The sequence below is a fragment of the Ovis aries genome, chromosome 8 (assembly GCF_016772045.2).
Source record: "Ovis aries strain OAR_USU_Benz2616 breed Rambouillet chromosome 8, ARS-UI_Ramb_v3.0, whole genome shotgun sequence".
NCBI lineage: Eukaryota > Metazoa > Chordata > Mammalia > Artiodactyla > Bovidae > Ovis > Ovis aries.
Genome location: NC_056061.1, coordinates 29,178,560 through 29,229,084, shown reverse-complemented (window position 1 = coordinate 29,229,084; position 50,525 = coordinate 29,178,560). Strand labels below are relative to the sequence as shown.

Genomic DNA, 50,525 nt, shown 5'->3' with positions numbered 1-50,525 from the left:
AAACGTTAGCACTGTTGACATTTTTCTGTTGTGGGAAGCAGTCCTGTGTACATTGTACGGAGTTTAGTAGCATCTTTAAGCTTCTGCCTGCTAGATTCCAGTAGCATTTCCCAGTTGTGAAAGCCAAAAATGTCTTGCTATATTGCCAAATGTTCCCCAGGAGGCAAAATCACCCATACTTTGGAGGAATTACTGAGTTTAGCAAAGCTACTGTTAACTCTGTTCTGCATGCCAAAACACTTTCAATTTTACGGCATACCGAAAACTTTTGATGTTACTGACCACCTTTTACTGCTCTCAGTGAAACACAATTCACATGCTGTTTATTCTGTACCTTAATTTACAGTAACTGAAATGTCCAGTATTATGCAACTGTGACATATATAAGCAGTAGGACATACTACGACAGCTCTGACTTCTTCCTATGACATCCATCTGCTTGGGGGGACATCCTGGGTATTAGGCCAAGGCCTAAGCTGGTTTTCTCTCAAATGGACTGATCTGTCTCTACAGGAGACACATCTGGAGTGCGAGGGAACACCTTCCCTACCTTGGACTTTAACTCTAGGTCACAATGGGTCTCCAAACCAGATGTAGTACAGATTCAAATTAGAGACCACATTCTGGCTGCAACACAAGTTAGGCAGCAAGGAGTCCTTCCTGCATTTTCTGGTTATACAAGCCAGGCTAGAACACTGTGCGAGGCCCTTTCCCTTGGTGAGAGGAGAAGAGGAGAAAACGTGCCACTGCCTAAACCAAGTCAGAAAGCATGAATCTGCTAAGAAAAGGTTACTACATTCGTGCTAAGTTTCTTTAAACAAGTCACTCAGATGAGCTAGGAAGAAAATTCTTCTGAAAAACAGGAGGCATGCTATTGACTTATCTTAAAAGGATTTTTGAATAGAATGACTTCAGATTATAGAGCATTTTCCAAATACACAAAGTGCTTCATAATGACTCAATAAGCTTTAAGGAATGCTTTTTCTAGTACATCGCATTTTTGTTGTTGTTGTGTAAAAGAAAATACCTCCATTGAAAGGGTAGTAGAATATTTGATATCACCACTGTTTAAAGAGGAATGGAGTTACAGGAATGAGAAGTATATAATTAGTAAATAATCCCGCTCAGCAAGTGAGTTAAGTAGGAAAGCCTTCTGAAGAGAGAAAAGAAAACCCAGAGGCAACACAATCAGTGCATATCAGAAATGCATTTTTATTTGAAAACAACTTAAATTTTTAGACAAATGATTTTAGTATATAAATTTGATTTTGTTTTTATACAGAATATAAAGATTTCCCTCATTGATCTTCCATGTGAAGGGTATTACAAGCCTGAAGGGAGATACTTTCTGCATACAAGCGTGTATCTTACGTGTAGGGTATTGGAAACCAATGTGTAGTGCTTCCACACATAAATTAGGTCAAATGACACCACATATTAAAAAGGGGTAAGAGAAATATTCTATTAATTGGATTCAAGAAGCAAACATGACACAAAAAACTGCAGGTAAGACCAAGTGAGTAAGTTTAGTTAGGACACTGCAGGTTATACTCGAGCAACAGGTTTGTGAAGCTAGAGTGTATACCACATTAAAACAGCAAGAAAGAGCTATTTATATAGAAAGGTTGGAATGAGGGATTTTTCACTAAAGCAAATTAACTTCTTGTCAACTGCCAAAACAAAACAAAACAAAATTGAGCATATGAGTGTTAGTATACTGAAGGCATATTATACCAGTTTTTTGTGCAGCATGCTAAAGTTAGTTAGAACTTCTTCACTGGTGCATATGAATCATTAAGTCATGGAAAGTTTTTTTTTTTTTTTCCGCCCCTTCTTGTGAAATTTCAGGCATGTCTTATTTTAGATGGAGTATAGCTTTTATCTATAATTTCATCCTGTAAAAACATGTGAAGACAACGTTCATTCTGTGCCAGAGGGTGACCAGCAACCCTAGAAATAAAAAATACAAGTTCAGTCGAATTTTTATAAAAGCAGGGGAGGGGGACCAAACATACACATTTTAAGATTAGGAAACATGAACAATTTAGTAACAGTGTTACTCTGGACAGCCCATAGAGCTATGGTCTATCTAGTGACTACCTGTATATTTGCTTTCCTTCTGTCTGTAAGGGTAATTTAGAAAACATTTAATCACTAGCTTTACACCGTCTCTGGCAATATGTACCCAGATGGCTTCTTTACATAGTAGTTGGTGAATTCATAAGAAACCTAAATGAATTTTAATGTTAAAAGTGAAACAATGTCATTGATTCAAAGAATACATTTTAAAGAAGAAAAAGATATAGGATCACAAGTTCAATAAAATCCCCAAATACTAAGAAACAGCACAAATGTGCAAGGTTTTGGGGTTCTTTTTTTTTTGCGTGCTTTTCAAGGTTTCTATCAGAACAAATATAAGATCAGACTGGCAACCAGACTTTATTTCAGAATTTAAAAACATCCAAGCTAGCACTGCCTTTTCCAAAAAGAAAGTAGACAATGAAGGTTGTGTGCTATATCAGATAACTAAAAGTTACGGGCTTTGTGTAACTTTCCCTGTTTACCACTCACAGATCTTCAAATTACTAGATAAAAAAGTACTGCTAATAAATAAGCGCACACAACAGTATTGTCTAGGATTTGACTTTATGTGGCCAAACTTAAGGCCAAATGCACAATTACAGTGAGCCCTTTGCAGGCATAACTCTTCCTATAATTTGGGCTTTTAAAGAATGGCTATATTTAGAGAACTCGCTGGTGGTCCAGTGGTTAGGACTCTGTGATTTCACTGCTGAGGACCCAGGTTCAATCCCTCGCTGGGGAACTAACATTGAGCAAGTTGAGAAGTGCAGTCAAAACAAAACAAATACTGGATCTTAAATAGGAATAAAATTAACAGCTAGAGGTTGATTTTATTAAAAGTTTCTAAAGTAAAAGATAAATGATACAATCTTTTACATTTTCAAAAGTATATATTTTGCCACAAAAATGTACAATGTGCCGCTTTTACACAAGACATGCTGATAATACCTTCCATCTGCAATAGAACAAAATGATTGCAAGTGTATTGTTCATGGAAGAACATATCTTAAATCAAAAAGAATCATAAGTAAAACTTTTTTAAATGCTGTAATTTTAAATGTAATTGGCATAAATTAACCATGAAAAACATACGAAACTCAGGTCAACAAAGAGATACTCATATCACTCTTAAGTTTATTAATATTTAGTACATGATATTCAATTTGTTATATATTTTCATTTTGTTTAAATGGTACAAAAAAGTTAGAAAATGACCAAAAGGAAGAAGTAGTATTAGTTTGATATCTAAATTACTAGTGGTCACCTAAAGAATCTCAGAACACTATTCACTCTTAGACTTTGAGGAACAGAAAGCACTTACTTGTTTATAAACTGCTCCAACCCTTGCTTCCTTTCTTCAATGAAATTGTCATCAAATATGCCATCATCTCCTCTAAAAGGAAGTTGACGCAAAAATGCCTTCCCAGGGAGTGGGGGGACTACAACCTAAAACATGGTAAGAAAGTTCTTGAACAACATGCTGGCTGAAATGGGAAAATTGATAGAGCACAACATGAACACAAAGTATATCTTCACTATGAGAGCCATCCCACTGTCAAACTAGTTTAAATATACAGTAAAAGGGACTCAATAAAAATACACTGAAAAATGACTTAGTGTTTTGGAGGCAAGATAAACAAAATGCCAGAATAGTCCATCAGACCAAAGCTCCTCAATGGCTTAATTTTCATTTTTCCTGGACTTACCAAAGCACAAGTATACAAAGGGAATAAGCAACACTGAAATAAAGGCTACCATACCCCTCAGACAGTTTTGATGTCACTTGGCGAGAACACTACTTTATTACAGTGATAATTGTAGAGATCAATCTGAACTCCCAATTAAATGAGGAAGTAAAATATTAACAATGTTCTTTCTGGCATGGGCAGATAAGAATTCTGTGGTCAATTTCTTCCACTTCACACTATCTGCATATAATCTTTCCTGCTTGTGTTTGAGGTGATGACAAAATAACCAATAATTACTACTTGTTGCCACTCTTCTATGGAGAAGGGAATGGCACCCCACTCCAGTACTCTTGCCTGGAAAATCCCAGGGACCGGGGAGCCTGGTAGGCTGCCATCTCGGGGGTCGCACAGAGTCGGACACGACTGAAGCGACTTAGCAGCAGCAGCAGCAGCATTACTAGGCTAAGAAACACATCGACTTTCTCCCAAACCCACTATCCTACCTTTCTCCAAAGACCTGTCATTTCTTCCTTCTACAATGAAGGAACATCCCAAATTTTCCCTGTCAAAGTCTAGCTTTCCTTTAGGGACAACTTATGACTGATCTCCCTCTTTTAGGAATTATCTGGAGCTCAAATATTTGTTTAAATGCTGCTGCTGCTGCTTTAGTCACTAAGTTGTGTCTGACACTTTGCAACTCCATGGATGGTAACCCGCCAGCCTCCTCTGTCTGTGGGATTTCCCAGGTAAGAATACTGGAGTGGGTTGCCATTTCCTTCTCTGGGGGATCTTCCCAACCCAAGGATTGAACCTGTGTGTCCTGCTTGGCAGGCAGATTCTTTATCACTGAGTAACCTGGGATGCCCCTGAATTAAACAGTACCTAGCTACTTATTTCACAGGTTCGTCAGGTTCTCTATCCCAGAATTTCTCAACCATGGCACTATTAACATGTTGAACTAGATAATGCACTGGGGGGAAGGGTTTCTTATACACTGTAGAATACCTATTCAACAGCATCCTGGACCTCTACCCACTAGACTGTCACCAATAGGCACTCCACACAGACAGGTGTGAGTGCCTATCACACCTGTGATCACAATGGCCTCCAGACACTGTCAAATGTCTTCCTGGGGGACAAAACTACCCCTCCTGGAGAGCCACCAATCTATCCTATTAATGCCTTCAAATCACAGACCCTTGTCTCAGGCTTCTTATGGTTATTTTAAGGAAAGCTGGGCATACAAGAGAAGTTCAAATATCTGTTAAATGACTAGCCACTTAGGTGAATCCTTATCTTACATTAAAACAGAGAAAAGGTGTAGGCAAACAATTCACACAAGAAAAAATATAAACAGCAAACACCAGTAATAAAAGTATACATATTCTAAGAGGTAAAATCTAGAACCCTTGATGAAGAGTTCCTATCCTAAAACAATAATTCAACAAGGTAAAAAAGGAAAAGAGTACACAACTTCTTACAGATGCACAAAAAACAAAGAGTAAAAAAGAAACACAAAACCAATGCCCTACATAAACTTTTTAATTCCTTCCTAGATCTACTCTTCCCAGATGCCGGTGATTAAGACATCTAAAGATCTGTCATCATAAGTTTGCTTTAGCAATCTTAAGTCTCTCCCTTATATTATAAAAGCATTTGTCAAGTTGAAAATTTGAAACCTGCAGGTAACTACAACTGGAAAACAGGATTATGACCACTAGCTGTGTTCCAACAGAATAGCTATATGATGGGCAGGGAAAAACATCTGTATCTATAAAGCTATTATTTAAAAAAGGAATCTAGAACTAGTGCATTAAAGAAATGACCACCGTTAATTCAGGGAAGAATTTAGCATGGAATTTAAAGATTACTGTGTATTATCATCAACAGAGATATACTTTTACCAATACTCAAAATACGCATTGAACTGGATGGTGACATTGTAGGCAACAGGATTAATCACCTACAAAAATCATGAGTGGTTTTTTAACAAAGATCTTCAACATCAAACTACTTTTGCTTAAGCAGTCTGAAAAGATCTACTTAGAATTCTCACACCAATTTAAAAAGTCATGAGTCTGATGATGTGTGTATATGTGGGCAAGATGAGGACAGGAGGATATCTGGCCAGCATAATATAGTGAAAGCATATTGAAATAAAAGCTAAAAAATTAAACCATAATGACTAATAAACACAATAAATGTTACCAACTTTCTCATCTAGTATAACAGATCTTAAGAAGAAGTAGTAATATATAAATAAAACAATTTGATTAACTGTTCTTAGCAATTTTGTTGTTCAATTGCTCAGTCGTGTCCAACTCTTTGCGGCACCATGGACTGCAGCACTGTCCTTCACTATCTCCTGGAGCTTGCTCAAACCCATTGAGTCAGTGATGCTATTCAACCATCTCATTCTCTGTCATCCCCTTTTCCTCCTGCCTTCAATCTTTCCCAGCACCAGGGTCTTTTGTAATGAGTCAGCTCTTTGCATCAGGTGGCCAAAGTATTGGAGCTTCAGCTTCAGCATCAGTCCTAACGAATATTCAGGGTTAATTTCCCTAAGGATTGACTGGATTGATCTCCTTGCAGTCCAAGGGACTTTCAAGAATACGCTAATGTAAATACAACTTTCACACAGGTTAAATGCCCAAAATAATAAACTGATCTAATGTTAAAAGTGAAGTACTATGCTTCAAAGGACATCATCAAGTGAAAACAATCCACAGGATGGGATAAGATTCTTGCAAATTGTAAATCTGATAAGAGACTTCTAAGAGTTTCTTTTTAATATATTCTATATACAACTCAATAATAAAAGAAACTTAATTAAATGGGCAAAGGATCTGAAAAAAAAAATTTCTCCACCGAAATAATGGCTGATACATAAGTACTTGAAAAGATGATCATCATTAGCCATAAGGAAAATGAAAACCACAAGGAGACAGCATTTGATACATGCTAAGAAAGCTATAATAAAGAAATTAATAATACTAAGTGTTGGTGAAGTTGTGGAGCAAAGTGGAACCTTAATACACTGTTGGGGGAAATGTAGCTGCTTTGGAAAACAGTCTGGGAATGCCTCAAAAAGTTAAACAGTTATCATATGGCCATAAATCCACTCTTAGGTTTATCAGTTCAGTCACTCAGGCGTGTCCGAGTCTTTGTGACCCCATGGACTGCAGCACACCAGGTCTCCCTGTCTATCACCAACTCCCGGAGCTCACTCAAACTCATGTCCATTGAGTCGGTGATGCCATCCAACCATCTCATCCTCTGTCGACCCCTTCTTCTCCACCTTCAATCTTTCCCAGCATCAGGATCTTTTCAAATGAGTCAGTTCTTGGCATCAGGTGGCCAAAGTATTGGAGTTTCAGCTTCAGCATCAGTCCTTCCAATGAATATTCAGGACTGATTTCTTTTAGGATTGACTGGCTGGATCTCCTTGCCAGTCCAAGAGACTCTTAAGAGTCTTCTCAAACACCACAGTTCAAAAGCATCAATTTTTCAGTGCTCAGCTTTCTTTATAATCCAAGTCTCACATCCATACATGGCTACTGGAGAAACCATAGCTTTGACTAGACCTTTGTTGGCAAAGTGATGTCTCTGCTTTTTAATATGCTAGCTAGGTTGGTCATAGCTTTTCTTCCAAGGAGCAACCATCTTTTAATTTTATGGCTGCAGTCACCATCTGCAGTGATTTTGGAGCCCAAGAAAATAAAGTCTCTCACTGTTTCCATTGTTTCCCTATTTATTTGCCATGAAGTGATGGGACCAGATGCCATGATCTTTGTTTTATGAATGTTGTGTTTTAAGCCAGCTTTTTCACTCTCCTCTTTCACCTTCATCAAGAGGCTCTTTAGTTCCTCTTTGTTTTCTGCCATAAGGGTGGTGTCATCTGCATATCTGAGGTTATTGATATTTCTCCCAGCAATCTTGATTCCAGCTTGTGCTTCATCCAGCCCAGCGTTTCTCATGATGTACTCTGCATAGAAGTTAAGTAAGTAGGGTGACAATATACAGTCTTGACGTACTCCTTTCCCGATTTGGAACCACTCTGTTGTTTCATGTCCAGTTCTAACTGTTGCTTCTTGACCTGTCTAAATATTTCTCAAGAGGCAGGTCAGGTGGTCTGGTATTCCCATCTCTTGAAGAATTTTCCACAGTTTATTGTGATCCATACAGTCAAAGGCTTTGGCATGGTCAATAGAGCAGAAGCCGATGTTTTTCTGGAATTCTTTTGCTTTTTCAATGATCCAACGCATGTTGGCAATTTGATCTCTGGTTCCTCTGCCTTTTCTAAATCTAGCTTGAACATCTGGAAGTTCATGGTTCACATACTGCTGAAGCCTGGCTTGGAGAATTTTGAGCATACCCAAGAGATACAAGAGTTAAATACCCAAGATATACAAACACATGTCCATGCAAAAACCTGTACGTGAATGTTCACAACAGCACTATTCACAATAGTCAGAAAGCAGGAAAAACTCAAATGTCTGCCAATGATAAATGTGTAAATAAAAAATGATATATCAATACAAAAGAATAAAGAAATGAAGTAGTGATTAACAATACAACAGGATGAACCCTGAAAACACACTTAGTGAAAAAAGCCAGACAGAAAAGACTACATATTCTATACTTCTATTTATACACAATGCCCAGAACAGGAAAATCCATAAGAAAGAAAATTAGTGGTTGTGAAGGGCTGGGTGAGGAGAAATCAGTAATGATTACTACTGGGTATGGTGTTTCTCTTAGAGAGAGATTACAATGTCCTAAAACTGACTGTAGTAATGATTGCACAACTCTGAATATACTAAGAACCATTACACTTAATGGTAAGAATTAAGAATTAATACACTTTAAATTGGTGAGTTGTGGACTTCCTTTGTGGCACAATGGACAGGAATCTGTCTACCAGTGTTGGGGACATGGATTCGATCCCTGGTCTGGGGGAGATTTCACGAGCTGCAGAGCAACTAAGGCTGTGTACCTCAACGACTAAGGCCACCCTCTATAGCCTGAGAGCCGCAATACTGAAGCCCGTGTGCCTAAAGCCTGTGCTCCACAACAAGAGAAGCCACCTCAATGAGAAGCCCACACCTGGCAACAAAGAGCGGCCCCCGCCCACTGCAATTAGAGAAAGCCCATGCGCTGCAATGAAGACCCAGGGCCAAAAATAAATGAATGTAAAAACTGGTGAATTGGCAGTCCATTCTGAAGGAGATCAGCCCTGGGATTTCTTTGGAAGGAATGATGCTCAAGCTGAAACTCCAGTACTTTGGCCACCTCATGTGAAGAGCTGACTCATTGGAAAAGACTCTGATGCTGGGAGGGATTGGGGGCAGGAGGAGAAGGGGACGACAGAGGATGAGATGGCTGGATGGCATCACTGACTCGATGGACGTGAGTCTGTGTGAACTCTGGGAGTTGGTGATGGACAGGGAGGCCTGGCATGCTGTGACTCATGGGGTCGCACAGTCGGACACGACTGAGTGACTGAACTGAACTGAACTAATGGCATGTGAGTTATGTCAATAAAGCTGTCATGAAATAAAGTGATGTATACATTTATGAAATGCTTATTAAACACTCCAGTAAGCCAGGTACTAATGTTAAGCAAAGTCAAAAGCCTATCAAGACACTTCTTATCATAAATCAGACAGAAAAAGACAAATACCATATGATCCCACTTTTGTGTGGAATCTGCAAGAGTTGAACTCATAGAAACAGAGAGTAGTATTAATAGATTAGTGGTTTTCAGGGGTTGGGGGGATGGGGAAATAGGGAGATTTTGGTTGAATGGTACAAACTTTCAGTTAAAGAATGACTGAGTTCTGGAGATCTGTGTGCTGTGCTGTCTGAAGTCGTTTCAGTCACGTCCAACTCTGTGTCCCCATGGACTGTAGTCCAGGCTCCTCTCTGCATGGGATTCTCCAGGCAAGAATACTGGAGTGGGCTGCCATGCCCTTCTCCAGAGGGGTCTTCTGGAGATCTAATGTATAGCATTGTAACTACAGTTAACAAGATTGTATTACAGTCTTAAAAGTTGCTAACAGAAACAAGAGTTTGAATGTTACCACCACTACCACCAAAACAAAGCCTTCTATGTGACATGACAGATGTATTAACTAACCTTATTATAATACATCTATGTGACATGATAGATGTATTAACTAACCTTATTATTGGACTTCCCTGGTGGCTCAGACGGTTAAGCGTCTGTCTACAATGTGGCAGACCTGGGTTCGATCCCTGGGTTGGGAAGATCCGCTGGAGAAGGAAATGGCAATCCACTCCAGTACTACTGCTTGGAAAATCCCATGGACAGAGGAGCCTGGTAGGCCCCAGTCCATGGGGTCACAAAGATTCGGACACGACTGAGCGACTTCACTTTCAACCTTATTATGGTAATCATTTTATAAAATATACATATATCAAATCATTGTTATACAACTTAAACTTATGCAATGTTATCTGTCAATTATATCTCAAATAAAGGTGAGGGGGAAAAAGACACGTCTCATTATGGTCATAAAAAATTTCTTCTTTGTAACTTAAAATTTTCTTAACTTGTTTTGTACATTTAGATCTTCAAACCATCTGTAATTTATATACAGCAAATTATACAGCTTTATTCCCAAATAGCCACATGTTTCAACCCCATTTGCTGAATATAAACTCCTTTCTATACTAATTGACAAAGTTATTTTTGTTATGAACTAAGTTTCCAATAAACACATGGTCAGCTTCTCAATTCTCTGACATTCTGCTAATCTATTTGCTCATCCCTAAAGCAATACTTTGCCAACAAAGGTCCGTATAGTCAAAACTGTAGTTTTTCCAGTAGTCATGTATGGATGTGAGAGTTGGACCATAAAGAAGGCTGAATGCTGAGGAATTGCTTTCAAATTGTAATGCTGGAAGAAGACTCTTGAGAGTCCACTGGACAACAAGGAGATCCAACCAGTCAATTATAAAGGAAATCAACCCTGAATATTCACTGGAAGGACTGATACCAAAGCTTAAGCTCCAATACTTTGGCTACCTAATGTGAAGAGCCAACTCACTGGAGAAGAGCCAACTCATTGGAAAAGACCCTGATGCTGGGAAAGACAGGGCAGGAGAAGAAGGCGGCAACAGAGGATGAGATGGTTGGATGTCATCACTGACTCAATGGACATGAGTTTCAGCAAACTTAGGCAGATAGTGAAGGACAGGGAAGCCTGGCGTGCTGCAGTTCGTAGGGTTGCAGAGAGTTGGACAACAACAACAAAGCAATACTATCCTGTTTTAATTACTATAGCCTTAACATATGCTGATGTCTGCAGGTGCTAAATCACTGGTAAAAATAATTTTTGGCTATTCTTGCACTTTCTCTGATTCTTAAAGTCTTATCTGCAGGCTTATAAAGAACTCCATTAAGATTCCTGTTAAAATTTCACAAGTTTATAAATAAGTTAGGAGATACTGCCTTATTTCTGTTGGGTCTACTGCTAAAATGCCAGCTCTAAGTGAGGCCTTCCCTTGACCATCCTATATGAGACTAGCACTCTCTATTTTCCTTAAATATTTTTTAGAGCATATTACCATCTGACATATTATATAATCATACTATTTTTTCCTGGTTTCCTTTTCACTACCACCCTGACTTACCCAATAAAGTGCCAGAAAAGTGGGGACCTTCATTTGTTCACAGCTCTATCTGCAACTCACGTAACATATAGAATGAACTCACAAATACTTATACAGTAAATGAATCTTCAGAAGTGAATATTCCAAACCAGGAATGTAGTATTTCTGTTTATAAGGTCTTCTTTTTGCCTTTCAATGAAGTTTTAAGGTTTTCTTTGCATGGGCCTTATACTTTCAGTTTTACTTGGAAATATTTTATACTTGGATATTCTTTAGAGTAAAACTATTTTTCCATTTTTGATGGAGTGGTATGACTTGTATATGTTGCTCTTGTATCCAGCCACACTTATCTGGTTAAGAAAGATTTCCTTCTTTTTCTATCTTAGTATGCTTCAGAAGGAAGCACAAGCTAATCTTTTGAGTGTACTTTTCATCATTCTGAGAGTACTTTGCAAGACTCCATGCTATGTATGTCATTCTGACGTAGGGCTGAAGTAAGAGACATTAGAATGAGACTTTGTTTTCTCTATTTTGCAGCCAAAGCCACCAAATTTTCTTCTAAGAGAAGACAGTTCTTACCAGGATATGTAACAGCGTTCTAAAACTGCAGGTAGCAAACTAAAGGCAGATCATGGCCGTCATTTAAAAAGTGAATCTGAGGATTATTAGCACCTATCATATAGATTAAGGTAAGTACTGGTTTATGATATTTCTGTTATATATAATGTATGATGATAAAAAAAAATGTAGAGTCAGTTAAAAAAAAACAAAGCTACAAATACAATGCAATAGGAGATGTACTGAGAAGAGAAACTTAGCAAGGGTGGGAGGAGAAAGTGAATAGGAAGACAAGAAAAAGGAAGGAAGCAATAGCAAGAAAGTTCTAAGAAGTGTCATGTAAGTGTGAGTCAGCAAAGGCCTCTGTGGGCCACTGAAGTAGACATGAGAAGGTAGAGTTCTAAGGAAAAACTACACACTTCCCCATCTCCTAGGAAATAAAATGAAATTGAACTATTTGGGGGGAAAAAATTGCTTTTACTCATTTTATTCAAGATTATTTTCCTGAGAGGTCTTAAACATTAAAATTTGGAATGTTTTGCTTTAAAGTAACATTACAAATAATTCCTACCTTGCTCTCTCTTTCTAGTTCACTTCGCAGCCATTCAAAGTCACTGTATCTTCTTCTAACGGTAGATTCCTTTAGCTTGAAAATAGGCAGATTTGTCTGAAACAAAGAAAAAAAAAATCACTCCTAAACTGAAGCATGTTACAAGGATTTCAAACAAGCTGGGGTTAGGGGGGAATCTGTTGTCAAATTGATAAAATGACAAACCCAGTTACCTTAAGATAAGAAAATCATAAAAGTTATCAAGATGATATTTTACCTTTAATAAAGCTTAGCTGTTAAAAAGTATGTAACATATACCAGAATACAAATTTTTAAATGCACATTTGCACATATACTTTTGGATGTCATTCTTCCTGAGGTCAGTTACATAAATACAAGTCATTTTTTCTATTTTCAGTAAGTGGTAAAAATATCAGAGGAGTGAGATGAAGCCAGCCCTGATTGCTATACAGTTTAGTATACAATGCTTACAAGGGAAACAGAGCTTTACTAGTTTGAAATGAAATACAAAATATTTTGTTATTATGACTAGATTAGAAGTCATAATGAAGAAAAGAATAAAGGATGATTATTCTTAATGGTCTTCTTAAAAAAGCCAAAAAACAGCAGGGAAAGAGCGCAGTGTGCTCTTACTGTCAACAGAAAATCAGGAGTCATACACATAAGGTCCAGAGCTTTCAGACTGCAGGCAACTTTAGGAACTGAAAACATACTGCCCAGTACTTTAAGGTTACATCGGGATGGAAGACTTTCTTTACAAGAAAGACCACTTCTGTCAAATTCTAAACTTAAAGAATCAAGAACAGATTTTAATTGCACACAAAGTTGGTGCAAATAACCTAATTAATGCCATAATATACTGAAAATGCTATTTAATACTATATACTCTCAGATTATATTTTGTTCTTTATCTGGTCTTTGCACTTGTAGAACTGCAAACTGTATTAAAGCTGAAAGGAAAAAGTGCCACCGGAAGGAAAGGCTGACACAGAGACATCATCATCATGTAAAATTCCCCTTAAGAAAATTCCAATCACTTGTTAAACTTAATGCCCCAGTAAGTGTCATTCAGTAAAAAAAAAGCTTTTTATTCAGGACCTTAAACCCGTTTTGTAGTGGTTTCAATTTTTTCCAACGTGTATTAACTGCTCTATGTTGTACACCTTATAGCTTGGAATCTTCTACACATGCTATTGGGCATAACACTGTATAGATTTCAAGCATGAAACCAAATCTCACAAGAGGTTTAAAAGCACTTGAATTTTCTTTCCCAGGTAACCACAACATTTGTTCATTGTATTAATGACTAAGAGCAAAATTGCACCTAACAAGACTCTTATTATACTAAAAGTCAAGCTTATATTTAGAGATGCTGGCTTGCTGTACAAGAGGGGTATTCTCATTACCCACAGGGAATAAAATTAGGTCCCCTGGAGAGCAAGATGGTAATTCCCAGAAAGAAAGCACTGGATTATTTCTCTCTAATTTCACCCATTGGCTTTTTAACCAAGTTCACCCTTCCACACTAAAATATTAAGTCTTTGTAAGTGTCTAAAGATAGAAAGGCCTTTACAGAATAGAGTGTTTTCTGCAGGTGAGATTTTACATTTTGAATTCCCTCCTCTCAAATTACCTTACAAAAGGGATTAACTGCTCTCTTTATTCAGTATGTTAAGATCAAGCTTGTGAAAAGAGTTCCCTAAGAATTTTCATACTTCTGGGTACGGAAGTCTATAAAGTTAATCTCTGAAACAACATATCAAGCTTACAGGTACAATGTTGAGGGAAGAATGCCAATTCAGCTCATTTTACCTCCACTTTCCCTTTTGAACTTTTGACACAATCATGATTATATCTGATTCACTTTAATAGATGGGTAGTGGGAGGGAGAAAGAGCCCACTCCTTTCTATGACTAGGTAATAGATTGAAGATTATATATTAAATAAAGGATCATGGTTATTTTAAGAAAATTTTATAGTTTTCTCAACTGGCTATTTCTCTTTATATGAAGACTGCTTTAGAGTTTTTATAAAGTCATATCAAGTAATTTTATTATTTGCCCATTACATTTAGAGTGGTGAGTGTACCTGTTAACTTCTCCTTGATCATCACAAGGACTTTCAATTCAAATTGATCAGCATACAAATAAAAGATGCTGAGGTTTTTTTGTTTATGCCACTGAACTATCACTTTAAATTACAAATGCTCATGATTGGTAACTTTCAACTTATTTAACTCTTATAAAATACTGTATTTTGGTTTTCTCAAGAGAAAAGAGTAAGAGTTATGCTTTTCTCCTGCAGTTTTGGAAGGATTCAACTATTATTACAATTTAAGAACATCCACAAAAGGACATAGTGCTAGATAAGATGGGAAATATAATGATGAGTAAGATGCGGTCTTGGCCCTTATGAAGCTTATATTTGGTTATAAGCAAATAGTATAAAAATACTATACACCATAAACAAAAACAAAGTTGAAAGACCATAAAGTGTAGATAAATATCTGCAATATAAAACAAAGAGATAATCATTAAAATGTAAAGAACTTAAGAACTAGTGAAAGATAAAGACGAATAAACTGACAGACTTTAGAAAAACTATGTCAATAACGTTCAACTTCACTCACACAAGAAATGACAGTCAAAACAGTAAGATCCCATTTTCATTTATCAGACAGGCAGGTATTCAATTTTAATACCCAATGATGGTGAAGATAGACAGGCATCCAAAAAACTTACTGCTATTAGTAAAAACAACCTTAAAGAAGGGCGTTTTGGTGACATCTATCACTCTAATTGATTTGGTCGGTATTCTTTTAACATATGGAGTCAGGCACACTACAGGAAGAAGGTTGAGAACGATGAAAATACCATGAACTACATGCAGAGAAGAAAACAGTATATTCAGGAAGCAACTCTTGTACATTCTAAACCACAGGAGATGGTGGGAAATGAGACTGAAAGCCTGAATATCTGGCCAAGGTATCTCCCTGTGAGCACCAGGAGTTAATAGTCATCTCTGAACAGGAATATATCTTTGAAAAAAAATAACAGAGAAGTTACTACAAATTAAACAGGTTAGCTACATATACACTAAAGGGCAGCATGAAAAGTTGGCTCATTCTTATTACACACAAAAACATTATTTATCTTTTAAGTAACTATGTATAATGCTAGATATTAATGACTTATTTTTACAATGTATACAAATATAAAATCATTATGGTATACACCTGAAACTAATATGTCAGTTATGTCTTAGAAAGAAAAAGGGCTGGTTCTAGCTAGTTTTATCTGCTTGAAGAGTATGGGAAAGAGACAGACTGAGGCAAATTATAGCAAAAATTCTTTAAAGTTTTTCTTTTGGATATCATTTAAAATGCTTCTGATTTATCCAGAGAGAAATAAGTGCTGAATTCTGAAATTAAATGTAAATCAGACTTAATGATGTTAAGATGACTAAAACTTTTGAACCTTAAAAGGCAAGATTTAGTATTTTGTCATCCTTACATTCGAATTTTATTTTAAGAAAAGTTGCTCTAGTTTCTCAAGCTGAGCATCAACTAGAAACTACTATTTTCCTCCATCTATAGGTCATTTTACCTAACAAGTAAAAGTGTCAAACTCAGTCATTTGTATGAAATAACAGCATTTGAGGAACAGTAACCTAAGACAGGCAAAACTAAAGCCAATCATTAGGCAAAAACCATAAACTAAGCCACACCTGGCAGCTATTTGTGTAGGTATGTGATATTAGTGAATGCTCAAAGTGAGTTTGAGTAACCCTGGTCTATTTTAGACTTTTCAATTCCATTCATGGAGTTATGAATGTCTGGCAAAGCAAAGACAGAGGTACCTATAAATATTTACATTAACCATTGTCATATATATAAGAAACTGCAAATTAACAATAATTTAAAGCTATGTCAGGGCTGTGGCCCAAACTAACATTTAAAAAGCAGAGAATTATAATCATTTGCCCCCCAAAAAGTTAAATTGGCTGCTTGGAATCCATGAAGTCTATAAAAACTATTTTATTTTACATTAAAAATATGCTTCTGTTAATCATTATAAGCCAAATCCTAGTTAAATGTCAGCACTATTTAATAACATTTTTGGGAAAACTGTAACAGTCTTAACTATGTTTTAACTCTAACTTTGTGTGTGTGCTCAATCACTAAGTTGTGTCCAACTCATTCACGACCCCAGGAAATACAGCCCACCAGTCTGCTCTGTCCATGGGATTCCCCAGGCAAGAATACTAAACAGGGGTCCCATTTCCTTCTCCAGGGATCTTCCCAACCCAGGATCGAACCTACATCTCCTATGTCTCCTGCACTGCAGGTGGATTCTTACCACTAAGCCACCTGGAAAGCCCTAACTGTAACACAGTTTTAACATAACTTAGTACAACATAGTGGTTCAAGATTTTTTAGATATTATACCCCATTTAAAGTCACTATAAAATACTGGCTATTTTCCTTGTGCTATACAATATATCCCTGTAGCTTATTTATATTATATATGCCTTGTTATCTAAGTCTTCTTCAATCTAGAGCAATCCTCCTGCCCTTTCGCCATTTAAGACAGTGACAGTTTTAAAGAGTGCAGGCCAGATATTTGAGAGATATTATACCCCTGAGTTTGTCCTTTTCCTCATGACGAGTTCCATGTCGTTCATCTTTGTCAGGAATGTTCCTATTGGCAGGAATTTGAAGCCTTCTCAGTACCCCACATCAGAAAGAACACGATGTCAGCTTGTCCTGCTGTTCAATCACTTGGTAAAGGTGAGGTCAGTTAGATCTCTCCCATGTAAAGTTATTTTTTCCCTCTTATATTGAGTTTTTTTTTCCCCTTGTACTTACCTTTCATAATAAAATTTAGTGCCATTTGAAATTTACCCAGCTAAATTTAAAACCTATGGAATGGGCAAAGCACAGAATGAATTCTTAGAGAATTCACTTTTAGGGGAAGTTATCTGCCTGACTTTAACCACCAGGACAGAGACTGGCTTACTGCAGGAAAACCCCATTCTGCCACATACAGTGTGAACACACAGATGTGTAAGTACATTATGTTTGCAATTTGTTGATTCAGAAAAATTAAGACTTATAGTCTACTTGGCTAAAATGAAGCCATAGATATTTGTTACTTATCCTACGTAAAATTCAGGGCAATTCTCAAGCTTCTATGTAGCTTATGAAAAGGTGATGGACTAATCATTATATAAGAAACCTGGGACATTCAGAAAACTAGAAAAGAACAAGAGTAACCCTATTCAGGGCTTCCCTGGTGGCTCAGAAGGTAAAGAATCCACCTGCAGTGCAGGAGACCTGCGTTCGATCCCTCAGTCAGGAAGATCCCCTGGAGAAGGGAATGACTACCCACTCCAGTATTCTTGTCTGGACAGTTCCACAGACAGAGGAGCCTGGTGGGCTACAGTCCATGGAGTCACAAACAGTCAGACACGACTCAGTGACTAACACATACTAACACACATAACCCTGTTCAAAATTATTCGTTGCTCTTTACTTTTCCTAATAACATACCAAAAACAAAACTCCACAGGGATAAAATGTTATGAGCGATGCCTATATGCCTGATACTCTTAAACTGCTATTTATATAAAAGAGAAACTACTAGTTATTTCCCACAAGGTATTACTAACCACATAGGGTAAAACCATCAGGAATTCAAATGGACATTATACACTACAGAAGAGATTTTGAAATCATGGTACAGAGCTCTAAAACAAGTGCTCCCTTCACGTTCCGAGGAAATGGCCATATTACAGGTCTCCAAAAAGCTAGGTCTTACACACTTAGAGAGGCTGACCTATCAAAGTCAGCAGCTCACAGATACCCAATATGTAACCTGATTATCACTGATAGCCAAGCAGAAAACCAAGCCTCAAAATGTGGTCACCTGAATATAGCTTAACAATAGATATTCGAAAAATGTTTACTAGGTGTTTCTAGCATTTCTTCAGATAGTGTCATGTGTGCATTTGAAAAAAGAGACTGGCAACGACATCAAAAGTATACTCAATAGGCCATACTCTATTCAACCAGTCCTAAGAGATGTAAATGGATGCCTCACTTCAGTTCTCATTAAAAGGCTGTATTTCTTCAAATATCTACAGCTAGAGATAAAGGATAAGCTGAGAAGTGCTTAAGCTATTACCTCGCCCTTCAGTACTTTTGATACTTGTTTTACCCAATCTGGAACAGCATGAATAACTGGAGATATGGTTTATAACCTAGATGAACTCTAAATATGGCTTGGGAGAAGTCATTTAAGCAAAGAATAAGCTTTTAGTCTGGAGAACCTTTGAAATGTAGATTGTCATTAAGCCAAGGTATTGTGTTTAGTTTCTTTTTTTTAAATAAGGACGTGGCCTTCCAGTGATACAATTTCCTGTTATTTTAAAAGAAGTATACTTTATGGTATAATTTCTGAAACAGTAGAGAAGACATTGAGACTAGTTTAATGTATAAACCAAGTAATTTCATATATATCTTCTACTTTGTCCATATTCTTCATTTGTGAATGACAAGATTTATTTGTGAGCTCAAGCAAGATCTTCAATGGGCAACCTTTAATGAAACTGTGCAGTAATAATTCTACTGTAAAGGAAAATTTGTTCTTAATAGTTCTTGAACACTTACATAATCCTACAAGCTTCTGCTGAAAGAAAACTGCCTATTAATAGCATAAGACCTATTTTGAACAATTTTTAAAGTGCAAAACTATTTTCAATCTCTTTCCAACTTGCCTAGTTCTAAGAATCACTTCAAGAGGTTTTAAACACACTCCCATCCCCACATTCTTAGGTGCCCTCATCTAGAGAATCTCATTCAAATTAGTATAGGTTGGACTCCAAACATCAGTATTTTTAGGTGATTCTAAGATACAACCATGGTCAAGAACCACTGCCCTAGACTTATTAAAGGTGAAACAGAATACTGGGTGCTTAGGAATCTGTATGATTCCCAGTGATTCCAGTTTAGCCAGGGCAGATACGGGCAATATTTTACATCCTCAAGGATTTGGAACTGACACTATGAGAACAATGGAAATGGGGTGCAAAGTCACCAAAAATAAAACTATAATGTAGAAATCAGTGAAAGAATACTAGTTAAGAAGCTCTGGACTTCCCTGGTAGTCTGGTGGTTGAGAATCCACCTGGCAATGCAAGGGACAAGGGTTTGATTCAGGAAGATTCCACATGCCACAAGGCAAGTAAGCCCTTGCACCACAACTACTGAAGCCTGGGCACCCTGGAGCCCATGCTCCACAGTAAGAGAAGCCACAGCAATGAGGAGCCCACACACCAAAACGAAGCCCCTGCTCACCGCAACTACAGAAAGCCTGCACAACTATGAAGACCTAGCTCAGCCAAAAGTAAATATACTAAAGAAAAACAAAAGCAGCTCTTTTCAGTAAGTGTATTCTAAACTTCTATGTATGCATTACCAGGCACATATGGATTACAGAGATTAAAAAAAAAAAATCCTCCTTAAGAGACATTTACAGCATAAAACTGGGGGGTTGGATAGAGGAGAGCAAAGTCATCTTCCAAGACTTAAAACCTTTATCAGTTATAATTCATTGTAGACTTACTACTGTTTAGATGAAAGGGTGGAAACCCACACTAAAGTAATCAGGGTAGAAATGAAACAGACATAAAACATATACAGATGAATGTATTAGGTTAAGTTTGCATGGCAGGCTCATAGGAAGTATCCATACCAAAAAAAGAAAAAGAACAGTGGTACATGCTCATTTGCAGATATGTCATTCTAATACATGACTGACCCTTGACCAATGCTGGAGGTTAGGGACACTGACCCTCCTGAGTTGAAAATCCAAGTATAATTTATAGCTGGTCCTCTGTATACATGGTTCCTCCGTATTTGCAGTTCTGCATCCACAGATTCAACTGACCATGGATTGTGTAGTCTGTAGTATTTACTATTGAAAAAAATCCATAAATAGGAGGACCCATGCAGTTCAGACCCTTGCAGTTCAAACCCATGTTGTTTAAGGGCCAACTGTATATCCTTTCAGATTTTATTCTTATTAAAAATACTAGCTTCTCATTTGATATTATTCACATGATTGTATACAGATATCATCTACCTGAGAGAGATAGGACATGGTTAAAGCACACAGCTCTGGAACCAGACAACCTGGTTTTAAATCCCAACTCTGGCATCAACCAGTTACCTGACCCTGGATAAAATGTACTGGGTGAAAGCTAGATGAAGCTTTAGCACAGATCTAGAGAACTGACACTTTCCTTAGAACAAACCCCTAAGGGTAAAATTACTGGGTCAAAAGCTATGAATGTTAAGGTTTCCAAACGTCCTTCAGAGAGGCTACTTTGCTATAGAGAGAGAAGGTATACAACTGGAGTAGGCTATTACTTTGGTGGCTTACAAAAAACAATGCCTCTCAGTATCTTTCTTTCTGTATCCTCCATATCTTCCTGTGGTGGTGGTGAAGTAGCTAAGTCATATCTGACTCTTGCGACCCCATGGACGGTAGTCTGCCAGGCTCCTCCATCCATGGGGTTTTCTAGGCAAGAATACTGGAGTGAATTGCCATTTCCTTCCCATATCACCTTGGCCATGTGACTGCCTCTGGTCAATGGCACATTAGCAAATATTTATTAATTACAGTAAGACTCATCCTCTTGGAATATTTCTTCATAAAGACACTGTCTCTTGGAACCCAGCCATCATTTTTCTATTAGAAATCTAACTATCCACATGGAAGAAAACTCAGGACTTGATCAATAGCCTCAGCTTATCTCCCAGATGGTAGCCAGCAACAACGTGCCAGCTAGCCAAATGACTTGAGTCATCTTAGAAATAAATCCTCCAGCCCCAATCAAGCTGCTCCAGTGGATATCAAGAACAGAGATAAGCTATTCCTCCTATGATCTGACAAAACTGTAGAACTGTGATAAAATGAATGTTGTTTTAAGACATCAACTTTTCAGTTTTTATTACAAAGCAACAGATAACTGATTCAGTAACCTGACTTTGGTAGAATCACGCTAAACATGAAGAGATTAAGAGCATAGTATTTCACATACAAAAACGTGATACCTAAAAAAGTGAATAGACTTTAATTTTTAAAAAACTCTTTGCTGTTTATACTTTTTTGCTTCCTTATCAGTACTTGACTATTTTCTGAGTAGCTAAAGTTCCCAGAAAATCCACCGATTGTGGATTATTCAACAAAGGAAGTGTTCCTCCATAACTTAAGCTGATCCAATGAGCTGAACCTAAAGACTTCTCAAGGCAACATTCTAAAATAACCGTTGTAATTTAAGATTGAGTTGCTTTCTCTACAGTAATTTGATAAACTTCTAGGAATAGATAGTATAAAAGAGTCTGCCACTTATAAAAGAATGAAGCTGAGGTGTTTCTTCGAAAAATTACCTGGAAAACTATTTTTAAAAATGTAAAAGGGTATTTAATGAGTCCTAATTCTCTATGATATGAATGATCCCCATAGTAATAGACTCCTTTCTCCTCTATTCAGAGGAGAGTAATTAGTTGTAATAAGAGCAACTAGACAATGATACTAAACACTATACGCATGTGTGTTTTACAAGTTGACAGCAGTGCTGTTACAATATTTTATTCCTTTCATAAGGCCGCATAGAATGATTATTGTTCTAATAACCTGAAAGTACTCAAATCACCAATGCAAGATCTTTTTATTAGAAACAGGAAGTAACTAAGAATAATCACTGCAGATGGTAACTGCAGCCATGAATTTGAAAGACACTCCTTGGAAGGAAAGTTACGACCAACCTAGATAGCATATTAAAAAGCAGAGATATTACTTTGCCAACAAAGGTCCGTCTAGTCAAGGCTATGGTTTTCCCAGTGATCATGTATGGATGTGAGAGTTGGATGGTGAACAAAGCTGAGCGCCGAAGAATTGATGCTTTTGAACTGTGGTGTTGGAGAAGACTCTTGAGAGTCCCTTGGACTGCAAGGAGGTCCAACCAGTCCATCCTAAAGGAGATCAGTCCTGGGTGTTCATTGGAAGGACTGATGCTAAAGCTGAAACTCCAATACTTTGGCTACCTCATGCGAAGAGTTGACTCATTGGAAAAGACTCTGATGCTGGGAGGGATTGGGGGCAGGAGGAGAAGGGGACGACAGAGGATGAGATGGCTGGATGGTATCACCGAATCTATGGACATGAGTTTGAGTGAACTCCGGGAGTTGGTGATGGACAGGGAGGCCTGGCGTGCTGCAATTCATGAGGTCGCAAAGAGTCGGACACAACTGAGCGCCTGAACTGAACTGAAGAATCCTCATAATAAACCACAGCTAAGAGCACCATCACAAAAGAATTTGTAACTTGTCATCGAAAGTTTCAATACATTAATAATTACGTTGATTTAATTAAAAAAAATTTTTGGCCAACAGATCCTCATTAACTGTTAGGTGTAATCAGTGTTTCTCGGGTAGCACTGGAGAGCAGGGCATTCTGGTTCTTTTCCTTATAATTTAGGTTCATTTCAGAGTACCCTTTTTTTTCACATAGTTTCCATTCCTTGACCTCTCCTCCAAGCTGTGTTGTGAAGTTTCCAAGAAAAGGAAATCATTCTAGATCTTTCACCTTTAACCCCCAAACCCTACTTGAAAGTATGGCAAATATATTTTAAATCATGACATTTATAAATATTAATTATGACTATGAAGTCTCATAAATCATCAAACCGATGCTACCTTGAATGTGCTAATGAGTACAAAGAATACAAAGCATTTACTGAAAATTATGAATGTTGACTAAATATATGGACATGGTCCCTGACTTAGCAGATTTTATACAGAGAAAGATAAGTCAGGGTTAAGAGATAGACATTAAGAAGAGTAGATACCATGGGGGAGTTTCTATAAGACAGTATTCAATCTGGGGAGTACACTATTATGCTAAAGACATGTATGTACACCCTGTTAGGCTAAAAGGCCTTAAAGCTAATAGAAACTTTTTCTATGTATACTTTCATGACTGCTTATATTATTACGTATGAGAAGTTTTCAAGTTTAGATGTGGATGAAAAGAGTAAAGTCCCTGGTTTTCCCCATTCACTTAAGGTATTTAAGGTTAGAGTCATTAAGGTTTTATCACACTTAAGGTTTAAATAACTGCTGTAATCCTTTTTGTTGTGGAAGTTCCTGACATGATACATGCTGGGGGAACCAAATGGAAGCACATATATATGAGCACACATACAATTGTTATTTCCTTTGTATGACTGTAGACTTAACATAATAGAAGCTAATTACAAATTTGTAATACAATTTCTGATTCTTGGAAGCAGCCAACAAAACAAAACAAAACAAACACACCCAAAACCAGATAAATTAATCAAGCAGGTCAGGGCTCAAGCCTGCCTCTGAAACTCAACAGTATGACCATGTGACCACGGTAAGTTACTTTCCTCCTATAAATCTGAGGTGCAGCATCTTTTGGAGAAGGGAATGGCAATCCACTCCAGTACTCTTGCCTGGAAAATCCCATGGACAGAGGAGCCTGGGAGGCTGCAGTCCATGGGGTCGCATAGAGTCAGACACGACTGAAGTGACTTAGCAGCAGCAGCAGCAGCAGCATCTTTAAAAAGATACTGCCACTTAGCTCAATTAAACAGGAACTATTATTACTTTACACATATCATCACTGGCTACTTAGTGTAGTGCAAATACTATGTCATATGTCACATTTAATCCTTTGGGGTTTCACTTCATGGCTGAATAAAACTTAAAAAGAGGAGTTATGAAACTTGTTCAGGGTCACATGTCTATTAGTAGGCCAAGAGATAAATATTTCAACAAGTACTGTGCAAGGAGCTAAGTAATACCTGGTTAAGAGGCTTTTTTAAAAATATTTAAGCATTGCATAAAAAGTGCTTCATTTCACATGGTAGTGAAGTCATGCTCAAAATTCTCCAAGTTAGGTTTCAACAGTATGTGAACTGAGAACTTCCAGATGTTCAAGCTGGATTTAGAAAAGGCAAAGGAACCAGAGATCAAATTGCCAACATCTGCTGGATCACAGAAAAAGCAAGAGAATTCCAGAAAAACATCTACTTCTGCTTCATTGACTATGCTAAAGCCTATGATTGTGCGGATCACAACAAACTGTGGAAAGTTCTTCAAGAGATGGGAATGCCAGACCACCTTACCTGCCTCCTGTGAAACCTGTATGCAGGTCAAGAAGCAACAGTTAGAACTGGACACGGAACAACAGACTGCTATATTGTCACCCTGCTTATTTAACTTCTATGCAGAGTACATCATGTGAAATGCTGGGCTGGAAGAAGCACAAGCTGGAATCAAGATTGCTGGGAGAAATATCAATAACCTCAGATATGCAGATAATGATCCTTATGCCAGAAAGCAAAGAGGAACTAGAAAGCCTCTTGATGAAGGTGAAAGAGAAGAGTGAAAAGCTGGCTTAAAATTCAACATTCAAAAAACAAAGATCACAGCATCCGAACCCATCACTTCATGGAAAATAGATGGGAAAACAATGCAAACAGTGACAGACTTTATTTCCTTGGGCTCCAAAATCACTGCAGATGGTAACTGCAGCCATGAAAAGATGCTTGCTTCTTGGAAGAAAAGCTATGACCAACCTAGACAGCACATTAGAAAGCAGAAACATTGCTTTGCCAACAAAGGTCTGTCCAGTCAAAGCTATGATGTTTTGCAATCATGTATGGATGGGAGAACTGGACCATAAAGGCGGCTGAGCACTGAAGAATTGATGCTTTCAAACTGTGGTGTTAGCGAAGTCTCTTGAGAGTGCCTTGGACTATAACGGGATCAAACCAGTCAACCCAAAAGTAAATCAATCCTGAATATTCACTAGAAGCACTGATACTGAGGCTGAAGCTCCAATACTTTGGCTACCTGATGCGAAGAACTGACTCATTAGAAAAGACCCTGATGCTGAACTATTTACAATAGTTCATAGTTCAACAGATGAAAGGATAAAGAAACTGTGGTACATATACACAATGGACTATTATGCAGCCATAAAAAGGAACACGAGTCAGTTCTAATGAGGTGGATGAACCTAGAGCCTATTATACAGACTGAAGTTAGTCAGAAAGAGAAAGATAAATATCGTATACTAACGCATACATACGGCACCTAGAAAGATGGTACCAAAGAATTTATTTGCAGGGCAGCAGTGGACAAACAGACATAGAGAACAGACTTATGGACATGGGAAGAGGGGAGGAGAGGGTGAGATGTATGGAGCGAGTAACATGGAAACTTACATTACTGTATGTAAAACAGATAGACAATGGGAATTTGCTGTATGTCTCAGGAAACTCAAACAGGGGCTCTGTATCAACCTAGAGGAGTGGGATAGGGAGGGAGATGGGAGGGAGGTTCAAGAGGGAGGGGATATACGTATACCTATGGCTGATTTATGCTGAGGTTTGACAAAAAACAACAAAATTCTGTAAAATAATTATCCTTCAATTAACAAATAAATTAAAAAAAGAAAAGACAAGACCCTGATACTGGAAAGATTGACAGCAGGAGGATAAGGGGACAACAGAGGATGAGGATGGTTGGATGGCATCACCAACTCACTGGACATGAGTTGGGCAAGCTCCAGGAGATGCTGAAGGACAAGGAAGCCTGTCGTCCTGCAGTCCATGGGGTTGCAAAGAGGTGGACATGACTGAGCAACTGAAGAAGAAGTGGTGCTTCTGAGCACCCATAAATTAAAACATAATATGAACTAACACAACATTGTAAATCAATTATATTACAATATAAAATAAAAATTAAAATGCCAAACTAAGGGGAAAAAACCTGTAATAATGAGTGGAGACTATAAATGTCTCCTGCCACATCAGAAACAAAGGACACTGAGTCCATCAAGCCACTGGTCACTGAAGCTGCCCCCTCCCCACTGTGCACCCTGAGGGTATTCAGGACAGAACAGCAGGATACTGAGCCTAGATAGTTAAGGTACATATCAAAGATATGATTTCATTGAGCCCACACTCTTGCAACTTCCCATCATAGAAAGCACTAAATTCATTAATTTGATGTCTGTTTTTCTTTAATTAACAGTAATCTTTTGATGTTCCAAGCACCTGGAATTTGTTGCAGAAACTCCTATGTATTTCCCTTGCCTCTTTAGAACAGTCCCTCAGAGCTATCCGAGAGTATGCCTCCCAGGCTTATGTCTTCAGCAGGTCTGCTGAAAGAAACACGATTCTCAACTTTCAGGTTGTGCTTTTTATTTTTCAGTCAAAAAATGTAAAAAGATAAGGGTGGAATTGCTAAAATGCTAGAGCGATGAGCTTGGTAAACCCTTTACCCCCAAAATCAAATATAAAACTAGACAAACATGTCAAAATAACCCTCTCAGGAAAACAAACAAACATGCCTATCAGAACTCTGGAAACTGGCTGAAGACATGTAACAAATCAAAAAGCATTTACTGAAGAAAAACAACTGAATGTCAAGTAAGAACAGTGGAAATCTGTGGTGTTTTAGGCCACCAGCTCCATAATGGTGGTTCTACCGGTGTGAGGCAAGCTGTGCAAACCAGCACCACTGCTGCTAAAGGAAGACCACTGACTAAAAGTAGAATGTAGAAAGCAGAAAAGTTCCACATACAGGAGTGATGTTGTGAGCAACAGTGATTCTGGTGAAGAACAATACCGCAGTAGCCCAAGGCTGCAATACTGACTGGGGCAAGAAACAAACCAGCAGACTTGCCAGAAAGTTAGGAGGGACATCCTGAGAATGGCACAGTAACGACAGGCCTTGATAGTTCTCTTATCCCTGGAGGTCTGAAAGGCTGTGTGCTTGCACAAAGCTGTATGCAGGCTCAGAAAAAACTGGTGAGGATCCACAGTTATCTATGTATCTGTGACCCAGTATGAGATCTTTCAGAGATATCAGGAGCGATATGGACATGAGAAGACTTGGCACAAAGTAAAAGCTGAAAGAAACCTATTACTTGCCTAAACATTCAAGTCATTCCCCAACCTACATACAAATCCACTATCAAAGGGCAGAAGCCTTACTAGCTCTCTAAGTGTTTATGCAGAACCTCTGACCAGTCACTGCCTGCCCACTAAAGCTGTCCTGATCCAAGGGTGACCCCCTAGGAAGCCAGGCTTAAAAAAAAAATGCACACACAAGAAAAATATCAGCGACAGCAAAGACTACAGACTTAGTGCAAGCAAGTCCTTAAAAACAAAAAAAGACACTGCAACAAAGCTCCCCTGGGAAGAAAGACAAGAGGTGATCTAACTCAATAGTCTTGAAAATACATTATCTAAAATGCTTGGTTTAACAAAAAATGATAAAACATGCAGAGAAATAAGAAAGTATAACTCACATGGGGTTAAAAACAGTCAATAGAAACTGTCTCTGAGGGAATTCAGTTTTTGGACTAGGCTGACAAGGATTTCAAACCAGCTATCACAAACATGTTTAAAGAAACAAAGGAAATCATACTTACAGAATTCGAAGTATGATGACAATGACTCAATGAAATAGAGAATCTCAACAAAAAGAAATCTCTTTTGAGATTTTAAGAAGAATTAAATTGGAATTCTGGAACTGAAAAGTACAGTAACAAAATGAAAATTTCACTGAAGGGGCTCAACAGCAGATCTGAGCTGGCAGACAAAAGAGTAACAAATTTGAAGACAGATCAACCAGATTTTCTATTGTGAGACTCCATCAAGCATACCAACACAGGTAAAATAGGAATCTCACAAAAAAAACAAAGAAAGAATAAATAATGGCTGCTGCTGTTAAGTCGCTTCAGTCATGTCCGACTCTGTGCGACCCCATAGACGGCAGCCCACCAGGCTCCCCCATCCCTGGGATTCTCCAGGCAAGAACACTGGAGTGGGTTGCCATTCCCTTCTCCAATGCAGGAAAGTGAAAAGGGAAAGTGAAGTCGCTCAGTTGTGCCCAACTCTTAGCGACCCATGGACTGCAGCCTACCAGGCTCCTCCATCCATGGGATTTTCCAGGCAAGAGTACTGGAGTGGGGTGCCACTGCCTTCTGACGACTCCCCAGATTGGACTAAAATCTTTAATCTGACATTCAAGAAGCTCAATGAATTTCAAGTAGCAGAAACATAAAGAGACCTTACAGACATACTGGCCAAAATGCTGAAAGACAAGACTGCCTAGTGGTCTAGTGGTTAAGAATCCGCCTGCCAATGCAGGGGCCATGGGTTCGAACCCTCTTTCAGGAAGATCCCACAAGCCTCGGAGGAGCAACCAAACCTTTGTGCCACAACTACTGAGCCCATGAGCAACAATTACTGAAGCCCACAAGGCTAGAGCCCATGTGCTACAACACGAAAAGCCACTGCAATGAGAAGCCTGAGAACCACAACCAGAGAGGAGCCCCCACTCTCTGCAACTAGAAAAAGCCCAAGCGCAGCAATGAAGACCCAGCACAGTCCTAAATAAAGATTAACAGCTGACCTTCCCCTGAAACAATGAGGACCAGGAAGCAGTGGAATATTCAGAATGCTGAAAGCAAACACAAGAACAAATAATTCTGTACTTAGTGTGGTGGAAAGAATTCTAACATGGCCCCCCAGTTTCCACTCCATGGTTTATACACCTCCTCTTAAGTGTGAGTGAGTGCTATGGCTGTCAGTCCGATGATTAAATTACATTTTATGACAAAGGAAGAAAGAATTGTGTGGATGGAATTAAAGTCCCTAATCATTGTGACTTTAAGTTCATCAAAAGGGAGTTTTTTGGGGGTGGGTTTGACTGAAATCAGGTGAATCTCTTAAAAGAGGGCTTTAGTCCCTCTTAGATCAAAGAGACAGTCTGATAGGCTTAAAGAGGAAGGCTACTGTAAATTTTATAACCTACAAGAAAATGAATTCTGTCAACAACTGTGAGCCTGGAAAGAATCCCAAGCCTCAGATGAGACCAAAACCTTGGCCAACCCCTGACTGTAGGCCTTCTGAAACCCGAACAAAGGGCCTAGCTAAGCCATGCCCAGACCTCTAATTTACAGAAACTAGTAAGGTAGTATTTTAAGGTAATAAATTCATGATAATTTTTAATGCAGGAATGGAAAGCTAATACATCCAGCAAAACTATCCTTCAAATATAAAAATTAAATAAGACATTCCCAAATGAACAAAGACTAAGAATTCATAGTAAGCATATCTACCTTACGAGAAATACTAAAGAAAGTCTTTCAGGCTAAAAAGAAATGATACCAGATGGTAACTAGGATCCACATGAAGAAGTAAAGAGCAGCAGTAAAGGCACTTGGGCTTCCCTGGTGGCTCAGACAGTAAAGAATCTGCCTGCAACGCAGGAAACCCAGGTTCAATCCCTGGGAAGAATACACAAAAGACTATACAAAAAAGGTCTCAAAGACTCAGACAACTAAGATGATGTGGTCACTCAAGTAGAGCCAGACATTCCTGGAGTGTGAAGTCAAGTGGGCCTTAGGATGCATTATTACAAACAAAGCTAGTGGAGGTGATGGAATTCTAGCTGAGCTAGTTAAAATTCCAAAACATGATGCTGTTAAAGCACTGTACTCAATACGTCAGCCAATTTAGAAAATTTAGCAGTGGCCACAGGACTGGAAAAGATCAGTTTTCATTTCAATACCAAAGAAGGGCAATGCCAAAGAATGTTCAAACTACAGTATGGTTGTGCTCATTTAGCATGCAAATAAGGTTATGCTCAAAATCTTTAAAGCTAGGCTTCAGCAATACATGAACTGAGAACTTCCAGACGTACAAGATGGATTTAGAAAAGGCAGAGAAGCCAGAGATCAAACCACCAACATTTGTTGGATCATAGAGAAAACAAGGGAATTTCAGAAAAACATTTACTTCACTGACGATGCTAAAGTCATCACATCACGACAAACTGTGGAAAATTCTTAAAGAGATCGGAATAACAGACCACTTGTCTCCTGAGAAATCTGCATGCAGGACAAGAAGCAACAGTTAGAACCTTACATGGAACAATAGGCTGGTTCAAAATTGGGAAAGGAGTACATCAAGGCTGTATATTGTCATGAGTACATCATGCAAAATGCCAGGCTGGATGAATCACAAGTTGGAATCAAGATTGCCAGAAGTACCAATAACCTCATATATGCAGATGACACCACCCTAATGGCAGAAAGGGAAGGGGAACTAAAGATCCTCTTGATGAAGATGAAAGAGGAGAGTAAAAGGCTGGGTTAAAACTCAACATTCAAAAAATGAAGATCACGGCATCTGGTCCTATCACTTAATGACAAACAGAAGAAAAAGTGGAAGCAGTAACAGACTTTATTTTCTTGGACTCCAAAATCACTACGGATGGTGACTGCAGCCATGACATTAAAGGACACTTGCTCCTTGGAAGGAAACCTGTGACAAACCTAGAAAGCATATTAAAAAGCAAAGATATTACTCCGCCAACAAAGGTCCTTCTAGTCAAGGCTGTGGTTTTTCCAGCAGTCATGTATGGATGTGAGAGTTGGACTATAAAGAAAGCTGAGCACCGAAGAATTGATGCTTTTGAACTGTGGTGTTGGAGAAGACTCTTGAGAGTCCCCTGGACAGCAAGGGGATCAAACCAGTCCATCCTAAAGGAAATCAATCCTGAATCTTCACTGGAAGGACTGATGCTCAAGGTAAAGCTCTAGTACTTTGGCTACCTGAGGCAAAGAGCCAACTCACTGGAAAAGACCCTGATGCTGGGAAAGATTGAAGGCAAAAGGAGAGGGCGGCAGAGGATGAGATGGTTATTAGATAGTATCACTGACTCAATGGATGTGAATTTGAGCAAATTCCAGGAGACGGTGAAGGACAGGGAAGCCTGTTGTGCTGCAGTCCACGGGGTCACAAAGAGTTGGACATAACGACCAAACAACAACAAATGAAGGCAACTACACATGTAAACATGTAAGACAGTAAAAAATAAATTTTTCTCTTTCCTTAGCTGATTAAAAAAACTGCCTGAAACAATTATAAAACTGTACTATTCTAACATATACAAATGTAACATATATGACAATATTAGCACAAAGGAAGGAGAAGGTGTATTGGACCAAGGTTCCTATTTCACTGGAATTAAGTTCGTATTAATCTGAAGTACGTTGTGAAAAGCTGAGGCATACTGTAATTTCAATATCAAACATTAACAATAATTTTTAAGAAGTAAAAAGAATCTCGGGCATTTAAACAGTACAACAGAAAATACCTAACACAGAAAGCAGTAAAGGAGTAACAGAGAAAACCATGAGACACAGAACACAAGTATCAAATCGGCAGAAATAAACCCATCATACTGGTGATTTCATTAAAAATAAATGCAGGGACTTCCCTACTGGTCTAGTGGCTAAGACTCAACACTCCCAAGGCAGGAGCCCCAGGTTTGATCCCTGGTGAGAGAACTAGATCCCATATGCAACAACTAAGAGTTGTTAAACTAAAAGTACTCCTGTACCGCAAGGAAGATAGAAGATCCCGCATACTGCAACTAAGACCTGGCACAACCAAATAAATAATGTTTTTTTTTTAAATAAATGGATTAAGGGAGAAAATATTTGCAAATGAAATGACCAATAAGGCGTTAATCTCAAAAACACAAAAAAAGCTCACACAACTTGACAGCAAAAAAGTAAACAAGCTGATTAAAAAAAAACAAGAACTGATCAGACATTTTCCCAAAGACACACACAGGCCAACAGGCACAGGAAAAGATGCCCAACACTGTTAATTATCAGAGTAACATAAATTAAAACCACAATGAAATAGCACCTCATACCTGTTAGAATGGCTATCGTCAAAAAGACCACAAATAAATGCTGGGAAGGATGTGAAGAAAAGGGAACCCTTGTACACTGTTGGTGAGGATAAAAATTGGAGCAGCTGCTGTGGAAAACAGTAAGACTCAGCAATTCCACTCCTAGGTAAGTATCAGATAAAAAAGAAAACACTAATTTGAAAAGATGCCTGCACCCCAATGTTCATGTGGGTGAGTGGACTCAATTGTATCTGATTCATTGAGAACCCATGGACTATAGCCTGCCAGGCTCCTCTGTCCATGGAATTTACCAGGCAAGAATACTGGAGTAGGCTGCCGTTTCCTACTCTGAGGATCTTCCCCACCCAAGGAACAAACCTGCATTTCTGGAGTCTCTCGCATTGGTAGGTGGATTCTTTACTCTGAGCCACCTGGGAAGCCCTCCAATGTTCACAGCAGCATTATTTTCAATTCCTATATTATGGAAGCAACCTACGTGTCCATCAATAGATGAATGGATAAAGAAGATGTGGTTTTTAGTATAGACGTACGTGCGTGTAAGTGTTTATTACAATGGACTACTACTCAGCCATTTAAAAATAATGAAAGTTTGCCATTATCGATAACAATGGACTTGGAGTGCATTATGTTAAGTCAGACACACAAAGACAAATACTGTATGATACCATTTATATGTAGAATCTAAAAAATAAAACTAATGAACAGCCTCACAGATAGAGAACAAACTAGCAGTTACCAGTGGGAAGAGAAAAGAAGGGAAGGGCAAAACAGGGACGGGGATTAAGAGGTGCAGACTACTGTGCATAAAATAGATAAGCTACAAGGGTATATTGTACAACACAGGGAATGCAGGCAGTATTTTTTAATAACTATAGATGGAGTACAGCCTTTAAAAATTGTAAATCACTATGCTGTTCTCTTGAAACTTATATTATACATGCACTGTACAATTAAAAAAATTTTTAACAACTGTAAACCAAAATGGATTATATACACCAATCAAAAGGCAGACATTATCAAAAAACTTTTATCCTCTCTACAAGAGACACACTTAAGATTCAAAAACAAAAATAGGTTAAAAGTGGAAGGATGGGAAATGATACACAGCTTACAACTAACCATAAGAAAGCTGGAGTCACTGTGTAAGTATCAGATAAAACTGACTTTAAGACCAAAGAACTGAGATTCTTGGCAAAAAGTCTTAAAGAAATGTTTTCCTCCTTGGCTTTGGTAACTTGAAAGGAAAGAAGATACAAATTTAATAACTGTCCCTTCCCCACAGGAGAAGGAAATGGCAACCCACTCCAGTATTCTTAGCTGGGAAATCCCATGGACAGAGGAGCCTGACGGGCTACTGTCTATGGAGTCACAAGAGAGTCAGACATGACTTAGCAACTAAACAACCACCACCTCCTCTATTATCCATTTCTATGCTTTTTTTTATTGTGGTAAAATGTACATAACATAAAAATTACCATTTTACATGAATGGAGTTCTGCACCGTTAAGTACATTCATTGTTGTGCAACCCTCGCTACCATCCGCTGACAAAACTCCCATGTTTAAAAGAATACATTCTATAAGAATATGAGTACCGGCCTTTTCTGGTGGTCTAGTGGTTAAAAATAAACCTGCCAGTGCAAGGGACACAGGTTCAATCCCTGGTCAGGGAAGATCCCACACGATGTGGAGCAACAAAGCCCTCGAGCGGCAACTGCTGAGCCCATGTGTTTAGAGCCCACGCTCCACAGCAAGGGCAGCCGCTGCAGTAAGAAGCCCATGCAACAAGGAGTAGCCCCCGCTCATTCCAACTAGAGAAAGCCTGCGTGCAGCAACAAAGACCCAGCACAGCTGGGGCGGGCGGGGAGGGGGGAGTAAATAAATCTCAAAAAAAAATAGTAATAAGAGTAACCGGATTCTTAAGAGTTTTGACCTTTCATTAAGCACACTCCAAGGGTAAATCAGAGTGCTTGTGGGGGAAAGAAATGCAGATCCGGTAATATATATGTTACAAAACTAATCTTTTACTGAAATCAGCACTCTCTTCTTTTTTCTGACAGTACAATAAAAACCTACAGGCAATTATCAGATAACGACAGCAGCAGCTAGTATTAACTTAACAAGATAGTACTTAAAAGTCCATAACACACATCATTTAATTTTAGGAAGATCCTAACACTTTCATCTTAGGATGGACAAAAGGTTCAGAGAGGTTAACTGCCCAAGGGCACTCAATTAGTAGGTAGTGTAAAACCAGGCATGAATTCATGTTCATAGTTCAAGTGTTCTTAGAACACATTAAACATTATCTCCCCCAAAGTTAGTAGAAGCTCTAGAAAAATGAAAGTCCATGGTACATAAGGTACTACGCAAGCAGCACCTCAGTAGAGACTGTTTGTTCTTCTGCCACAACGTACTCTGCTCCAGTCTGCCTCCAGTTCCCTTCTACCAACACTAGGCTGGGAAAGACTGTCCCAGATGTTTAGATCAAACGGGAGAGAAGTCTAGCTTCCTTGAGAGGAACACTTAAAACACTATGCCAGAGCTATTAGTTAAAGCTCAAAAAGAAAATGAGATATGGGTCAGGTCTTCAGCTAGTGGATTAGCAGTAGTGAGCGCTATACAGAGGCTGATGGAGAGAGAGAAACAAAATGTAATGTCAGCGCAAGGGCAGGAGATAACAGTAGTAAATAACAGCAACTATGAACTAAAACAACAAAATGTCTCTGAGGACTCTGGCAGAGAATACTGATATCAAAATTTCTAATTTTCTAGCAATACTGATATCAAAAAACTGCTAAGATATCTCTGAAACTAGATGATACTCAGTTTCCTAACGTAATAAAAAGGTCCTATCAAGAAAATAAGTCTATAACCTTTGTTTGGTTGGATTAAGAAAATCTATCTATTCTTAATGAAGAATGGGATGTGTATGAAGTCAGTTACACCTAGAGTTTGGCACAGGGCTAACAGTGACCAGATTGTGAGTGACCACTAACCAGAAACAGTGAGATAGGACGAAAAGGTAAAAAGCAAAACAAAATTTCAGGTCAAAAAGCGCTGAGTGCACTAGTCCCTTCATATATGAGCCATCCTGTATATTTGAGGCCAGTATCAACTATAGTCAACTAGACAAATGATACAAGTCAATGTCAATGCCAAGGAAACTGGACAAAGAGATGTCTAATAATTTGAATCTTAACTTTAAATAGCCCAATATAGTGAATGGCTATTGTATTAAAGTTGTTTTAGACAAAAATATCAGAAGTTCTAAAGGAAAGTAAATCGAAGAACATACTCATTCTAAATAATCCATTGAAGTATATTCGTAACTGATGTCCTACTTCAACCTAGCAAGTTTTTCTTAATTTTGTTTGATCAGATTCTATATAATTATAATCCTTCTAAAATACTGTTAGCTTTGACATTCTTGACGCTCTGGGTACCATATGTTTGATACATATTTTTATGGGTTTCATAACTGGATTTTTAAAAATCTATTCTGTCACAAATCAACGTAGGAGTTTTCAAAAGATTGTTTTTGTTCATTTTGAATGAATGCCTTGTTAAGATTCAGGTTTCTTCTCAAAACAGAAACAAAAAAAAAATATCTGACATTAGAAGAAATTGTATAGTTATACATTCACTGCTTAAAATCCTTAAATATATTTTAGACCTTGAGGCCTAGAATCACAAGTTGCAAAGGTCAAAATACTTTTCTCTTAAGGTGTGCAGTAAATGGAGGATACTAGTGTTTTTAAGACTAGGCTTGAAATTACGGAGGGTCAAAGACCTTATAATAGAGTAGGAAATTTTTTCTAAGTTAAATTTTAAGCAAGAGCTAATAAGCTAAGATATTCATCACCCAAAACATTACTTGTCTAGTCTCAGAAGTTAGCACTCTCTTATACAAAGGCAAGAGATCACAACAGCAAGGGCAAACAACTGAATCAAAAATTATGTGGTTCTTTCTCTTATACTCAATCTTCCTAAAAAATTAAACACTAGTTATGCAGCGTTGTTAATTTTGACTTACACATGAACAGCCAAAGCAACAGTCTTTTAGTAATTTTCTCTATAGTTTGGAAAAATAATCCTCTACAGGCGATTAAAGTAACACATTCAATTTTTTCCATGAGAAAAAGTGTTTTTCTATGCCTTTGGTAAAACATCTTGGCAGACTAGAAGGCAAGGGATAATGAGAGCTGATGGTGCTAGATTCTGATGGAGACAAGAAAGATAAGGCTGTGTGGCCTATACCCAAGGCTCAGAATCAGGTTGAGCCCAGTCCCCACTGACTCTCATTCTCTTGGAGTGAGTCTATTGTGTTTCCTTCTGTTGGAAATTATCTTTATGACAGGGCCATGTCATTGTTATTAGTTTCCTATTGCTGCTTTAACAAATTACCACTAGTTTAGTAGCTTAAAACACCACCTATTATCTTATGGTTTTGGAAGTCAGAAGCTTGAAATGAGTCTCAGTGGGACAAATCAAGATGTCACTAGGGCTGCATTCCTTCTGGAGGGTCTAGGGAATGTGCATCCTTGTCTTACCTAGCCTCTGGAGGCTACTGGCATTCTTCAGCCCACGGTCCTTTCTTCCATCTTCAAAGTCCTCGATTAGATCACTCCAACCTCTACGTCCACTGTCACATCTTCTGTGACTAACTCTCCCACCTGTTTCACTTATAAGGGCCCTTGTGATTATACCAGACCCACCCAGATAATCCGGGACAACCTCTCCATCTCATGATCCTTGATTTGATCATATCTCCAAAGGTAACATTCTCATAAGTTAACACATTCAGATTCTAATTATTAGGAAGCAGAAATCTTTGGGGAGTTATTATTTCTGCACCCACAATAACCCAAGCCACAGGTGCCACCAATTATGACATTTGAAGATTCCTAACAAGTAATGTATGGTAGATAATGTTGCCACAAATTCTTTGAAACTACCGTCATCTGAGAGGTGGAGTTTATTTCTCCACCTCTGAATCTAGACTAGCCAGGACTTGTTTTGAGCAAGAGAATGTGGTAGAAGTGACAAGCAATTTTCTAAGCCTAAAACTCAAGAGGTCTTGCAACTTTCTATCTTCATTCTCTGGGAATGCTATTCTGAGACAGCCATATAAGAAAGTCAGTAGAGCCTACTGAGAATGAGAGGCCATGTGGAAGACAATGAGGTGCCCCAGGAGATAGACAGCCAGACATGCCAGCTCTCCAGCTCAAAACAGTTGCACAAATCAGCACACAGAAACTGCCCAGCCAGACCACAGAATGTAGGAAATAAATCACTGTTGTTGGGGTGGTTAGTTATGCAATTGACATAATATTGGTTACTGGGAAAAACCAGTCTACAATATTTACATATCTGGATGAGCTTTTGGCAGGAGGAATAAAGAAGGTCATTTGGGTTAGATGGGAGAGGAGAACAGCAGGTAGACTTTCATGGCTGTATCACAAAGCATGATCAGGCTGATACAGGAAATGACTGTTAAATAAAAATGACCCTGGCTATTTTTATGAACTGTTCTAACTGGAAATAAGAGCCATTACAATTTCTAAGAAGAGGCAGATAACTAAAACTATATCAAAGAAAACAGAGAAGAAAGTGCCTACCATACCAGCTGAGACACAGCAACTGCCCAAGACATGCTTAAAATAAAACAAACCAGAAATAAAGAGGTAGGGAAAGACGTTTGAGCCAGACAGTAACAATAGGTCCCAGGGCAGAAAGTGGTCAAAATCCAGTATTAATACTGTGTGACTTTGGCAGGTCATTGACAATGGAAAAGACAGGTGTTCTCTCTGGTCCTTCATGCAGGCTTGGGTTCTACTGTACATTATGACTATTTTCACGAAGTTCAGTTCAGTTCAGTCGCTCAGTCATGTCCAATTCTTTGTGACCCCATGAATCGCAGCATGCCAGGCCTCCCTGTCCATCACCAACTCCTGGAGTTCACTCAAACTCACATCCATCAAGTCGGTGATGCCATCCAGCCATCTCATCCTCTGTCGTCCCCTTCTCCTCCTGCCCCCAATCCGTTCCAGCATTAGAGTCTTTTCCAATGAGTCAACTCTTCGCATGAGGTGGCCAAAGTACTGAAGTTTCAGCTTTAGCATCATTCCTTCCAAAGAACACCCAGGACTGATCTCCTTGCAGTCCAAGGGACTCTCAAGAGTCTTCTCCAACACCACAGTTCAAAAGCATCAATTCTTTAGCGCTCAGCTTTCTTCAGAGTCCAACTCTCACATCCATACATGACTACTGAAAAAACCATAGCCTTGACTAGACGGACCTTTGTTGGCAAAGTAATGTCTCTGCTTTTGAATATGCTATCTAGGTTGTATCATTACATTGAACTGAATGAAATCAAACTGACCTACCTCCCCACCTCCAGTCTATAAGCTTCCTGCCTTTAAGAGCAAGCCATACATTAACACAGTGACTAGCATGTACTAGGTGGTTCATAAATGTTCATTTATTGGACAGTTTTAGGGAAAACTGATCAAAGAAAACATCCAGTCCTGTTTCAGGTTGGTGTGAACTTCTAAATGCAGCAACCACATCTTTTTAAACTTAGCATTCCAGTTCGGTTCAGTCGCCCAGTCAGGTCCGACTCTTTGCAACCCCGTGAACCGCAGTACACCAGGCCTCCCTCTCCATCACCAACGCCTAGAGTCCACCCAAACCCATGTCCATTGAGTTGGCCCACGGGAGCCACTCAAATGTTAAGTTGAATCTAAAAAGAAATGTAGTTAGGAAAAAACTGATTACAGTCTTAAGAGAATAAAACTGGGCAAATGCACAGATTACAGATAAGAATCATATCTAACATCTAAGTGAAAATCTCTACAATTTATTTCAGCTTAAGTATATCAACATCATCTGCCCTTTTAAACTAAGATAAAAATTCTATCAATTTACTATATTGTTCCATTTTGAGACTATCACAGTTCCTCAATTTTCAACTTAACCCCTTTCTACAATTCACACATTAAACTTACCCACATCAGTAGTTCAACTAATACCAATTTAATCATTTAATAATGGCATACTGCTATAACATGTAGAGAATTACCATGTAAGAACACAAAACATTAAATGATGATATGGTATGAAAAAATTAATTCTGAGCTAGAAAATATCTAAACCCCAATCCTGTCTGGAACAAACTATAGTTTTGTCAGGCACCACCTTCAGTTTTGTCACTGGTTTATCAGCTGAAACTAAACCACCATGAACTAGCTACCTAACAGTTTTTATCAGCCCCAACTCTCTCTCTCTCTAGATATTCAAAGGAGTTTACAAAAGTATTCAAGTGAGAAAACTAGTTTTATAAACTGAAAATCTTTGTGGCTGGCCTTAATATGAACAGCAGATGTAATGACTCACAAGGTTAGATTGTGTCTTTGCAAAAACTCGACCTTTAGAAGGAAAAAATGGTGTCTACTATTTCATTCAGGACTCAAGAACAGGACCACATTTTACAATCAAATAAGATTCTCCAGGTGCTGTGCTTTCCACTACTCCAAAGCTACATAAAACATAGGCTGGCCAACTTTTTCTCAAATGGCAAGACAGTAAATATTTTAGGCTGTTGAAACTACTCCTGTCCTTTCAGTGCAAAAGTGGTCATAAATACTATGTAAACAAAATATTAAAAGATATGCTGTGTTATAATAAAACATTAAATAGGGAAGCCCACAGCTGCTGATCCCTGTTCTATAGTGATCAGTGTTTTAAGACTGTTCTCCGTTATATAATATGAGGGAAATCTTTGAGTGTAAATTTAAACAAAGGTCTGGTGATACACAGAAGTATGCCTAGCCTACAGGACTTTTATCTTTGTTTCCACATGAAAATGATCCGTAATGTCATGGCAAAAGAGGAGATATTGAGAACTAGACATAAGAAAAGGAACTTTGAGGCTCCTTTGTTCCTCTAAATGAATCAGAATTTTCAAACTTACTACAGAACAGAGAAGCTCATCCCACAAGGACAGGAAGGGGAAAAATGGAAAGTAAACAAGCTATAGGTGGCAGGTGTGGCATAATTTTAGGAAAGCCAAGGAAACAGAGATGCTACTTCATTTATAAAAGTCTAGAGAGCAAAGAATTAGAAAGTCATCATTCTAGTATTGTTAGGCACTAAGTAATTAAAGTTATTTTGTCTTCCTAGGGTTCCCTGGTAAGAGACACTGACCTCACTCATTTAGGTGGCTCAAACAATATACTCCATTATACAATGTCATCAACTAAAACACTGGTCCCAAGTAAAACCTCCTACATAGTTTTAAACAGTCACTGAAGGCAAAAAAAAAAAAAAGTTAATCATGTATTTTCCGTACTTCTAACCCAAACTCGATCCCATGATATACTTCTATCGAACATGCCATGTCTTCATGCCTGCCTCCTTTTTCTACTCACCAAAATTTTCTCTGGAAGGGGTCAAACTTATTTACATCAAGAAAATAAAAATAAAACAAAAACCAACTTACATTCAGGAGTGTCAAAACTAACAGGAGCTCAAATTTTATTTCTTACAAATAAAATAAACTTTCTCTAAACTTTGAAATCTCAGTCATCAGCAAACAAAGAAAAAAAAGACAAGATGAGAATGTTGCCATGCCACACCCTAGAGGACGGACCCCAATCACTTCCTCACCACTGTGTGGAAGCAGAGAACAGTGTCTGTTCCTCCTTTCTTCACATGGCTGCCCAGCTAGACTAAATTCCGCAGCTTCCTTTATCGCCAAATGTGGCAATGGGGCAGAAATGTGCCTTCGCCTTGCCTAGAATGTGGATGTGATACCGGGAAGCTCAGTCAAGTCACAATGCCAGCCCTGGCCTGCTCAAGACTTCTTCACATGAAAAAATTAACTCAGTTTTTGAGGTCTCTGTGAGAACAGTCCAAACTATACTTTAACTGACCATATGTTATATTTTACTATGCTGTCCAATTTCATAGGTTCTAAGTTAAATATTTCTTTAAAAGAACACCTTATTTGGCTGAAAGCTTTAAATCATTTAACTAAGCAATCCATAAACAGCAGTACCAGGATTACAGTATTGATTTTCTCGGACACCATCTTTCTTATCTGATAGTCAAAAAACTGCTGGCTCTGCTTACATGGAAGCAGCATATTATGGTACAAACATAAAAGTATCTAAAAATAACATTTCAATCCTTTTTTTTTGGTAAGTATGACTGTGAAAGTGAGATGAAAAATCTCATGGAATCACCAAAATACCTGAAAATTAAGCACTAGTAGATTTTCCACTTTAAAGGTATAGAGTGGCAATACTACTAAAATACAAAGATTTCTTAAATGGATATAAATTTTGTCTCTTCCCGATTTCTGGCTTACTTTCATGATTATTACATAGGGATAGACATGATGGTATAAAACAGGGGTGAAAAGATCAGGCTTGGTTGAATGTAGTAAATGCTTCTCCTTCTTCCCCCAAAGCTAAGTTGTTGGCATGCTTTGATAGTATCTAAACTGTCTCCCCTTTAAAAATAGTTTTCATTTTTGGCCAATATCACTGGTTTTCCTCTCTGCTACATGTAAGGATCTGCTTCTTTTTCTCCCTTCCCTCCCCCCACTACCCTAGAATTTGCCCTTGTTTAAAATATAAATTTATTATTTTAATTGGAGGTTAATTTACAATATTGTATTGGTTTTGTGATACATCAACATGAATCCACCACAGGTAAACACGTGTTCCCCATTCTGAACCCCCTCCCTCCTCCCTCCCTGTACCATCCCTCTGGGTTGTCCCAGTGCACCAGCCCCAAGCATCCAGTATCATGCATTGAACCTGGACTGGCGATTCATTTCATATATGATATTATACATGTTTCAATGCCATTCTCCCAAATCATTCCACCCTCTCTCTCTCCCACAGAGTCCAAAAGTCTGTTCTATACATCAGTGTCTCTTTTGCTGTCTCATATACAGGATTATCGTTACCATCTTTCTAAATTCCATATATATGTGTTAGTATACTGTATTGGTGTTTTTCTTTCTGGCTTACTTCACTCTGTATAATAGGCTGCAGTTTCATCCACCTCATTAGAACTGATTCAAATGTATTCTTTTTAATGGCTGAGTAATACTCCATTGTGTATATGTACCACAGCTTTCTTATCCATTCATCTGCTGATGGACATCTAGGTTGTTTCCATGTCCTGGTATTATAAACAGTGCTGCGATGAACATTGGGGTACATGTGTCTCTTTCAGTTCTGGTTTCCTCGGTGTGTATGCCCAGCAGTGGGATTGCTGGGTCATAAGGCAGTTCTATTTCCAGTTTTTTAAGGAATCTCCACACTGTTCTTCATTGTGGCTGTACTCGCTTGCATTCCCACCAACAGTGTAAGAGGGTTCCCTTTTCTCCACACCCTCTCCAGCATTTATTGCTTATAGACTTTTGGCTTGCAGCCATTCTGACTGGCGTGAAATGGTACCTCATTGTGGTTTTGATTTGCATTTCTCTGATAATGAGTGATGTTGAGCATCTTTTCATGTATTTGTTAGCCATCTGTATGTCTTCTTTGGAGAAATGTCTATTTAGTTCTTTGGCCCATTTTTTGATTGGGTCATTTATTTTTCTGGAATTGAGCTGCATAAGTTGCTTGTATATTTTTGAGATTAGTTGTTTGACAGTTGCTTCATTTGCTGTTTTCTCCCATTCTGAAGGCTGTCTTTTCACCTTGCTTATAGTTTCCTTTGTTGTGCAGAAGCTACTACCCAAAGCAGTCTATAGATTCAACGCAATCCCTATCAAGCCACCAACGGTACTTTTCACAGAGCTAGAACAAGTAATTTCACAATTTGTATGGAAATACAAAAAACCTCGAATAGCCAAAGCAATCTTGAGAAAGAAGAATGGAACTGGAGGAATCAACCTGCCTGACTTCAGGCTCTACTACAAAGCCACAGTCATCAAGACAGTATGGCACAAAGACAGAAATATAGATCAGTGGAACAAAATAGAAAGCCCAGAAATAAATCCACACACCTATGGACACCTTATCTTTGACAAAGGAGGCAAGAATATACAATGGATTAAAGACAATCTCTTTAACAAGTGGTGCTGGGAAAACTTGTCAACCACTTGTAAAAGAATGAAACTAGAACAGTTTTTAACACCATATGCAAAAATAAACTCAAAATGGATTAAAGATCTAAACGTAAGACCAGAAACTATAAAACTCCTAGAGGAGAACATAGGCAAACACTCTCCAACATAAATCACAGCAGGATCCTCTATGACCCACCTCCCAGAATACTGGAAATGAGAACAAAAATAAACAAATGGGACCTAATTAAACTTAGAATTTGCCTTTTAAAAAATCTCATCGAGGCTACCAACCACTGTGGCTCTGTTTTTTTTTTCATACTTCTCTGTTGCCTGTCATCTCTCAAGAGACAGAGAGCGTGGTGCCACCAGGTACAATCCTTGCTGCACATCAGCAAGCTGCCCTTGCTGGGGTGCTTTTTAAATTACCACTTCCCAAATCCCACCCTAACCCAATTAAAAAAGAATCTAAAGGATTTCAAAAGCTCCCCAGGTGATAACGAATGTTCAGTGAAGGTGAAAGAAAAAATATGGCCTCTGAAGATCACAAAATCTATATTCAAATCCCAGTTTTGCAATTTAATAGCTGTGATTTTGGACAAGTTACTCAACCTTCCTAAATTTCATTTATTCCTAAAGTATCCACTGCATGTCAAGCACAATGTCAGCTGTTGAGTTAGGGTGATCATGACAGTCCCCGTCCTCTAGAAGGTTACAGAACAAATAGGAATTACAGGGAAAAAAGTGAAAGTCGCTCAGTCATGTCCAATTCTTTGCAACCCCCATGGGCTGGAGCTCACCACGCTCCTTTGTCCACGGAATTCTCCAAGCAAGAATACTGGAATGGGTAGCCATTCCCTCCCCAGGGCATCTTCCAGACCCAGGGATTGAACCTGAGTCTCCTGCATTGCAGGATTACCATCTGAGCCATCAGGGAAGCCCATACAAGCAAACAAATGTAATCCTAAAAGGGCTACAAGGACATACAGGGAGGAAATCCAGTCTAGATTCCAGGGATCAGCAAAATCTCTAAAAGGGTAAAAGCAAGGCTGAGTTCTGCAGGACAAGTAATGATAGCCAGATAAGGCTGCTAAAGCAAGACAGAGGAGGAAGTGTATGCAAAGGCCTGGATAGAAGTCAGCTTATTTGGGAGATATAAGTAGTTCAGCAAGACTAAAATGAGAATGAGGGAGGAACAAGAGATGAGGATAAACAATGACTTCAGCTTCCACATTTGCAAAATAAAGATATTATTTGCTCTGCTTGGTTACTCAAAGATTAAATTACATATACAGCAAACTGTCTGGAACACAACAGGTACTCAGGTGATAAATTCCCTTACTTTTCAGCTTATACATAAGAAGCTTGACTTTAATAAGCATTTCGAGCCAATCAACCACACACTTTTTCTTCAGGTGATTTCATCATAGCACAGAATTCAACAGTACATTCTTTTCAGCTGTTTTGTTTTTCTGGGGTGCATCTTATCTACTGTGGATTAATGAAGAGTCAACTCTTAGGTCTCAAAGATGCTAATATTGAGACGTCTAAAGGTTCAGACACTTGAGGGTTCCCCAGGATGTAGATAAAAAAGGTTTTAATGTATTGTTTAAATGAACTGAAGCTGTGAAGCAATACAGAACGAGGACCACAATACTTCAAATCCAACCCTGACTCTGATACTCATATGAGCTTTGTGCTTGGTCGCTCAGTGGTGTCTGACTCTTTACAGCCCCATGGACTATAGCCTGCCAGGCTCCTCTGTCCATGGGATTCTCCAGGCAAGAATACTGGAGTGGGTAGCCATTTTCTTTTCCAGGGGATCTTTCAGACCCAGGCATCAAATCCAGGTCTCCTTCACTGCACACAAATTCTTTACTGTCTGAGCCATCAGGGGAGCCCTGACTTTGACTTGAGTTAGATATCAATGATTTACGTTGGGTAAGAGACATTTTTCTGTGTCTTGGTTGGTTCCCTTATCTGCCAAAATGAACAATATAAAACAGGATCCCTTAACACAATATAACAGAGCTACTTTTTAATTGCCACTGCGTCACTCCCCCCACATTAAGGGATGGGTTAGGTAAGAACAGACTCTTCAAAGCTATCTTTCCCTGACAGAGATCCTGGAGGTCAGCCATAGCTGGCAGCAAAGATGTATATCAGACTTTTCATGGTCAATTGATAAACCTACCTAGATTCTGCAGATGTCCTTCGGCTCCAAAACGCTTTGATTCTTCTAAATACTATTTTGGCCCTTTAAGAATTAATTCACATAAACCCTAAAAACAAGTCTAAAAATTAATTTATTTCTGAAGAGAATATTAATGACTCAATTTAAAATGAGAGGACTCATCCAGAGAAGAACTACCAGTACAAGTTCAGAATGGCAAATACTGTCAAGATGCTACTTTCATTATCTTTCCCGGTACAAGGTTTATTAGTGAACTTTACTATTCAGTTTTATGTTTCAATATGCCTCAACTTAAAAAAGCTACTTTTAGAAGCATGTGAGGTGATGTTAATGAAAATTGCGGTGGTAGTCATTTATGTATATAGCAATCATTATGTTGTACACCTTAAATACAATTTTATATGTCAATTAGATCTCAAACTGAAAAAAGAAATCAATACTAGCACAATCACAGGAAACATACTACCTTAAAACATGTCTGTGTGTGCTTAGGTGCGTAGTTGCTCAGTTGTCTCTGACTCTTTGTGACCCGCTGGACTGTAGCCCACCAGACTCCTCTCTCATGGAATTTCCAGGCAAGAATACTGGAGTGGGGTGCCATTTCCTACTCCAAGGGATCTTCCCAACCCAGGAATTGAACCTGAGTCTCTTGGGTCTCCTGCGCTGGCAGGCAGATTCTTTACCACTAGAACCATGGGGGAAGCCCTCACCTTAAAATATGGAGACTTCTATTAAATATTTTTGGTCTTAAGTGTGAAATTTACTACATTCTGAATGGCATCACAACTTCCCACATGGAATGACACAAATGTATTAGATTTCTTGGTAAGAAAATCAAATGATTTTAGTAACTCACCTGCACATTAACGTAGAGAATATAGTCAGCTGATCAATGACTTTTAATTTAGAAGTAACTGTACTTAGAAAGAAGTAACTTTTGAGTGCCTATTATATACCAGTCGCTGTGCTAAAGAGACTTATGTGTATTATGTCATTAGTCCTCTGAGGTAAGTACAGTCATCTCTCAGTATCCATGGGGGATCTGGTTCCAGGATACACACACCTCCATATTAAAATCTGCAGATGCTCAAGTTCCTTATATAAAATGGTTTAGTATTTGCATATAACCTACGCACATCCTCTCTTTCACTTTAAACCATCTCTAGGTTACTTATAATACCTAACACACAATGCATATGTTATATATATAGCTGCTGGTGTGCAGCAAATTCAAGTTTTGCTTTTTGGGACTTTCTGGAATTTTTTTCCAACTACTTTAGATCTGTGGTTGGTTGAATATTCATATGCAGAACCAGCATCCTCAAATACAAAGAATCAACTGTACTATTATTAGCACACTTATTTTACAGAAGGGAAGTGGACCTTAGATTTTGCACCTTACTCAGTTATTCTTTGAACTCAGAGCTCAAGAAAAATCCTTAAACTCACTCTGGTTCAAAGCAGTTTTCTCTAGGTACAATACACCTTAATTAACTTAAAGTCTTCAGAAAATTAAAGCCACATTATAGCACAAACTTTATAAACAGTGACTGAATTTCCCCTTCAGTTTTCTCTTTAATATGCCAAAATAATTCTAGAACCTGAGGTTTCCAAATCCTTTAATCATTTATGGTGCTCTCTGCTATGCCTACCATTAGAATGATTTTAAAAAACATTAATACTGTATCAATTATTTTTAAAAGCACAGAGATAATCAAGAGATCCTAATAGTCTTAAACACTACCCTCAAACCAAAAGATAAATGGAGATTGGGAAACTTGCATTCTAAAGTGCCACCATCCAGATAAAATTACTCTGTGAATTAGAGTAATTTCAATCAGATTCTATAAAATGGAACATTTTTCTCAAGACTAAAATTAGAGTGTAACCATAGGATAGTTTAAGGGCCCAAACTTTGGAACATAAAATGGTGTGACACGTGTCAAATTCAACAGCAGAAGGCAAGCAGCAGGGGCTAGGGAGAGAAGGAACAGTTTAGAAAAATAGTAATAAATGACAAAATGACTTACCTATTCCTCTCACTGGCAGTTGTACCTTAATTACTCTCAAAAATCACATGCTGCTAAAATAAGTCCTAATATCTTACTATACGGTGTCCTGCATTTACAGTTAACACATTACATTATTAAGAGAATCCCCAATGGTATTTCATAAGCATTAGAAACAATTATATTTTCTTAGAAGGCACAAGCACTTATGACTTAACAGTTATTAACACATAACAAACCGGTGTACATAATCTAACAAACCAATGTAGGTGTATATTACCTCTGAGGTAAGTACAGTCATCTCTCAGTATCCATGGGGGATACTGTTAATTCCTTAACTCATTAATCACTCTTTAAAAGGATTACTTTCTTCAAAATACAAATGACAATAACATAAGCACAATTTAAAGTGTCACATAAGCTATTTGGTAATAAAAATCAAATGAATTTTTTTTAATTGTTATTATACTTAAAGTCCATTTACTATGTAAGAACTCAGCATGACAAACACAAAGTTATTAAATGAGGAGATTCCACTTCAGTTGTGTGACAGGAAGTACTAGCTCTGGAAGTTTAGAAACAGGAATACCAAGCTCTGCTGTAGCACAAGAAATAAAGGAAAATATGCTGATGAATGAGAGTAAAAGAAGTTCTTTTCAGTTACAACCTGCGATATATTAAAGGCAATCCAAAACCATTCCAAAAGTTAAGGGGAAAAAAATGCCTCATTTTTTTTTCACTAGGCTTACACGACAATATGCTTCCTTAGGTACACTGGAATTCAGATTCTGCAGTTTCGTGTAACAAGACTGCTTGTGACTCATGTTTTACACATCCTTAGAGAGACAAGGGTGACTTGTACCATTTAACAGGTTAGTTTCATATTTTAAGTTGGATGATTATTACATTTTTATAGCAACACATAAGTAATATTTTTAAGTGTCTGAGTTTCACAACAGTGAATAAACTGAACGTTACTAAACTGTACAGTTAAAAATGGTTAAGATGGTATATTCTATCTTACCACACAAAAAATGAGAAAGTTAATGAGAAATTACTCCACTTGAATGTTAATAGTAACTTGTTACATAAAATTTGATTACTCGTAAACCAAATTCTTAGGCTTAATTTTTAGTAATTTGTTACTGTCATTAGGAGCTGGATTCGTTTCACTGTAACTAATTTTTAAAGATACTTCCATACATGAGGAAATTCTTTAATTCTGAAGTAGAGTGTGAGAATGAAGCACTATTCTCAATTAGCATCTTTCAAATCATCTGAATTACTTACTGCCAACAAATACTGGTTATGAAATTATAAATGTGGTTCTACTTCAGCTGATTCTTTCATTCAGTGAAGTGCAAATCTCGAAATTAGGAGAGCAAGATCCCTAAATGATCTTTTCTTAAAGCAGTGTAGTCTTCATTGTGAGGCAGGCAACACTTCCCACTCCTCAGCCTTTAGCACAATTGTGGCCCAAAATACTAAGGTCAATCATTTTCCATCACCGTTTTCTCACCTGGCTCAGCCCTACCAAATTTGACAGGCTTTTGTAAACTTTCTGGAGGTTCTGTTCAGAAAAGCGTGCAATCTAGGTGAGTTTGGTAGCACGGAAGGGCCTGAGAGGAATCAGCTTGGCTTGGCCGACTCGGGGTGGGGCGGGGGGAATAGTCTCCAGGAAAAGAAAACCGGATTGGCTTCAACTTTGCGCAAACCCTCTTTCTCAGTCACAGATAGCTCCATCCTCGATAAAGGGCTGTGTTCTGGAAAGATCTACCCCCTTTCCAACTCAAATGTCATTCCCAGATCAGCTGCTTGAGGGGCCAGAGGCGCTCAACCCACGCCCTCTTCTCCGAGTACCTTCTTCAAGTGCCAGCGCTGGCCTCAGCTCACCCTACAAGCCCCCATCCAAGCCCTGCACGAAAGCCCTACACGAAGACTGGCCCTGGCCTGGACCCCGCCCGTGGACAAGTCTGCCCCACCGTGTCAGCACGGGTCCCCGCCTGGGCGGCCGTGGCCGTTTGAGGGTCTGCGCTCCATGGTCCGCGGCGGACAGCCGGGACCACAGGAGTCTCTCCGTAGGGGGAAAAGACGGCCTCACCTTGACCCTGATCTCGTAGGTGGTGAAGCGGCCCCGGCCGACCCCCACTGTCTGCGGGTTGCTCACATCGATCTCGAGGAAGTTGCTGGGAGGCCCGTAGGCGTCATTCAGGTTCTGCGGCTTGGTGATCAGCCGCCGGGTGTCCGCCACGGTCTCCGCCATTTCGCTGCTACTGCAGCCACCGCCGCCGCCGCGCCGCCGCGGACTCCCTCCGCCTCCTCAGCGTTCTACCGACACCTCCGCCGCCGCTGCTGCTGCCCGCCGCGGGGACACCAGGCTCGCGCGCAGCGGTCGCAAGGCGAACGAGCACGTAGAGCGGGCGTTCACCCCCACGCGCGTAGCTCCTCCCCGCGTCCCTCCGGCTTCCGCCTCCTGTGCCCTGGAGGGAAACAGCTGACCTGTCGAAACTTCGCGCCCGAGACCCGGGAGACCCAGCGGAAGCCGCGGAAGGGGACTGGGTCTAGGCAGAGAAGGGGAAACGCAGTCTTGGAACTTGGAGGTGCGAACAGGTTCCGGCCGGACTACAGAGCCCACAATGCACCGGGCGAGCGCGCCCCCGCCGGGCTGAAGCAGAGCTGCTACGGGCTCGATTTCCGTGTCGGGATTGGTTTCCGTGTCGGCCTCGGCCTGGAGCAGTGGAAAGAGCACTAGGCGAGATCTTCGCGGCCTTGGAAGACGCGGGGACAAAAGTTAAATGGCGAGCTAGAGGAGGTTTGCCCACAGTCCGAGCAAAATTGCCTACGCTAATTCAAT

The 50,525-nt window shown here is 38.8% G+C and overlaps 1 protein-coding gene across 1 annotated transcript; it reads right to left on the bottom strand.

Moving 5' to 3' along the window:
- Nucleotides 1–1,188: 1,188 nt before the first annotated feature.
- On the bottom strand, nt 1,189–50,067 carry SNX3 (sorting nexin 3). The gene is made up of 4 exons (XM_004011226.6): nt 49,773–50,067; nt 12,538–12,633; nt 3,404–3,528; nt 1,189–1,950 (listed from the first exon to the last, which is right to left on the bottom strand). The coding sequence occupies exons 1-4, from the start codon at nt 49,932–49,934 to the stop codon at nt 1,845–1,847; spliced, it is 489 nt and encodes a 162-aa protein (XP_004011275.1). The 5' UTR covers nt 49,935–50,067; the 3' UTR covers nt 1,189–1,844.
- Nucleotides 50,068–50,525: the final 458 nt, after the last annotated feature.

Excerpts from the sequence above, each read along its gene's own strand:
- SNX3 (XM_004011226.6), bottom strand. The coding sequence starts at position 49,934 with ATGGCGGAGACCGTGGCGGACACCCGGCGGCTGATCACCAAGCCGCAG. Across the intron at positions 12,634-49,772 it reads CCTACGAGATCAGGGTCAAG|ACAAATCTGCCTATTTTCAA; the intron begins GTGAGGCCGTCT and ends TCTTTGTTTCAG. Across the intron at positions 3,529-12,537 it reads AACTAGAAAGAGAGAGCAAG|GTTGTAGTCCCCCCACTCCC; the intron begins GTAGGAATTATT and ends ACCATGTTTTAG.